This window comes from Cornus florida, unplaced genomic scaffold (genome assembly GCF_030987335.1).
Source record: "Cornus florida cultivar Cherokee Brave unplaced genomic scaffold, ASM3098733v1 CherokeeBrave_3.0.0_Hap2_Chr09, whole genome shotgun sequence".
Lineage (NCBI taxonomy): Eukaryota > Viridiplantae > Streptophyta > Magnoliopsida > Cornales > Cornaceae > Cornus > Cornus florida.
Window position 1 is genome coordinate 85,346,213 of NW_026775579.1, and position 72,089 is coordinate 85,418,301.

The following is a 72,089-nucleotide window of genomic DNA, read 5'->3' on the forward strand; positions in this document are numbered from 1 at the left end:
TACTTTAACTTTTTTAGAATTTATAAAGATGCCTCACTAAAATTACAATTTGTCCAACTGAATTAATTTTTTTGCATTTTATACTTTAAATTTTTAAAAATTTATGAAAAAACTCAATTGAAATTATAAAAATGGATCCACCATATAAGTTTGCCCCACAGGTTAAAGGCAACCCCTCACAAAATTTTCTGGATCCCTCACTGTGTGCAAGCGAGGGTATGAGTGATGATAAATTCTTTCTGTCGCATATCACCCTTGTTTATTCACCGCTTCCTCTTTGGTTCCTACCTTACGGTAAGAGAGGGTGACAATGTTGAAGAGTAAGCAAATTATTCAATACACCTCGATCCATTACTATCAGATTATTCAATAATCCTGGATTTAACCTTTTTTGGGTTCTAATTCTAGCCCAAGATTCACATATTAATTTTTATTTTATTTTATTATATATATATATATATATATATATAAAGGTAAAATAGTCATTTTAAGTAAAATCGACCGCAGCATCCTTTTAATCAAGCGATGTCACATATAATTTATTTTTTAATGGTAATGAAGAATCCACCACCAACTAGCTATTTCTGACTTTCATATTGAAATTGATGATGAGATATTGAAGCACATCACTTATAATTCTTTTTTTGAGTAATGATACTCTGTTCGATCAAATTGATCTACTCCTCATCTAAATTTTACGTGTAACTGTCACGTAATTACCTAAATCTCTGCAAAATTGAAGGAAAAACTAAATATTGAGAAATCTGAAAAATACACACCAACGTATTTGTTTGCTTAAAGAGAAAAAAACAAACCCTAATCAGATTAAAGGTATAAGAGGCATATTGATTGTAGTTTTGTTTAAAAGTATACGGTTCTTTTTTTTTTTCGGAAGATTTATTTTTAAAAGTATATCGTTATTTGTTTTTAAGAAGATTTCTTAATTTTTAATATTTGAAAGTACTGAACTTTTAAACATTATGCCTTTTTGCCATTGATTAAGCAATAGGTATATTGATTAAATAATAAGCATATTGATTCTAGTTTTGCAAAGTGGAAAAGAAAGAACCGTGAGCCAGAGAAGAAAGAAACAAGGAAAATGAAGAAGAGTAATAGATAGAGAAGGGTAGTCAAAACCTCTTCAACTTCTTTTCATATTTATTTTTGGTATCTTTAGTGAGTAAATAAAATATCAATGATTTAGGTATCTTTCCATATATATTTTTGGTATTTTAGGGCCTAAATATCAACAATTTAGGTAATTATGTGATACTTACACGTGGAAATCAGACTAGGAGTAAGCAATTTAATCAAATAGAGTATCATTACTCTTTTGTGTTATGTTTTCTAACGCCCATATATCAGCTTGTAACTATGGTTACCACACACACACACACACATATATATAAATTGAATTATGGCTACCATATATATATAAATTGCTTAACATTCCAAAAAAATATATATATAATAATAATAATAATAAATAAAAAAATAAATTTATGCAGAATCAAATTTACAATATGGCTTGAATTTGTAAATTAGATTAGTTGTAGTTTTGTAATTTTATCAAATTGGCCTTCTTTTTAGTGAAACATAACTAATTAACAAGGGTAAAATGATAAGAAAATATTTCTTTTATAATTAAATTCCAAATTATACCAAACACTCAAATAGAATTTCAAATCCACTCTCATTTTTAATTCCAAATCCTAAAGAATTTGGTTCCAAATAAATTAACGTAGTAGTAATCTATAGTTGCTCCTATATTTGTTTGAAATTTAAAAGATAAATTGAAGTGATTTTTTTTTTTTTTTTTTTTAAAGTGAAATAAGTGTGAATGGTACAAAAGTGTTCATTCAGTAAAAATTAAAATTAAAATTTATTTTTTATTTTATTTTTCTTCTTTTTTTTATTTAAAGTGAAATAAGTGTGAATGGTACAAAAGTGTTCATTCGGTAAAAATTAAAATTAAAATTTATTTTTTATTTTTCTTCTCTCAACTTTACCACCGGAGGATTACCAAAAAATAAAAAATAAAAAAAATTTCCTGGAAAAAATCAAATTAGTTAAAAAGGGTTAAATGTAAAAATCTAGCAGTTCAACTGTTGAAGGGTTTGTTAGAGTGATCACCGTCCCTCCAACAACCTCATGGCAACTGAAACAAAACCAAAGATCCCAACGTTAGTAAGCTACATGTATATGTATATACATATATCTGTGTGTGTATATCTTTGTGCTTGATTTCTTATATATGTATGTGTATTAGTGTATATAAATAAAAATTGGACATGGGTTTATAAACTTTGACTCTCTCTCTCTTTTCTTGTTCCTGAATTCGACTATACTGTATTGTTATAGATTCTTACTCATTTTTTAGTTTGTCCTCTAATTACAATGTGATTTTCTAGTAAACAATACACAGCTTGATCGGCCCTAATATAATTTTGTTATTGTAATTTTGTTGTCAATGGGAAAATTAATTATATTTTGCTAGTGTGAAATGTAGGACCTTTTTTTTTAATTATTTTTTTCTCCCCAATTTACTCTATTCATAAAATTCACATTTGTCTTTACTTTCCATGGAAGGGCGAAAATGGGAAGAGCCAAACAAGGATTGCTTAGTTAATGTGTTTGGGAGATTGACAATGGATAATCACCTGGATTAGCTGCTATTTGATGTTCCATTGGTATGCAAGTCATGGTACAATGCTACCCTTAGTCCTCTATGCTGGCAACACCTTGAATTTCGTGAAATCAACTATATTTGTCCTAAAAAAATCTGTCCTAAGTTGATCAAGTTTGTCGTCAATCGTAGTGGTGGTATTGCTGTTTCACTAGCTATTTCTAGATTTTGTACAATAGAGCCATTATCTTATGCTGCAGAAGGGTAAGATACTGTAACTTCATTAAGACAATAAAATTGAAGTGAAAATTAACGTTAGATAATAATTATGATCAAAATTGTAGACTTACATTATTTTTAATTTTTTTCAGGTGTCCTTCCTTGAAAATTTTGTTTCTGGATAATCTCAACAAGGATCAAATGTCAACCATACCTAGTCTTGTAAGCAAGTGGAAAAATTTAGAGTTGTTGAAGCTTGAAGGCTGCGATATTTTGGAAGCAGTCCTTACCCAAGTCAGCCTTCATTGCAAGAATTTTGTTGATTTAAATATTTGGGTGGAAGCTGAAGAATTGGATAGTGTCAGCTTATTGAAGGACATAAAGTATTTGGATCTCGCTCAGACGGGAAAATCTTGTGAGCAGTTTGAAGTGTTGCAGAAAACTTGTGTGTTTTGATGTTAGTAACTGCGAAGATTAGGGGGTTGATGATGAGATATTGAATCTTGCTTCTCATATTCCTACTTTTATATACAAGGGTACAGGTGTACTGAAAGAGAGCCCGAGTAGTGATGATGATTCTGACTATGATGATTCTGATGGCGATGGCGATGACGATGTTTTGGTTTAATTTCTTCTTAACCTTTTTTTAAGCTGTCATGGTTCAGAATTCTAATAGTTGTGTTTCAGTCGTATTACTCTTAAATAACTTTTATTCCTTTCATGCTTGGATGATTCAGAAATTTATTTGGATGGTGTCATGTTTACTTATTTCATTTGAGTCATGTTTGTATCTAGAATTTATAACACGAAAAATAAACAGATAGTATTTGTATAATAGAATTTTGTAGTCGACACAAACCAAAAAGTCAAAATTTTCCGCCCCGAAAGAAAGGGGTGATTCATCAGTGATAAAATAATAACAATTATTTTTCAATGTCCATTATACGACGAAAAAAAAAAAAGAGTACAGTAAGAAGCCCTTGATCAAATTTAAACCAACATAAATTCAGGGAATTTTATAGTTCTTATTAAATTTAAGAATTACAACAAGGTTTGTGATGGAAAGAAAAGTGTCATTTGCTATTTTTCCTTAAATTATTAATTGTGAAGGTCAACAAAATTATCAGGATGAAATTAAACGTTTGAGTTCAATTTGAAATTAATAAGGATAATGAACCAAAGAGATAAAGGCATTTGCATGGATGCCTATGATGACTTTTTTTTTTTTAATCTAATATAGAGTATAGTTGATCAAATTTAGTATGTCTCAAAATATGTTATTATTTTTTATAATATTTTTAAGTTAATATTTTGCCGTTGATTTGATTAAACATGGATACTAATTATGGAGTATTCATTTATTTTTTAATAAGGATAAATTTTAAAGGGTGATGATAGATGATATTGGCACTCTACAAAATAACTAAGGTGCTCTACTATATTCATTTATGTTTTAATGAGGATAAATTTTAAAGGGTGATGATGATATTGGCACTCTACAAAATAACTAAGGTGCTCTACTATTATTATTTTATAAATAAAAAAAACAAATATAACCCATAAGCTTTCCATTTATCATAAAATCTGCCATATACCTAATCTTCTCTCTCCTCTCTTTTTGGATCTTTTTCTTCCTCTCTCTCCGAATCTTTATTCATTCCCAGCCTAAATATTACTGTATTTCTTCTTTGGCAGAATCCACAATCACCTATTCTATCAATCACTTAACCAAATAACTCAAACCCACCTTCAGATATTGAATTTTGGCAATGCTAGGGCAGCTTAAGAGAAATATATAGAAGTGGGCTTTTAATGCTTAAAATAGTAAATATCAAAAGGTAGTCAACAATTTTGCTTAGGTCCAAATATGTCACACCTGTTGACATAGTTTGGTTTTTTACCTGATCTTACCGATTAAATTTTTCATTCTAGGTTTTGTTTCTTTGTATATAAATCATTGTTCTGAGGAAAAACTTTAAAATTTGCTGCAGTGTTTTTCTTTCCTGGGTTTCTGTAATACCCGATAATTTTAAAAGATTTATTAATTAGAATTAATTATTTTATTTTATTTTTCAATGATTTATTTTATTTTATTGAGTGCTAGATTAATTATCTTATTTTAATTAAGTTATATTTCGTGATTATGTATGATGATTGATTGTTTGTGTGGTTGATTATTGATTGAATTATTGGTGTGTTGATTTTATTGGTATTATATGACTTAGTTGTAAATTCTTGTTTGTTTATGTGCTTCATGTAATTAGTTATTTTAATTTCTGTATTTAATTAATTATCTTATTTATTAAAATTAATTGGATTGGGCTTAAGGAAAGTTGGACCAAAAGATGTGGTCTTGGGCTTGTATGAAACCTTATTGGGTTAATTAATGAAGGTCCGTGGTTATTTAATTATTTAAATGATCACTTTTGTATCAATTATATATATATATATATATATATATATATATATATAAATATAATTAATTAATAATTGTTATGGAAAGATATATATATAGATATATATTTATTGATATTTATAAGTATATATGATTTAATTAACTAATGAGTTAATTATGGAAGGAATATATATTTATATATATATATGTTTATAGATATAAATTATTTAAAGATTATTATTTTAATTCATAATACTAGTTGGAATAGAATTTGGAATTTAAGGTGTATAAAAATACACATAAGGTTTTAGGGTTAAAGGTTTTACACGTTAGAAAAATAAAACAGACAGAGAGAGAGGAAGAAGAAGGGCTGACAAGGAGGAGGTCGGATCTGAAAAGGAGGACGTCGGAATTGGAAGAGATAATTAAAGCTTAAAGCGTCGGTTTCGTTTCGAAACCTTCAGGCGAGTTTTCTCTAACTTTCCTCTTAGAACTCATAAGGATTTCACCTTAAGTATCAAGGCTTTAATTAAATTTATTTGTTTAAAAATTATGGTTAGATCGGAATAATTAAAAAGTATAAACTATTATATTTGATTTTTAGATTATTGGATTTTAATTGACATATATAGGTGTTATGTATATTTTAAAATCAATCTATAGGTGGATTTGTGACCCAAGAGAGTTAATTATGGTTTCTTTATTTTCTAGAATTGTTCTGTAATTTTCTGGAATTTTTCTGATATTTTTAGGAATTTATTAGGATTTATTTTCCTATTATTTGTTAGGAAAATAATTATATATATATATATACTAAGTAACTGGCACATGTGGAGCCGCGGCACAATAAAGAATTGATCCAGTGCGGTGCGGTGTAGGATAATAGGGTCTATACGCCAATTAGGGCCATTTGATTAATTAAACTTATGTGAATTGATATGGTGCATCGCGGCGCATAAAACTTTGGTGCGCATGTGTATCTGGACCATAGAAGTGGTCTGGTCAACTATGGGATTATTTGGTGTATTGCAGACCATGAGAAGATGGTGCACTCGCTGATCTGGACCTTAGATCTATTATAGTTAATAGAAAATAATCTAGTGTGAGCGTGTTCATTTGCGCACTCATTTATGACCATTGGATGCGGCATAAAGGAAGTGATGGATTCAGTATGGTGAGCTCACGGTAGCTGAAAGAGCTTAGCCAATACCAGCACACAAGGAGGCTTGAATCCAGCGCGTGCAAGTGCATAGTAAGCACGTGGGCGCGCGTGGGAAACTATGTTGGCCTAATTCGACACTAGAAATTAAAACGGTCATAACTTAGTCATTTTAAATCGAAATTGGGTCATTCTTGAGCTCAAATTCAAGAATTTTTCGTCTTCTTTCCAATGGTACCAATTTCATTATCAGATTCCCATCCTACTAGGAGATATTTATGTTTTAGTGAAAAAGTGTCGGAAAATTATTTAAACCAATATGGAGTATTTAAAGGAAACTATTTCTTACATATTTAGTTGCACTAATTTGTGTAAATATAATAAATTAATAATTTGTTATGGAAGGAAGTGTATATATATATATATATATATATATAATTATTTATATATGGGTATATATAGTTTAATTTGTCTATGAATTGTATGGAATGATGAATATATATATATATATATATATATATATATATATATATATATGTATGTATGTATGTATGTATGTATATTGATTTTAAATAATCAAGGATTATTAAAGAAGGTGTTAAACACATATATACATTAAATAACATATGTGTAGGTATATATATATATAAATCATTTAAGATGATTAATATTATCATTCTTATTTGGCATATCTTAATAGGCTGGTTGTTAAATTAATGATATGCGTATAATATGCATGTGATGGCTATGTATGATTTAGCGTATTGTTAATTTTAAAGTTAATTCATGGTTAAAGTGTGGGCATGGATGAATTGTCAAATGATTAAATATATTACCTAAATATTTGTATGAATAGAATACATATATGGAAAGTATGGATGAATTGCTAATTAAATGTATGAATAAATATACCTGTGGATGCATGGTTGAATTGCCAATGTATAAATATACATACACGGAGGCATGGTTGAATTGCCAATGTATAAATAAATATACTTATGGAGGCATGGTTGAATTGCCAATATATAAATAAAAATATTTACAATGGCATGGTTGATTTGCCAAAGCATAATTACGTTGTTATGTGTTAGATGATTAAAATATCATCTATGGTTGTTGTATGTATGGATTTGATTAGGGTTAGATATTCTTAAATGAGAATAGTTTAGTACTTACTGGTTAGTGTATTATTTTACATTAATAAAATAATATTGGGGAAGACGTGGATGATTTGTCAAAACTTGAATTTTGGATATGTGATTTAAACAATTAAAATCATTATCGGGTTGGGATTAAATAGAGTATTTCTTTTATTATAATTTGTTGTTTAAATGATTAAACAACTGACTAGGATGGGATTAAGGTCAAAGGAGTTTTTATAAAATTAAATGGTAGATTGGTCTAGGTATGAATATTATTCTAATAATTATTTAATAGGTATGGAAATTTAATAAACCTATCAATGGATGTGATTAGTATAGTATATATAATTATATATAGACATGTATATCGTGCTTTATTAAAGTTAAAACTTTATTAGGTTTGATTTTGATCAGAGATGATCTGCTTATTGGTTTTCAGAGGCCTGGTAGAGTGAACTTACTCGTAGGGTTTAACCCACGATTTATTTTTCAGGTTATTAGAGGTTCCAGTCTCGAGGTTGAGGATCCGCAACTGGGAGACTGTCATTCATCTATTCATCTTGTGTACTTTTAAATAGTATTAGATTATTGGATAATGTTTTAAGGGGTCCTTGAGTTATGGGATTTCCGAATTGTAATTGTTGGAGAATCATTAAGTAATATTTATTTATTAGTTTTCTTCAGCGGTTTATTTATTCTTTATTATTCATCTTTGTATTCTGTGCTTGTTAAATACTTAAATTGTTTTGATATCCCTTGATTTTGTGCGCGAACTTGATCAATCCGTGTTCCAAAATTAGGGGGTATCACAGTTTCTACTTTCTTGATTTCGGATTTTACAATGGTAATGTGCAAAATTGCAACGACATGCAATAGCCAAAGCGTGATTTATGTGCTCTTTTTATAAAGGTAGAGAGAACCTGTTTCCATTAGTAACCTTATTATTCATTGTGCACTTTTTATAAAGGTCGAGAACCTGTTTCCATTAGTAACCCTAATTTCATTATTCATCAAGGTAAGAAACATAAACAAACACACTTCCTCAATAATTAATTATCATAACGGTAATTTATAAGTTCATCAACAAATATAATATTAGCCTGATATTTATTTTCTTACCTACCAAATAATGAAAATATATCACATGTCCATGTACCACTATTCGGAAAATCTTTTGTGCATTTTGAAGGGTTGTAGAATTAATCAAAGCCTACACATCTTAGACTTCCTCAAAAATTAATAGCATTTCGCCTCTATAACTCCCCTTTTTCTACTATTAAATGAATTGACAACTTTGCACTAAAAAGCAAATTTATTTTATTTTTATTTTATTTTTATTTATTTTTTTTCAGTCAAAGAATGAATTCAGTGCTTACATACATATATATATGCAATTGGGCATATGGTACATAATTTCAGCATTGCCTAAAGTACTTTCCATTTAGCTAGTTAGAAAGTTGGTCATGCCTTTTCGTGTTGATACAGATGGAATATCGAAAATGGGAAGATTTAAACATGCATTGCTTGGTGAATGTGTTTGGTGGACCATTATATTTCCAAAAAATTCTTACCCATTTAGAACCTTATAGGAGTAATCTTTTGGTCCTTTGTGACCACTCATTGTGCTGAAACGTTTGATTTATTCTTCTAGTGTCTTCTCTTTCTCAACCAACTTTTGGAAAACCTCACAAGTCAAATTAATTGGTTGAATCAAAGGTTGAATTCAATTTGAAATTGAAAAAGATGATAAAGGAATCCAAATGGATGCATTGGGTTCCTCCAAAGTAACCTCTATAGTTATGGCGATTTCTTTTACCCATATAAATATTTATGGATTTTTAAAGTTCAAAAACAATGTCATTATTTTTGTTGGGATTGATAAGAATAATAATATGGAGTAATAAAAAAAATCGTAAAAACGTATTCTCATCTTCTATAAATATTTGACACCATACCATTCTATTTCCAGATTTTGTGAAGTTTAGCAGGGCATTAAGTACTCCTGTGCTCTAATCTTGTACATTTTGAGGTTTGAAACTCAGTTGCAAGAGATAAACTGATTTGTTTAGCTTTTGTATTGAATTCGACTGTACTGTAGTGGTATAGATTCTGATGCATTTTTTAGTTTGTCCTCTAATTACAATGTGATTTTCTATTAAACAATACACAGCTTGATCGTCCCTAAAATAATTTTGTTATTTCAATTTTGCTAGTGTGAAATGTTTGACTTTTTTTTTTTTTTAATTTTTTTATTTTCCCATTTTACTATATTCATAAAATTCACATTTGTCTTTATTTTCCATTAATGTAGATGGAAGGGCGAAAATGGGAAGAGCTAAACATGGCTTGCTTAGTTAATGTGTTTGGGAGATTAAGAATGGATTACCTGCTATTTGATGTTCCATAAATATGCAAGTCATGGTACAATGCTACCCTTAGTCCTCTATGCTGGCAGTATCTTAATTTTCGTAAAATCTGCTATATTTATCCTTAATCACTCGATGAATATTGTCCGTGGGAGGATGGTTATGATGAGAGTTGGTGGAGTAATTTTCCCAAATATCATACTCATTCTTCGACAATATGGTCTAGGTTGGTTAAGTTTGTCATCAATCGTAGTTGCGGAGTTGCTGTTTCACTATTTATTTTTTGCTATTCTACACGAAAGGCATTATTTTGTGCTGCAGAAGGGTAAGATGAGATAATCTTATATCTCTTCTTTTGTTATCTTTTAATTTTAAAAGAAAATTAACGTTAGATAATTATGAGCAAAATTTTTTGACTTAAATTATTTCATTTTTTGTTTTTTTTTCATTTTTTTCGGGTGTCCTTCCTTGAAATATTTGACTCAGCATAATCTTGACGGCGATAAAATTAATGTCAACCATATCAAGTCTTATTAGCAAGTGGAAAAATTTGCAGACATTGAGGCTTGAAAACTGCAATAATATGGAAGCAGTCCTTACCCAAGTCAGCCTTCATTGCAAGAATTTTGTTGATTTAATGATTTCTGAAAACTGTATGGTGGAAGCTTTAGAATTGGATATTGTCATCTTACTAAAGGACATAAAGTATTTGGACCTGAGGATGACATCGCTCCAACGGGAAAATCTTGTGAGCATTTTAAGTGTTGCAAAAAACTTGTGCGCTTTGATGTTAGTTGCTGCCAAGTTTTGGAGGTTGATGACGAGATATTGAATCTTGCTTCTCATTTTCTACTTTTATATACGAGGGTACAGGTGTGCTGAAAGAGAGCTCGAGTGATGATGATTATTTTTATGATTATGATTCTGACTATGATGATTCTGATGACGATGACGATGACTGATTATTATGGTATCACCTGTCGATGGGTTCACCTTGGATGCTTACTTCTCTGATGGTTGGTAAAATGTCGTGTGCACGTGGTCCGTTTTTGATATTATCTCCGATGATGGTTACTTCTCTAATGGTTGCTAAATATTGTGTGCTAGTGGTCCGTTTGGATGAATTACTGTAGGAATATGGTGTTTTCTTTGTGAACTTTAAATATGAATCAATATATATGGGATTTTTACATAAAAATGGGCTTAGTTGTCCATATTTACCCATCCATTGAGTCAAAGTCATATAGTTTCAAAAAAATGTGTTTGACCCAAAAGTTGAGGTGGCACATGAATTTTTACTGTTTAGAATTTGTGTTGACTAAAATGCCATTCTACTTATTTTCTGTAGTTCTTAAAATGTCATTTCTCCATATTTTAATGCATTGACCTAATTGCAACCCTAGCTCTTTCATATCCCCATTCGGTGCAGCCCTTTCTTTTCGCCTCTGTAAAACAGCGATCAGTCTTCTTTTGTGCGCCCTCTCTCTCCCCGTCTCTGTAAATTTGTAAAACAGAGACGGGGAGAGAGAGGGCGCACAAAAGAGGGCTGATAGTTGTTTTACAGAGGCGGAGAGAGTGAGGGCTGTATCGAGAGGGGATATGAAAGAGCTAGGGCTGCAATTAGGTCGATGTATTAGAATATGTAGAAATGACATTTTAGGAACTACAGAAAATAAGGAGAAGGGAATTTTAGTCAACACAAATTCTAAACAGTAAAAATTCATGTGCCACCTCAGCTTTTGGGTCAAACACAATTTTTTGAAACTATAAGACTTTGACTCAATGGATGGGTAAAAATCCCTATATGTGTGTGTGTGTGTGTATATGTCACCTATAGTTATGAGTCTTATGACAATTTTTGGTTTCTGATATAAATCAACTCTTTGATGGTACGATTAATCTTTGAGGAAGTCTGAATTTTTTCATTTAACTTTGTATCCTCGTAAGCAGTATAATCACATATGAACAACAATTACATTAATGAAATATTAAAATTACTTATTATATTTCTTGCTTTTGACTCTTGAGTTCCCTGACCATTAATTTCTAGCATATATATATATGTACAATTTTATAATTTTGGCCCTGTACTTTTGATCATTCTAGCAATTGAGTTGCATGATTAATATTGCATTCGATACATATATATATATATATATATGTACAATTTTTATTAAATCAGGGAATTTTATAATTTTTATTAAATTTAAACTGTTAGTTTTTTAAAAAAAGTCTTGTTAAAGATTGTCAGTGCTAACAAAATTATAAGTGATAAAAATCAATCTCTTGAACTCAATTTTAAATCAATCTCACACAAGTGGTGGCTCCAACGTTTGTACAAATTGTATCAACTTTGATAACAAAGTTCTAGAATCGTTCAACACTCATAATGCAGTGGTTGGTTAAAAACCAATCACAATATTTGTAGACCAAATTGTGAAAGAAAAGAAAAAATAAATAATCACAAGAACGTTTGTGATTGAAAGCAAATTGACATTTTCTAAATTATTAATTGTGAAGGTCAACAAAATTATCAAGATGAAATTAAACGTTTGGGTTAGATTTGAAATTAATAAAGATGAATCATAGAGATAAAGGCATTTGCATGGATGCTTATTGTCACGGGCTTAGAGTTTTCAGCACCACTCTAGCTGCTCCCGTGCGGCACCAAGATGTTGCTTCCACTCTCGCAAGTACTTGGTCAGCCTAATTCCCGTGCACACCTTAGCCAACACACTCCCCTCGTGCGCTTACTAGTGTTGTAGTTGCACTCGCCCTCTCCTCACTTGGCTTGCACACTCACACACACTAAGACACTTAAGTTGGCAAGGAAAGAACACTTCTATTACTTCAAATAATGCTTTGTACAAGGCTAGCACTCAAGCTCTCTACAAGGCACTCAAGACTCCCTCTAGGACTTGTTCCCTACAAAATGAAGTCCTACCTCTATTTATAGGCATCCCCATCCCTAATGGACGGCTAGGATGCATTCTAACCAACGGTGGAGATTGATTATCTAGAATCTTCTCCCACCTTCTTCACACTTCCATACTTATCTACTAGTATCTACAACATTCTAGAATTCTCCATACTACTCCACACAACTCTGGAGAACTCTAGAACCTTCCACACACTTCTACACATTTCTACACATATCTAGAATCTTCCACATAACTCTAGACTATTCCGGAAGACTCTAGAAACTCCACTTGCCATGCAGTTGCCATGCAGCGTCCTCCTCAGCGTCTGCGTGTCGCCTGCGTGGCACAACCTCCATAGGCGGGGCGTGACATTCTCCCCCACCCATTTCCGTGACGCCCTCGTCACGGTTTCTTCAGCTGACCCAGCCTCTCGCAGGTCATCAGCACTTGCGCATATGTCCTTGGCCCAAACGTACGAGCGCCCTTCGGGAGATGTGAAGTCCTCACGAGCTCCATCGTGTTGACTGCCACCTCTGGACTCTCCTTCCTGCCCACGAGCGGCACCATACATGCGGCCTTGCCTTCCTCGCCTCCAAGTATCATCAACGCACCAAGGCATGGTAGTGGCGCGGCGTTGTTCCTGTCCATGAACTCCAGCCCCAGCACCATGTCGTGGTCGTCCATCTCCGCAACTTGGAAGTCAGCCTTGCCCTTCCATCCTTGCATGCATAGCTCCACCTCCTTGCACACTCTACTCACGCGTGCCTCCTCGGAGTTGACGGCCTTGATCCAGCCCTCCGTCTTGCGCATCTCCAAGCCAAGTCGTTGCGCCTCCTCCGGGGTAATGAAGTTGTGTGTAGCACCCGTGTCTACCAACGCTTGCACGGCTTTGCCACCAACCTGCGCATCCACATAGCGCACCCCAGCTACCTTCTTTGCCTTGCCCTTCTTCTTGGTGTCATGCGCCATGCTACTCAGCATCTGCATAGCCCCCATGCACCTATCTTCATCGCTGCCCGTATCATCCACCTTGCCCTTGCCATTATCCTTCACAAGGGCGCTTATGGTCTTCTTGTTGGGGCAGTGTCGCAATATGTGCGGCCCTTCGCACAAGTAGCACTTCAGCTCCCACTTGCCCTTATCGCGGCGCTCCCATTTGCGACTAGCCTTGGACCTCTCTCCATGGTCCTTGCCCTTATCATGGCGTGGGCGTCTCTCCTCATCGCTGTGCTCATCATCACTAGACTTGGGCGAGCCCCGTTTCTTGAAGCGTCGGTCTCCCCCACCTTTGCTGTGGTCCCTCCTGGGAGACGTGGCCCTCTTGTCATCGCGCCTAAAGTCTTCGAGGCGCTCCACTATAGCCATTGCGGATGCCAAGTCTCTAGGCTCCCTCCTCCTTAGCTCCGTGGCCACCCAAGACTGCAGCCCATCAATGAACAAGCACACACGTTGCCGCTCCGGCATCTCTGGGATCTCCAGCATCAAGTTGGAGTACTCCTTCACATACTCCCTTATGCTGCCCTTCTGCTTCAGGCGCCTTAGGTTGATCATGGCGAGGTCCTCAACGCACTCGGGATAGAACTGCCTCTTGAGCTGCCTCTTAAACTCCTCCCATGTGTCAACTGCTCTTGCGCCTCTACCGGTGAAGCGCTGCCTCCACCATAGAGCGGCAGTGTCCGTGAGGTACATAGTGCCTGTCTGCACCTTCTCCTCATCATCCTCGATCTCCATGCACTCGAAGTACCGCTCCATGTGCCAGAAGAAGTTGTCAATCTGGCGCGCATTCCTTGCCCCATCGTACTCCTTGGGCTCCGGCGCCTTCTTCTTCCTTGGCTTCACCACGACCTCGCGCGCCTGAGAGAACTCCTTCTTGCACTCGGCAATCTCCATGCGCAAGTCGTCTACCCGATCATGCAAGTCCCTTTCTTTCTCTTGCGCCTTGTTGGCAATGCCATCAATCAGCTCGTAGAGCTCCGCCATCCTTCTCTCGAGCCTATTAAACTTAGTCTCCGTGTAGACCAAGTGTGTGGCAAGCTTCTCCTCCAAGCTCTGCTCTAAGATGTGGACTTGGTGGTCTCCTCCGCTAGCCATGTCTACTCCAACAAAGCTCCCTTGACGAACCTGCTCTGATACCAACTGTCACGGGCTTAGAGTTTTCAGCACCACTCTAGCTGCTCCCGTGCGGCACCAAGATGTTGCTTCCACTCTCGCAAGTACTTGGTCAGCCTAATTCCCGTGCACACCTTAGCCAACACACTCCCCTCGTGCGCTTACTAGTGTTGTAGTTGCACTCGCCCTCTCCTCACTTGGCTTGCACACTCACACACACTAAGACACTTAAGTTGGCAAGGAAAGAACACTTCTATTACTTCAAATAATGCTTTGTACAAGGCTAGCACTCAAGCTCTCTACAAGGCTCTCAAGACTCCCTCTAGGACTTGTTCCCTACAAAATGAAGTCCTACCTCTATTTATAGGCATCCCCATCCCTAATGGACGGCTAGGATGCATTCTAACCAACGGTGGAGATTGATTATCTAGAATCTTCTCCCACATTCTTCACACTTCCATACTTATCTACTAGTATCTACAACATTCTAGAATTCTCTATACTACTCCACACAACTCTGGAGAACTCTAGAACCTTCCACACACTTCTACACATTTCTACACATATCTAGAATCTTCCACATAACTCTAGACTATTCCGGAAGACTCTAGAAACTCCACTTGCCATGCAGTTGCCATGCAGCGTCCTCCTCAGCGTCTGCGTGTCGCCTGCGTGGCACAACCTCCATAGGCGGGGCGTGACATTATGATGACTTTTTTTTTTTTTAATCAACATAAAGTATAGTTGTTACTCCTGTCCTAAAAATTCTTGTTTATTGGATGTCATAAGAGGGGTTCCAAGTTGACGGTTGGGAGGTGGTCGTGATTTGCCGGAGAAGAGGGGTTCGCCGGTGAGTGGTGATTATATCCTCTCTAAATATATATATACACACACATATGGGTCTCTAGCTCCTTCTCAAAGACTTCAATTTTGCTATTAGTCTACTCATCATCTGAAATTATATAGATATACACACACCACTGTAATTGCGCACTTGGTGGAGATTACTCCTCCAATCTGACTGAGTCTAACTCTCTCTAATCTCAACTCCTCCTTTGCTCCAAGCAATAAGTAATTAACAATCAATAACATCCAGAACATATATAGGATTATTTGTATTATATCTCATTAACCTGTAATTTGTTTATATAGTCGTAGGCAAAACAAAGTTTTTGGAAAAACAGTAACTATATTGGGTTTGATTGTCTGGCCATTGTGTGGAAAGAAGCAACTAATCGATCATAATCTCTGTATTTGCCGTCGCTGTGTATATTTTATTTGATGGAGGGAGAAGAGGTGACTAGATATATAGAGAGAGAAATGTTAGTGCATTTTGTAGTGGGCTGATGTTCCCCCGGTATGCAAGTCATGGTACAAAGCTACTCTCTATTCTTTATGCTGGCAGCACCTTGATTTTTGTAAAATATGCTTTTCGAAATCAAGAATGGTGGATGTATATGGTCGAGGGAAGTTTAATGGGATTGGGTTGATTAAGTATGTCGATCATCAATAGTAGTGGTGTTGAATATTGTGGCTCAAACATCACTCATGACATCATCTTCTTGGCCTCCAAGTTTGTGTGTTCAACAAGCATTATTCTTGGCCTCCAAGAATGTCAGCCCAGCAAGTCTTTTAAGTGGTCACCAAGTAGCCTCATTTTGGTGTCCCATTTTGGCTATAAATAATCTTGACTCCTCTTGGTTTAAATCATCCAACGTTTGAGAATTAATTTGCTTGTAAATTCAAAGCAAAGTGTGTGAGATTTTAGATGTAATAGGGTTTTGGATGTGAGCCACTTAAGTATTGTATCTCTATATTTCCATAGTAAAATATTGTTCTGTCTTCTCCCCGTGGATGTAAGCATAACCGAACCACGTAAATCCTTATCTCGTCTATGTGTGTGCCATTTTATTTTCTTGTCATTTATTTTTCTTCTGTTCTCATAAACTCCTACTCGATCCTTATTTCGTAACAAACTGGTATTAGAACTCGGTTCGTGTATTGTGTACAGATACTGTTATCACATACAGTACTGTTCACACATACTATTCGGGTACTGTTCACAAATACGGTACTATTCATCGAGAAATTTTTAGGGAGTTTTTGAGATGTCGACCAGATACGAGATTGATAAATTTGATGACAAGATTAACTTCAGTCTTTGGCGCATCAAGATGCAGGCCTTGCTGACTCAGCAAGGTCTAAAGAAGATGCTGTTCGGGAAGGACAATTTGCTAGAAACTATATCCAATGAAGACAAGGATGAGGTCGATGAAAAGGCGCGCAGTGCGATTCTCCTAAATCTTGCCGATAAGGTGCTACGTGAAGTTATTGATCAAGACACGGCGGCAAAGTTGTGGCTGAAATTGGAGAGTCTGTACATAACGAAGTCTCTCACCAATAGACTTTACCTGAAATAAAGACTCTACACCCTTCGTATGAAGGAAGGTATGCCTCTTAAGGAACATGTTGATAATTTCAATTCTATTATTATGTATTTAAAAAATACTGATATTAAAATTGATGAAGAAGATCAAGCCCTTATTTTGTCGTGTTCTTTGCCTCCTTCCTATGAGCATTTTGTTACCACATTGCTCTATAGAAAAGACACCATTAGTATGGAGGATGTTAAATCCTCACTGAACTCTCAAGGTTGAGAAAAAAGGTGTCTGTGAATAATGGAGATGAACAGGCCGAGGGTCTGGTTGTGAGGGGAAGAAGTCACAAAAAGGGCTATAGTAGTAGGGGCAAATCGAGATCTAAATCTAGGTCTCATAAGGATACTGAATGTTATTATTGTCACCAAAAAGGGCATATTAAGTGGAATTATCCAAAATTGAAAAATAAGAAGAAAGATAAAAAGGATAAATCCACTAGTAATTCTTCTGATGTTGCTTAGGTTGCCGAGGAAAGTTCATCGAATGTCGAAAATGTTCTTTCAGTTTCTATCAGTGATTGTCACTCTAGTAGTGAATGGGTTCTTGATTCTGGTTGTTCCTATCATATGTGTCCATAGGGACTGGTTTTCTACTTATCGTTCTGTTGATGGTGGTACTGTCTTAATGGGGAATGACAATCCCTGTAGGACTATTGGCATAGGCACAATCCAAATTAAGATGCATGATGGTATTGTTAGAACTTTAACTGATGTTCGGCATGTTCCAGATTTAAAAAAGAATTTGATTTCTCTTGATACTCTTGAATCTAATGGTTACAAGTTTTCAGCTGAAGGTGGAGTTTTGAGAGTTTCTAAAGGTGCTCTTACTATGCTTATGGGAAAACAGAGAAAAGGCCTCTATTTTTGCAAAGTAGTACTGTGATAGGCGCTGCTTCAGTATCTTCTTCAGTTGATCAAGATTCAGAAACTACCCATCTATGGCATATGCGTTTAGGGCATATGAGTGAGAGAGGTTTGACAGAATTAAGCAAACGAGGTTTGCTAGGTGGACAGAAGACGAAAAAGCTGGACTTTTGCAAGCACTGTGTCTTTGGCAAGCAGAAAAGACTCAAGTTCAGTACAGCTGTTCACAAAACCTAGGGCACTGTTGATTACATTCATTCAGATCTTTGGGGTCCGTCCAGAGTTCCCTCTCTTGGTGGTTCTCGATATATGTTGACTTTCATTGATGACTTCTCCAGGAAAGTTTGGATCTATATCTTGAAGCAAAAACATCAAATGTTCCTTAAATTTAAACAGTGGAAGGCCATAATTGAAAAGCAGATCGGAAAGAAGATCAAACGTCTCAGAACAGATAATGGTTTGGAATTTTGCTTAGGAGAGTTTGATGAGTTCTGTAGTAATGAAGGCATTGTAAGACACCATACAGTTCGAAAGACTCCACAACAGAATAGTGTAGCAGAACACATGAATAGAACTCTTTTGAAAGAGCTCGTTGTATGCTTTTCAATGCTGGGTTGTCTAAAGGATTTTGGGCTGAAGCAGTCAAAACAGCTTACTAGCTGGTGAACAAGTCACCATCGACTGCTATTGAGTGCAAAACAACTGAAGAGGTATAGTCTAGTACTCCTGCTGATTATTTTAATTTAAGAGTTTTTGGATGTCCTGCTTATGCTCATGTTAATGAAGAAAAACTTAAGCCTAGAGCCAAGAAATGTATTTTTATTGGCTATGCATCCGGGGTGAAGGGATACAGGTTGTGGTGTCCTGATCCTAAGTCACCTAAGTTTATTACTAGCAGAGATGTTACTTTTGATGAGTTTGTTTTACTGCACCCGAGAAATGAGTCTTTTGTTACAGGTGAATCTCAGGGTGTTATGTAGTAGGTGGATCATGACTTTGAAGCTCCAGAGAAACAAGTCAACACTCCAGTTCAGCCCGATGTTGAAAAGGTGCGGGATGATCAAGGTCCAGATGAGCAATAGTATAGTATTATTACAGGGAGACAAAAAAGGCAGATTAAACCTCCTGAAAGGTATGCTTATGCAGATTTAGCTGCTTATGCTTTGTCTGTGGCAGAAAATATTAAAGATAAAGGGCCTTCCACCTACCAAGAAGCTGTTACAGGAAATGAATCTGCCAAGTGGACTGTTGCTATGATTGAGAAGATTGAATCTCTTCACAATAATCAGACATGGGAGTTGGTGAAACCTCCTAAAGGCCAGAAGATTGTTGGTTGCAAATGGGTTTTCTAGAAAAAGGAAGGAACTCCAGGTGTTGAAGATGCAAGGTATAAAGCATGTTTGGTGGCAAAGGGTTATAGTCAGAGAGAAGGTGTGGATTTCAATGAAGTTTTCTCACCAGTTGTGAAACACACCTCTATTCTCGTGTTGCTTGCCATGGTTACTCAATTTAACTTGGAGCTTGAGCAACTTGATGTCAAAACAGCTTTTCTACATGGTGAGCTTGAAGAAGAAATTTATATACATCAGCCAGAGGGGTTCGTTGTTCAGGGAAAAGAAGACCACGTTTGTTTGTTGAAGAAATCCTTGTATGGGTTGAAGTAATATCCAAGGCAATGGTACAAGAGGTTCGACACTTTTATGGTTGGACATGGCTACTTGAGAAGTAGCTATGACAGTTGTGTTTACTATCAGAAGCTCTCAGATGTTCTTTTGTATACTTGTTATTATATGTTGATGATATGCTTATTGCTGTAAAAGACATGTTAGAAATAAAGAAGTTAAAATCTCAGTTGAATACTGAATTTGAGATGAAAGAACTCGGTGCAGCGAAGAAGATTTTGGGCATGGAAATTCAGAGGGATCGTCAAGTTGGCAGATTGAGTTTGTCACAAAAGAGTTATATTGAGAAAGTGCTTGAGCGGTTCAACATGCAGAATTCCAAGTCTGTGAGCACACCACTTGCTACTCATTTTCGTCTTTCTGTAGCTTTATCACCGCAATCCGAAGAGGAGAAGGAGCACATGTCACGTGTTCCTTATGCTAGTGTAGTTGGTAGCTTGGTGTATGCAATGGTTTGCACTTGCCCTGATATTTCACATGCAGTTAGTGTAGTTAGTAGATATATGGATAATGCAGGAAAAGAGCATTGGTTAGCCGTGAAGTGGATTCTTCGGTATTTGAAAGGTGCTGCAGATATTGGCTTAGTTTATCAGAAGAGCAGTGATGTTTTTGGCAGTGTTGTTGGTTTTGTGGACTCCGACTACGCTGGTGATTTAGATAGAAGAAGATCTCTGACATGATACATCTTTACTCTCTCAGGTTGTGCAGTTAGTTGGAAAGCAACTTTGTAATCTATAGTTGCTCTCTCTACTATAGAAGCAGAATATATGGCGGCCACTGAAGTAGTAAAGGAAGCCATTTGGTTGAGAGGCTTGGTTAGTGTTTTGGGGTTGCAGCAGAGCTCAACTGTTATTTATTGTGACAGTCAGAGTGCGATATATTTAACCAAAAATCAAATGTATCACGAGAGAACCAAACACATTGATGTCAGATATCATTTTATTCGGGATGTCATATCAGAAGTAATTACTATATTGAAGAAAATTGGCACAGCTGAAAATCCGACGGATATGATGACAAAGTCCATTCCAGCTCACAAGTTCATCCATTGCTTGGACTTGGTTGGTATTCTCAAATGTTAAAATTGCCCTTAGGGGCTTAGTGGAGAAGACAGTTTTGTTTTGCAGAGATACAGTGGCTCGTTTAAATTTTTCGCCAAGGTGGAGATTTATTGAATATTGTGGCTCAAACATCCCCCATGACATCATCTTCTTAGCCTCCAAGTTTGTGTGTTCAACAACCATTATTCTTGGCCTCTAAGAATGTGTGCCAAGCAAGTCTTTTGAGTGGTCACCAAGTAGCCTCATTTTGGTGTCCCATTTTGGCTATAAATAGCCTGACTCCTCTTAGTTTAAATCATCCAAAGTTTGAGAGTGAATTTGCTTGTAAATTCAAAGCAAAGTGTGTGAGATTTTGGGTGTAATTGGGTTTTGGGTGTGAGCCACTTAAGTATTGTATCTCTATATTTTCATAGTGAAATATTGTTCTATCTTCTCCCCGTGGATGTAGGCATAGCCGAACCACGTAAATCCTTATCTCGTTTATATATGTGCCATTTTATTTTCTTGTCATTTATTTTTCTCTTGTTCTCATAAACTCCTACTCGATCCTTATTTCGTAACAAGTAGTAATTGAACAATTTGGACACATTGATTTGATTAGGAATGTCTATCAGTCGTAGTGGTGGAGCTGCTGTGTCCTTGGTTCTTCCTAGCTATCGTACGAAAGAGGCATTAGTTTGTGCTGCAGAAGGGTATGATTTTTTTGACCTTTTATTTATTTAGTTAGGCAATTACTCGCATACATTTCACAAAATTGTTCACTATGAGGCTCGAACCCATCATCTCACCTTTGAGGGAGGATAGTTATGCTATTGATAGAATGGTAAGATGTTGAAACTTTGTTAAGATAATCTTTTAGTAAAAAGGATGATTTTTGCTATAATTTCACGTACTTGAATGGTACCATTTGAAATGAAATTTGAGAAGTTAAAAATGAAGTGTGAGTTGCAATATTAGGAAACAAGAAAGAGAAAAAGAGAAAAAGAGAAAAGATCGAAAAGAGGATCTCAGCCCTATTGTAAATAAGCATCTTCATTTTTTAGTTGTCCTTGGTTATTTTGATTTTCTGTTACTATCTTGAAAAGGAAAAGATCAGGGGTGAAACTTATAATTTTACATGTCTTTTAACAATTATTTACTTTCTAATTTCTTTTTACTTTAAGGGAAAATATTACGGAATCTCTTTGTTTTCCTTTATATTTTCCTTCTCTAAATTTTTCAATGAAATGGATCCTCGTGTTCTCAACTGTCTTAAAAAAATAAGCCCGGATTCATTCTGTTTTCAAATTGAATTTTGATCATGATGTCGTCACACACATCAAGTGTTGCACTATATGAAACATAGCGCTTTAATGGAATATATTGAATGAAATAATCTAAATGATTCTATTTAAAATAATTATCACTTAGTTTACGTGGAGACAGGGACTAGAGATGACCACTTCTTTCCAATTGAAAATCTCTTCTTTTGCTACCTTGTATACTAACGAAGGTGAAAAGAAAATTATGATAAATCATAGTTATGAGGAAAAACTTCAGAATTTACTTCAATGTTTTTCTTTCCCAGGTGCCCTGCCTTGAAATTGTTGACAGTGCCTGATCTACACTGGGACGACATTTCCATCGTCCCGAGTCTCATAAGCAAGTGGAAGGATTTGAAGATGTTAAGGCTTGGAAGCAGCATTAATATGGAAGCAATCCTTACCCAAGTCGGCCTTCATTGCAAGAATTTTATTGATTTCGGCATTTCAGAAGCCTACATTGGGGAAGATGAAACATGGGCTATACTATAGTCACCTTACTGAAGAACATGAAGCATTTGGACCAAGGCAGGCATCCATAAAACAGGAAAATCTTGTGAGGATTTTGGAGGGCTGCAAAAAACTTGTGCATTTTGATGTTAGGGACTGCGAAGGTTTCGAGGTTGATGATGAGACATTGAAGCTTGCTTCTAATATTCCTACCTTCTTGTACGAGGGCTCAAGAATTTGCATGCTCCAAGTGGAAGGGATATTGAGCGATGAGGAAATTGCCAATTTAATTATATCCTATTTATAGGTTTGATGATTGCTGCGATTATGGTTAAATATCTGATTAATAGTTGTTGGCTGGTTGGTTAATACAGAGCGTTGCCATTGTTTATTAATCTAGAGTTGGTTTGAGAAAACCAACATGTTTCTATGTTTGTGATGAAACACTGTGGGACTAGTATATTCTGTTCTTGAACTCAACATATATCTCAGCTTTTGTTTTCTGTGTATTCCTTGCTGATGTTTATTGTTAGTTGTGAATTGTGATATGTTCTTCCTCCCCCAGTTCTTGAGCTTTTCATAAAGTTTCCTTTGGTTCCCAATTTTAGTAGTTGCTTTGGTTACTCAAATTATGGTCTCAAAAACCTACTTTTCTGGTGAATTGTGTATTATAATATATATTCTTCTCAAATTAAGATAATCTAAAAACCTTTCTTCTGTGAATTGTGTATTAATACACTATATATTTAGTAGGGCAAACTTCAAAAATTCCTCTTGGACCTTCACTTCTTTACAAATTATCCCAATAGTTTACCATCTTGAAAATATAAGTAGTTAATTCAGGAGACTGTGTGAATGAGTTTCAAGGGGGATGCTTTCTTGGTATGTAACTCTGGCTATTTTCAAAGCTGCCTTGGTAGGAGGTCGTTAAGTCATTTTTTTTTTTTTTTGGGGCAAAAAGGGTAGAGGGGATCAAAGACTTGAATACACGCACACCTGTTCGGAGCTATGCCCTCTACCAACTATACCGCCAGATTAAATGCCCGAGTGATATCAAATTGACGAAGATGAACCAAAGAGAGAAAGGAATCTAAATGGACGCATTGGGTTCCTCCAAAGTGGTGGTTAGTAGTTTTGAGGGTTAAAAGAACCATGACGTCATTTTTGTTGGAATTGGTAAAGAAAATACTACGTAGTATAATTGACAATAAAAACTTTAAAACTTTAATTTACTTTTTACTTTGACTTTGAATGAACTTTTGGTTCCAGAAGGGAAGAGGAAACGTTTCATCTCCTGCCCATTTATTTCTCATCTTCTACTGTGTATATATTTGATATAATACTGTTGAATTGCTTAAATTGCTAGATTGATCAAGATCATAGCTGGAAGAGTTCAACTGTTTTGCATAGCTTTTTTTCTGTTGTCTCTGAATTTTCGTAATATGCATGTGATATATATTGTAAACTGTACGTTCTTTCTTTATATATTCTTAATGGCTGAATATCGATTGGAGAGCTTTAGTGAAGTTGAATTTATAAAGTTTTTCAGCAATCGTAGTGGTGGACGTGCTGTTTCACTAGTTCTTCCTAATTGTTCTCCTAAAGAGACATTCATTTGTGCTGCAAAAGGGTAAGTAGTTGAAACTTCATAAGATAATCTTCTTTTTTCTTTTTCTTGGAGTGTACCTCATAAGATAATCTTTTATTTATTATTCCTGCTTTAAAATATTTGACGCTTCCATCTGATTTCTGCGAAGATGTGCCCATCATTCCGAGTCTCAGCAAGTGGAAAAATTTACAGTTGTTGAAGCTTGGGAGCCCATTAATATGGAAGCAATCCTTACACAAGTCCTCCTTCATTGCAAAGATTTTGTTGCTTTAGGTATTCCAAGAGCCTACATTGGATAAAATAAAGCAAGGGTTCTGGTCAACTTACTGCCGAACATAATGTATTTGGGACTGAGGCAGGCATCCCTCAACCGGGAAAATCTTGTTAGGATTTTGAAAGGCTGCAAAAAAAACTTGTGCTTTTTGATGTTAGGGACTGCGAAGGTTTCGATAATGTTGATGAGGAGATATTGAATCTTTCTTCTCATATTCCTACCTTTATGTACGAGGGTTCAAGAGAGTTGTTTGATGATGAAAGATATTATTGTGATAGTCCTGAAGTCTCTGACGGTTACATCTCTGGTTGAACTGTTCATGTCTGAGGATATCTATATTATATATATATATATATATATATATATATATATATATATATATTGTCATCTTACTGATGATTTCCCCTCTGATGGACTCACTGTTATTAAAACGTGTATCTGTGGATGTACTGCTGCATTACTAGTCTGTTTTCTTTATCAACTATCTAATTTCTCATCTTTTTGGTTTTTGGTTTTTCTATCTTATCATTTTATTTTATTTAGAAACGGAATCCCTAACCATAAATATGTGCAATCACCTGCAAATTTATCATTATTTTTTTATTGGAGTTAACTTTCCATTGAATTCTTATGCTCCTTAGTTCTTAGACTTTTTTTTTAAGTAACAATGACCTTGTGATCGATTTTTATGATTTTTTTTATTTTTTATTTTCTTTTAAATTCTCTCAATACGATGTGACAAGATATAATTGGGGTAAGGGCAACTTTGTCTTTTCATCTTTAGGAACATATCTCTGGTATGCTTGGGCCACGGCCTTGTAACACTGCGCCTTATAGTCACAAGTGAGGGCTCCTATGTATTTTAATATACGGAGTAGTCCTCATCTGCAAGACTGAATCATCCATTTACAGGTTGGTCGCCGAAGCCTACAGGTTTGCATTTCTTTTTTGTTTAGTCCTATGCGTTTGGTATTGTATGATAAGCTCTTATGAATTTTATTTTTTTGTGAGCCAAACTGGTTTTGAAACAATAATTGGTTTCACTTCTGTCAGTATTTTTGTATTTTAATTTAAGTTTGGTTTTGAAAGCCAATCATAATTTAAATTTCTGATTTGTACATATAAACACATGCGGGCACACATATATATAATTTTTTTTTTTTTTGATAACTTCGATCAAATTAATAAAATATTTTATAGTTAAGATTTTAAAATATGATCACTTATATATAAAAATGCATAATACAATTGCCCAATGCCTAGGTTGTGTACTTTTTTTTTTTTTTTTTTTTTTGTCTCTTCTTCTTCTTTTTCAAAATGCCCGTACATCTATAATATTGTTCCATAAATATGATCACACATATATATAATTTTTTTTTTTTTGATAACTTCAATCAAATTAATAAAATATTTTATATTTAAGATTTTAAAATATGATCACGTATATATAAAAATGCATAATACAATTGCCCAATGCCTAGGTTCTGTACTCTTTTTTTTTTTGTTTTTTTTTTTTGTCTCTTCTTCTTTTTGAAAATGCCCGTACACCTATAATATTGTTCCGACTCGTATACTCAACCTCCCATTTGTGGAGAAACCATTGGTTAGGTAATAGATAGCCCACACACTAGTCACTTCTGATTTTTTTCCAAACTCGAGATATGTGTAATTAATTTATAATCATAGTTTGCAGTTATATAATTAAATTTATGATGGTGGCACCGGATGTCATTACAAATCTTGGCTAATATAATGCACACACAATGGTCTAGCAGCTACTCTGTAATTATTAAAGTCTAATTTTAATAAATACTTTGGCATTGATTTGGCATCTATAATCATTTTAATAAACTTTTTCATACTGGTCAGTGGAAATTTTCGAATTTTTTAACTATTTAGAGAGTTAACCTCTTAGCTAGAAACCTCAAAAAAAAAAATTCATTTCTTTTTCTAATTCAAAATTAAACAAGGATGACTGCGAATTGAATAAAGGTGTGACAGCACAATACTTAATTGCTCTAAAATTCTATTGCAGTATCTTTAGGAAGTGGGTAAATAGCTCCTCTCACTCCTAAAGGTTGCATGAAACTCCAATGGTCAGTATTTTACTTAATTGTTCTACAAAAAACTCTAGCTTCTTTACCTTCTGCAGATTCCCCTTCCAAAATTCAGATTGAAAACTTTAACTTCCCGGAATGAACTGCAATTATTAATCGATGTGTAATTTGCATTTTTAGTGGGAAAATTTGGTCATTTTTTCCTTTTTCCTTTTATTATAATCATAAAATTTATAGTTACTTTTACTTTCGTTTCTACAGACGAGGAGCGAAAATGGCTTCTTAGGGCGAACTATGAGATATTAATATTGAAGGTTGCTTCTCAAATATTAATATTGAAGGTTGCTTCTCAATGTTCGTATATGACACTCTCAAATGTTCATTGTAGAGCTCGAACCGAAGACACGTTAGCTCAGACTAATGGTCGGAGTGATTCCTTGAACTTTTATTGAGATACAAATACAAAGTTTTCACTAATCATGGCTTGTGAAATACCAAAATCAAACTTGCACTACTGTAATATTTGTGTCATCAACCATTTGTATCGTATCATGTAAAAAAAAATGTGTTATTTTAGTAGGTTTTATTAATACATATCATATCTAATCAATTGGTGATGTCACGTCATTGATACACCTCAAGGACATAGCGGTGTTGATAGGAATTCGGAAGGTAAGTCTTTGAGGTCTCGCTTTCGAACTGCACTATTGACTTGAATGATGCGCGTATTGTGGAGTCAATGCACGTTCTCTAAAAAAAATATTTCACTGATACAATCGATGTAATATGCTGGCAACACTTTGATTTTCACAAAATCTGCTTTTCCAAATCAAGATTCGTGGATATCGTAAGTGAAAGTTTAATGGGACTTAGTTGATCGATTAAGTTTGTAGGCAATTACTAACATGCCTTTCACAAATTCTCACTACATATATGCTCGAATCCATCATCTCGATCACCTTTGAAGAAAAATATTTATGTCATTACACTAAATTACTTCCCTCTAATGGCCTATTGATAGAATGGTAAGATGTTGCAACCTCGTTAAGATCATCTTTTTAGCAAAAATGATGATTCTTTCAATAATTTAACAAACTTAAATGCTACCATTTGAAATGGAATTTGAGAAATAGTTGGCGTGTGTTTTTACCAATTTAGTTTTTAGGGTAAATTGCATTCACAACTCCTGAGGTTTGGGTCAATGTCACTCTTCAAGATACGTGGTTGGGGTCACTAACAATCGTCTCCGACCTTGCCCTTTTCCAATTTGGTATCCCAGTGAACCTCAAAAACTGACTCTGAGATTACATGGTGGTGGTGGTGGTGGTGGTGGTGAGGATAGAGGGTGCAGATTTGAGAGAATGATGAAAGTTGTTTTGGTCCTTCAACTTTAGTTTATAGGATTATATTTCATAATTTACACTTTTTATATATTTGTTGACCAAGTCAAAGGTCTAAGTAGTCATTTTTTAGGCTGTAAGATGTTTAGAAGAGGTGTGTGTATATATATGCATTTAAAACCTTAAGGGGTGTCAATATTAATTAGTGTGTTGACAGTCCGCTAGGTGACTTTGACCTAAATCTCAGGGTGTTTGCAAATTACCCTATTTTTTACTCATAGATTTGATGATAGCTATGGTTATGTTTACGTCTCTATATAGGAGGAACCAGTAATCTTCATTTGGAGGGGCCAATTTAATAATCTAAAATTAAAATTTAAAAATAAAATAAAGTAGTTTTAACAATTTTTTGCATTTTATAATTTATATTTTTAAGAGCATGTCTACAAATATTTTTCCATGCATGTCCATAAATGATGCGAGAAGGAAAAAATAGAAAGAACGTACAGTTTACAATTGATAAATGAAGTTGTGTGACCATTATTATTTTTCTTTTCTCGTAAATGATAACAAATAATATACTTCGTATATAACTCGTTAAAAATTAATCTGCCCAATATCACACCCAGTCAATATGCAATGACAAAAAAAAAAAAAAAAAAAAAAAAAAAAAAAAAAAAAAAAAAAAAGGATGTAACACACTTAATGAACAACAAGATTTACACAACTTTATCTAAAAAAAAAAAGATTTACACAACTTTTATTTTAAAAAAAAGATAAGAAAAAAGAAGATGATTATAACTCTGTAACGAATTATCAAAAGGTATTCCATACTCACTCCCTTGAAGATGACATTCTCTTTTAAAATAAATACACTCACTCTTGGACCTCACTAACTCGATCCACTCCCTCTCCCCATCATCTTAATACCAAGAAGGTACTTTTTTATTTCATTTTTATTTTTTAATTTTGTGGGAAAGTAACTCTACCCTATCTTTCTCTTCTCAATACAACACAATGTCTTTAAAACAGTTCAGCACAACCTTTTAATTTCTTAGCTCTTCCTTATCCTCTAAGTTTTCTTCATGGTTACTTTACTTCATGGTTACAATTTGATAAAAGATGAACCAAGTACATAAAAGTTATCCAAATGGATGCATTGTGTTCCCCCAAAGTCCAACCCATATAAAGTGGTGGTTATTAATTTGAGGGCTGTAATTGTAGTTGCGGATTGGCTATAATTAATACATTACTCCTATTTTTATGGGCATTAAAATTTAATTTTGTAAGACGAAATTACTTTCTTTTATTTATTGACTATCATTCCTTCTCCTCCTTCCATCGCGTGTCTATACACACACATATATATATATATACCTAATCTTCTATTAAAGCATTATTTTATTTATATATACATATATACACACACAAACACACGGTACTAGAGAAAATAAAATTCAAGAAAGAAGTCCTACAAAATTAGATTTTAAATCTCCATAAAAATAGGAGCAATGTATTAATTATAGTTGTTTTTTTTAACCAATTACAAGAAATTCGTGACTGCAATTAGCAGTGCCTTATTAATTTTTTAAGTTAAAAGAATCATGACGTCGTTTTTGTTGGATTTGATAATGAAAATTATAATTGACAGTAAAAACTTTAATTTACTTTTACTTTGATTGAACTCTTGGATTCCAAAAGGAGAGGACACGTTTCCTCTCCTACCCATTTATTTCTCATCTTCTATATATATATATATATATATTCTCGTATCTGATACAATACCATACATTTGCTTAAATGGCTAGATTGGTGAAGATTAGAGCCGTAAGTACTCCTTTGTCCTAATATTTGTCCAAGAATAAAAATGTTTTGTATAGCTTATGTTATCTCTGATTCTTTAATTATAAGTTCATATGAATGGCTTGTATTAAACTTGTTCCGGTCCAGATAAAATAAATAGAATGTGACAGTTTTCAATTCAAACTATCAAATGGCCAACCTTTAATTTGTTTTGAAAATGCTCGGTATTGGCTTCTACTCTCGTGTAGTGTTTTAGTTTCTTATGCAGTTTAGCGTTTGTCCTAAAATTACATATATAATGTAAATCAATATGTAAGGAACTTCAGTAACCCCAGTTTGTCTACATTCTGTAGATTCCCATTTGAAGATTTATGATTAAAAGTTCAAATTCTCTACCACTTTTTTTTTTTTCCAGAATGAATGGCCCTAATCTAAACAATGTGACAATTATTTACATCTCTAGTGGGAAATGTTGTTCTTTTTATTTTAGTTTTACTATAGTAATAAATTCACAGTTTACTTTTCCTTTCAATAGAAGGAAGCGCCAAAATGGGAAGAACTAAACATAGATTGTTTAGTGAATGTATTTGGGAGAGTGGGAATGGAGTCCCTACTATTTGATGTTCCTTTCGTATGCAAGTCATGGTACAATGCAACTCTCAATCCTCTTTGCTGGCAGCATCTTGTTTTTTCCCCTGAAATCTCATACTCCATCGAATCAAGAATAGTGGATGAATATCGATTGCAGAGATATGATGCGACTGGAATGATCAAGTTTGTCGTCAGTCGTAGTGGTGGATTTGCTGTTAAACTAGTTCTTCCTAGCAATTATAGGAATGAGGCTCTAGTTTGTGTTGCCGAAGGGTAAGATATCGAAACTTAATTAAGATCATCTTTTTGACAAAACAAAAAAAAAAAAAAAAAAAAAAAAACCGAGGATGGTTTTTGTATAATTTCAGACATTTGAATGGTACAGGAGCTAGATGACCACAGTTTACCAATTGAAAATATTTCCTTTGATACCTAATTTGCAAACGAAATTTAAAAGAAAACTATGATCAGAGGAAAAAAAATATAGAATTTATTTCAGTTTCCTTTTTTTTTTTTCGGGTGTCCTGCTTTAAAATATTTGACGCTGCCTGATAATTTGTGTGAAGACATGTCCATAATTCCAAGTCTGATAAGCAAGTGGAAAAATTTGCAGATCTTAAAGCTTGGACGCGCTAGTGATTATAATGTGGAAGCAATCGTTACACAAGTCAGCCTTCATTGTAATGATTTTGTTGGTTTAGGTATTTCAGAAGCCTACGTTGGAGAAGATGAAGCATGCGTTCTGGTCACCTTACTGCCGAACATAAAGTATCTGACCCTGAGGCATGCATCCCTCAAACGGGAAAATCTTGTGACGATTTTGAAGGGCTGCAAAAAACTCGTGTTTTTTGATGCTAGGGATTGTGAAGGTTTCAAGTGTGATGATGAGATATTGAATCTTGCTTCTCATATTCCTACCTTCATGTACAAGGGTTCAAGAGAGTGGTTTGATGATGAAAATTATTTTGATTATGGGGATTGTGAAGTCTATGATGGTTACGTCTCTGGTTGAACTCTTCATGTTATGAGGGTTCAAGAGTGCTGTTAGGGATCGAGCTCAAGTGGTGGTCATTTTTCTTGTGATTTGATGGGTTCACTGTTTAATTTAAAAATCAACGTGTATCTATGGTGTGGATGTACTGCTGCATTACTAGTCTGTTTTCTTTATCAACTTTAAATGTATCTAAATTCTCTTTTGTTTTTCCTTCTATAAATATGTACAATCACGTGCAAACTTGTTATTACATTTTTATTGGAGGTGACAGTGCCTTTAAATTCTCATGCTCCTTAGTTCTTAAACTTTTTTTAAGTTGTCACCATTCAAAATTAATTTGAGTAGTTATTTTTCAATTTTATTATTCATATCACCTGATTTATTGTAAATAAATTATGGTACGAAATTTTCATTATATAATTTTTGTACAATCCTCTCTCAAATTGTTAAATTTGCATTTTAATATTTGTCATGACAAAAAGACACAAAACCACAAAAAGTATTAAAATGCTTAACAAGTCAAAGGAGGTGTTTTCTTTTTTATTATTGAAATTAAGTATTGAAAATTTTTAAATCTAAATGTTAAGTAACGAAAAACCTTGTAGTCTTAAAAAAATAATAATAAAATAAAATAGTTAAAAGGATGTTTTTTTTTTTTTTCAGTTCTCAAGTGTGTTTCGACTACATCTCATACTGTTTCTTATTGTTGTGTAGTTTTCTAATACCTTGATTTATATTTGGCTTTGAAACTTAATCATAATTTCAATGATGGATACATACAAACAAATTTATACATGCATTATGCAATTGGACTAGAGTTTTGCAGTTGACTAGCTTTTTGTTGTTGATTCTGAATTATTTCTTTTTTAATCAATTAAATGGTAAGTTTCATGTCAGGATGTCACTACAGCAAAATTTCATCCAAGTAAGCTAGTGTAATTCCCATAAGGTTCAAACTCATTTCCTTCTTTTTAAGCATGGGGAGTTTATAGGACGTTGCACTTTTGCGAAAAATTGCTGAGGATGTCTTTAGTTGTGTGGAATTGGAGTTTTGGAATTAAAATTTGTAAAATTTGAAAAAAATTTAATTCAATTTTCTTAATTATTTTTCTCAAATTCCATCAATTCCAATGCTCGAATTTCATGTAGCCGAAGATTTAGAACTGAGTGGGAAGGTAGAGAAATAAAAAATAGTTTGAGAGAGTTCAGACAGTAGAGAGATGTATGTAGCCTAAAAAATTGATAGTGACAGTGGAAATTGATTAGCGGGACGGGGCAATGGACATTCTCTTTGGTTGTATATGTTGGTTTTTTTCTTCTTGATTTATTATAGTGTAATTTCTTATCCCGTCAACGTAGTCCTAAAACTAGGCTAACAAGATAAAACATTATGCGTTGAGTAATGATTGTTGAATTATTATGCCATTGGATCTCTATGCATGATTAAAATTAATGTAATTTCGTCCTATTGTGGCCAAAGGAGATTTAATTCCCAACTTGATAGACTGAAAGGCTCGCAACACATGATGAAGTGAACCTAGTTTTTTATTTATTATTTATTTTTTATTTCAAGAAAACGGACACACACACACACACGTAATAGGATGAAGTGTTGGACTTGTGTATCACCGCTATTTTCCTACCCTAACCATTGTTACTAAAATCAATTCATTTTATGAGAAGTGGATATATGTAAGGGCACCTATGTCTTTTCGTCTTTAGGAACAAATCTCTGGCTCGCTTGGGCCACGGCCTTCTAACGCTGGGCCTTACTAGTAACAAGTGAGTGCTCCTATGTTTGTGTATGTATATATATATATATACATGTATCAGTATATGTAACAACTACCGATCAAAATTGGATTACAGAGGGTCCTCATCTGCGTCCAATTACAGAGATTGAAACCCAATTGCCAGAGTAAGTTTTAAGTATTATTGTCTTGCTTTTAATTGTCTTGATTCTGTATTTACACACAATCAAAATGCTGATATGAATTTTGTGCCATTTTTGTTTTTACTTTAGTTGGTTGTGTTCATAATTTCATCGTGGATTCTACTTTCTTTTATTTTCACTCTCCACTATTAATCTCAAAATCTTTGTCATGTAATTTGATATTTTTAAAATTTTAAAATAAAATATTTTATTAATTTGATTGAATCTCATTGGAGTGTTTTAAACCCTCAGCTTAATAAATTTTCCTGTTGAAAATTGTCTTTTCCATGGTGAGGAATGTGTTAAATTAATATTAGATATAATGCGTAATTATGTTTTCCTATTTTGCATCACTCCATATAGTCGTATGTGTGTATCTATATGTATATAAATGAAATATTATTATGATAGATTAATCACAAAATTGAAAGGGTCCTCATCTGCAAGACTGCATTATCCATTTACAGTTTGGTCGGCAATAGGTAGCCCACCAACTAGCCACTTCCCATTGTTTTCAAACTCGATATACGTGCAATTTATGTTTTATGGTTCGCTCAGTTATATAGAAAAAAAATACTATGATTTAGATGGCACCGGATGTCATTACAAAATCTTGACTAATATAATACGCACACAATTATCTAGCAGTTACTTTTTAATGATTAAAGTCTAATTTTAATAAATACTTTGGCGTTGGTTTGGCATCTATAATTGTATTAAACAAACTATTTTCATACTGATAAGTGGAAATTTTCGTACTTTTTGAACTATTTATAGAGTTAACCTCTTAGCTAGAAACCATGAACAAAAATTCATTTTTTTTCCTATTTCAAAATTAAACAAGGATGACTGCGAATTGAATAAAGGTGTGACAGCACAATACTTAATTGCATTGCAGTATCTTTTACTTTATTACAAAAACTAGGGTGAATAGCTCCTCCTACTTCCTAAAGGTTGCACGAAACTCCGACAGTCAATATTTTACTTCATTGTTCTACAAGAAACTCTAGTTTCTTTACATCCTGCAGATTCCCATTTCAAAATTTAGATTGAAAACTTTAAATTCTCAACCATTTTCCCCAGAATGAACTGCAATTATTAATCAATGTGTATTTGCATTTTTAGTGGGAAAATATGGTCTTTTTTTTCCTTTTCCTTCTATTATAATCATAAAATTTATAGTTGCTTTTACTTTCCGTTTCTATAGATGGAAGAGCGAAAATGGGAAGAGCTAAACATGGATTGTTTGGTGAATGCGCTTGGGAGATTGGAAATGGAGTCCCTGCTATTTGATATTCCCTTCGTATGCAAGTCATGGTACAAAGCAACTCTTAATCCTCTGTGCTGGCATCACCTTGATTTTCTTAAAATCACGGACTCCTTCAAATCAAGATTAGTGGGTGGATATCGATTGAAGAGGCTTAATGCAACTAGATTAGTAAAGTTTGTCATCAATCGTAGTGGCGGATCTGCTGTTTCACTAGTTATTCCGAGAGATTGTAAGCAAGAGGCATTTGTCTGTGTTGCAGAAGGGTAAGTCATCGGAACTTTATCACGATAATCTATTAGACAAAAGAAAAAATTGTAGTTTTTGTTACAATCTTATACACTTGAATGCTACTAAATATGAGGGCGGGATGATGCAAGTCTTGACACTCGTAAGAGTTGAACAAGACCTTTGAGTCATGCCCAAAAGTAGAGAAATATTTTTAACGCTCCTGGTATATATTGATGACATGGTATACCAACTAGTTAAATGCTGACATGTAGTGATATGACCTAAATGCACTTTTAGTCACATGACCATTTATATAATTGGTTGATGACACTGATGATATGGTATCACCAGTGCAAAGAAGCCTTTCTCCCAAAATGATATGCTAAGTCAACTACTTTGTGGGGAAAATATGTGTGTGTGTGTGTAGGAAATTCTTCTTTTTGATGTTTGGTTATTGCAGAAAGGAAGGAAAAGAAGATGTGGGAAAGCAGGGGTGAAAATAATACATTTAAATGTCTCAACAATTTTGAACTTGCTATAATGGAATCTCTTTATTTTATTTTTCCTTTCCTAATTCTTGGATGAAATTGAGCCTCAGTTTTCCAACTGTCTTCATTAAGCCTGGAAGTCGTATTTTCTGCAGATATCTAGTTTTGTTTGCATCAAGTATAGAACTGTGAAGAACAAATTATTTTAATGGAAAATCTATTGAATGGTACTAGTTAAAATAACTTTCCCTTGGTTTGTCTGGAGGCAGGAGCTAGATGACCACATTTCACCTATTGAAAACTCTTCCTTTGTTACCTTTTATCCTAACAGAGTTTAAAAGAAAATTATTGTAAATTATAGTTCTAAAGAAAATGTAAGAATTTTTTTCACTATGATTCCCTGTTGGCAGGTGTCCTGCCTTGAAATATTTGGAGCTGCCTTTTCTACTGTGGGAGGAAAATTCCATCCTTCCAAGTCTTATAAGCAAGTGGAAAAATTTGCAAACGTTAAGTCTCCAAAGCAGCTATATTAATATTAAAGCAATCCTTACCCAAGTCAGCCTTCATTGCAAGAATTTTGTTGATTTACGTACTTCATCAAGATGCTACATTGGGGAACATGAATCTCTGGTTATAGGCACCTTGCTGCCAAATATAAAGTATCTAGACCTAAGAGAGACATATCTTAATCGGGAGAATCTTGTGAGGATTTTGAAGGGCTGCAAAAAACTTGTGCATCTTGATGTTAGACACTGCAAAGGTTTCGAGGGTGATGATGAGATATTGAAGCTTGCTTCTCATATTCCTACCTTCATGTATGAGGGTTCAAGAGTCCTAGAAGAGTGCTCGAGTGATGAGGACATGGGCTGTTGCTGTTCTCCTTTTCTTGATGAGGGTTCAACGGGAGATGAGGGTTCAACCGAGCATGCAGGAAGAGATATTCTAAGTGATGATGAGATGGGCATTGTTCGTCTCTTTTTTCCTGACGATGGCTCCAATGTTGGTCACAGCTCTGTTGGTTAATATAGAGTTGTTTTTTTTTTTTTTTGAAAAAATAAATATGTTTCTATGATTTGAATGAACTACTGCAGGACTATTGTGTTTTCTTCTTGAACTTCAAATATATCACCTTTTGTTTTCTGGTTCTTCCTTTCATAAGTTTATTGTTAGTTCGTGAGTTGCCTTTTCATTCTTCTGCTCGGTGATTTTTTAAGTTGTCATGGTTCAGAATTGTAAGATATAGTTGTGACTTGCTTACCATAACATATATGCTGAGTTGATTCAGAAATTAATTTGGTTGGTCAGATAAGTTGTCATTTTTTAAATTTGCCCGTATATAAACTCCTAAAAACCCTTTTGAACTTTCACCTTTTTATATATTTACCTACAATTCTAATAAATTTACTACCTTCAACTTCTTACTAGTGCAAGCAGGACACATTTGATATGAAGAAGTTTTATGGGTGATATATAGTTGTTGGGCAGCTGAACGAGTGGACGCATCAGTTAGTGAATATATAAGGGGATCTGAGATTTATATGAGGGTAAAAATCACTCCACGTACTAGGTTAATGTTTTGGGTTTGATACCCAACAAGTATAGGACTACTTTAATCGATAAATTTTTTTCTTTAAATTTTGATGCTATGTACGGGGCATGAACATTACTGCTCGGTCAGGTTGTTTTATTTCTCAATTTTTATGAAGAGTGCTCCTAATCTTGAAGAAGATGTAATACAAGGAGTGGAATTACTACTGTGACTTCAATATTATGAAGAGTGCTCCTAATCTTGAATTTACAATGTCAATCAATAATTTACATTAATTTGCAGAAAATCAGAGAACAATAAATGATTTTGCCTTTATGTAGTGTTGGTCCCTATGTGAAGTGCTAGGAGGGAAGACTTTAAACTTTTGGCATTATTTTTAAAAAAATAATAAATAAATAAAATTACAAAACGTGATGATCGACTTTATGCAAAACTTAACGGTTATCTGCTTAACTGCAGGGTTGCAGAACTCTTTTTTGTCTTGTTTTTGCCATGCTCAAACTCATTCTTGATATATGTGTTGTAGTTATTTTCTCAAAATTCTTGAGTCAGAGTCAGAGCCAGAGCTTATGGAATGTAAAACTAGGGATATTGATGGTGAAAACCAAGCCAACAAGAAAAGGAAACTTCCTGATGGAATTAACCAAGGAGTGGAATTACTACTGTGACTTCAGTTTTGGAAAATTGCATTGCAATTTTGATGTTTTTGAAACCCCAAGAGAATATGGTAGGTGCAGGGGCAGCTCAATATAATTTGAGCCCTTTGGCAAAAAAAATATAAACTTCTTAATATCTAATATATATATATATATATAGTCAATCCAATTAGAAAAATGCGGGAAAACAAGTCAAAAAAAAAAAAAAAAAAAAAAAGAAGAAGAATATGGAAAATTTTACAAATTCTGGAAAAAAAGAAAGAAACGTAAATGAGGAGCTGAGAGAGAGAAAAAAGAGATAAGATAAAAGATAAAAATCTTTTAGCCCTATTAAATTTTTATTGGCATGGTTGGGGTCTAATAATCTATACAAATAAAAATTTTAAGGAGGTTATAATATATAGAAATAAAAAAAAAATTGAGGCCTTTCTATCGGGCAGAGTTTAATAATAAGAAGGAAATAATACTTTTAGAAATGTTATAATATAAACAAATAAAAAAATTTGAAAGTTATAATATAAAGAAATATAAATTTTGGATCCAAATAAAAATTTTAGAAAAGATATAATACCAGGCAACTCCCTATGTCGAGTAAGGGTCCAGCTGGCCCTGGGTAGGTGTAGTGGTGATGTGTGTTTGGAGGGTGAATAGTTGCCTCGTATTGTATCTCTACATCAAGAAGAAATCAGATAATTTTGTGTACGCAGTTTCGCTGGCCAGAGTGATTGGCGGAAGATTTTTTTCCCCTTGAATTGGAGAGAGTAAACTGGAAGTGAAGAAGATGCACTATAAATGATGTCAAAAGTAAAAAAATGGAGAGAAAGAACAGTTTACAACAATGAGGTTGACTGGTTGAAGTGACCAGCATTTTTTTTTCTTTTGAATTCATAACAAATAATATAATATATATATATATATATATATATATACACACATTACTAGTATGTTGTAACAAAAATTATAATAACAATCGATTACACTTTGGTATAATCTCTCTTTCCAAAATTAAAAAATTGAATGTAGAACAAAACTAGCCTACTCATGATGTGGTCAATCACAAATACACAAATAATATATAAAATTAAAAAAATTGATAAATAAGGATAATAATCTTTTTTTAGAATAAATTCAATGATTTCCTTATTTATTACTTTTTAAATTTTGAAATTACACATTATTTGTGTATTTGTGATTGGATCACACCAGCAATGAGTAGACAAGTTTTATCCATATATATAGTGAGTGGGTGTGTTTGCTTCAAATTTAGGGGGGGAAAAAAAACACAGAATTATAATAACAATTAACATTTAAATAAAAAAATAGATTTGAACTTTTTAAAGCATGAATTAAAATGGTTAGAGCAGCGCTATGTGACCTTGAATCTAACGGAGATAATTAAAAAGGCATTAATGTCTTCTATTTTAATACATATTACACCTTTTCTTTTATACATTTGTGTTTCCAATTCTAGCAAACTAAACGAATTGGCAATTGAAGAAAAAAAAAAAAAAAGAATGAACAATTACACTAGGTTCCTCTCTTTATCTAATTTACTTATTTTCTATACTAATATTTTTTAACATATATATATATATATTATCTTCTGCGCTCTCTCAACTTCTTTGTCTCTTAATTTGTTGGTTATCTCTTTAATTAAAATTTAATTTTGTAAATTAGGTTTCTGATTCACGAAAAATACTGTAATAAGAAAATATCAAATCAAAATACAATTATAAAAAGCTTGAGTTGTATTGAGTGAGTTAATTAAGTTAAACTTTCGATGGAACAATTATAGCTTCAGTTTTAGTAGTTGTATTGAGTTGGTTAATTAAATTATGATCTCAAAAACTTTCTTTTATGGTGGATTATGTATTACAATATATACATATTTTTTCCGGGTAAATTATTACAATATATATTCTTCTCTCATTAGATGATTTAAAAAGCCCTTCTTCCATGAATTGTATATTGATATACATTCCTCAATTTTTCACTATTTTGTAAAGAAAGTTATTCAACTTATTACAATATATATTCTTCTCTCATTAGATGATCTAAAAAGCCCTTCTTCCATAAATTGTATATATATTGATATACATCCTCAAATTTTCACTATTTTGTAAGAAATTTATATAACTTGTTAGAAATTAACCCGCCCAAAATCACACACAAACAAATATGCAATGAAAACAAAAAATAAAAAATAAAAAGATGAAAATAACACACTCAACGAATAATAAGGTTTACACAACTAACAGGAAAAGTGAAGATTATCACTCCCTTAAAAGAAGACACACCCCTTTTCTAAAAATGAATACACTCTCTTTTGGATCTCACTACTCCACTTCAACGTACACATTTGTGTTACTTACTTAGCTTTTTCTTGTCCTTAACCCTAAGTTTTCTTCATGGTTACTTTACTTCGTGGTTACAATTGGATAAAAGATGAACCAAATACAATTAAGTTATCCAAAGGGATGCATAGTGTGGGTTCCTCCAAAGTCCAACCGATATAAAGTGATTGGTACGTTATTAATTTTTAAAGTTAAAAAGAATCATGACGTAATTTTTGTTGGATTTGATAATGACAATAGTACGGAGTAATTGGCAATAGAAACTTTAATTTACTTTTTACTTTGATGGGACTCTTGGATCCCAGAAGGAGAGGACACGTTTCCTCTCCTACCCATTTATATCTCTCATCTATATATATATTTTATATATATATATATATATCTATATATATTTGATACAATACCATACATTTGCTTAAATTGCTAGATTGATCAAGATTAGAGCTGTAAGCACTTCTTTGTCCTAGTCTTTGTCCAAGAATTAAACTGGTTTGTATGGTCTTTCTGGTTTCTACTCTCTGTAGTGTTTCAGTTTCTTATGCAGTTTTACGTTTGTCCTAAAATTACAATGTGAATTTTCATTTACCTATACATATTTGAAACTCTAGTTTTGTCTGCATTCTGTAGATTCCCATTTGAAGATTTACGATGAAAACTTCCAATTCTCTAAAAATTTATTTATTTATTTATTATTATTCTTGTTTTTTTTTTTTTTTTTCAGAATGAATGCTCTAATATAAACAATGTGAAAATTATTTGCATCTCTAGCGGGAAATGTTGTTTTTATTTTATTTTATTTTTATTTTACTATGGTAATAAGATTCACAGTTTAGTTTACTTTCCCTTTTTATAGATGGAAGAGCGAAAATGGGAAGAGCTAAACATGGATTGTTTGGTGAATATATTTGGAAGAGTGGGAATGATGTCCCTGTTATTTGATGTTTCCTTGGTATGCAAGTCATGGTACACTGCAACTCTCAATCCTCTTTGCTGGCAGCACCTTATTTTTCCTCCTGACATATTAGATTCCATCAGATCAAGATTAGTGTATAAAAATGGAATGATCAGGTTTGATGAACCTGGATTTATCAAGTTTGTCATCAGTCGAAGTGGTGGATTTGCTGTTAAACTAGTTCTTCCTGACGATTATGCAAGAGAGGCTCTAGTATGTGTGGCAGAAGGGTAAGATATCAAAACTTCATTGAGATAACCATTTTGATAGAAAAAAATTAAGGATGGATTTTATTATAATTTCAGATATTTGATTAATGGTACCTTATGAAATGGAAAATCTATTGAATGGTTCTATTTAAAATCTTTATCACTATGTTTGTGTTGATGCAGGGGCTAGATTGCAACATCTTAACAATTGAAAATCTTTCCTTTGATACCTAATTTGCTAACGAAATTTAAAAGAAAACTATGTTCAGAGTAAAATTTTTAGAATCTATTTCAGTTTTTTATTTTTATTTTTATTTCTATTTCAGGTGTCCTGCTTTAAAATATTTGACGCTGCCTAATAATTTCTGGGAAGACATGTCCATAATTCCAAGTCTGATAAGCAAGTGGAAAAATTTGGAGATGTTAAGGCTTGGAAGCTCCAGTAATATGGAAGCAATCCTTACACAAGTCAGCATTCATTGTAATAATTTTGTTGGTTTAGGTATTTCAGGAGCCTACATTGGAGAAAATAAAGCATGCGTTCTGGTCACCTTACTGCCCAACATAAAGTATCTGGCCCTGAGGCAGGCATCCCTCAAACGGGAAAATCTTGTGACGATTTTGGAGGGCTGCAAAAAACTTGTGTTTTTTGATGCTAGGGATTGTGTAGGTTTCGAGTGTGATGACGAGATATTGAATCTTGCTTCTCATATTCCTACCTTCATGTATGAGGGTTCAAGAGAGTGGTCTGATGATGAAAATTTTTATAGTATTAGTCCTGATCCTGATGTCTACGGTGGTTACAACTCTGGTTGAACTCTTCATGTTTGAAGGTTCAAGAGTGCTGTTAGGGAGCTCGAGTAGTCGGTAGCGATTGTTTTCTACTCACTGTTTTAAAAGTCAACGTGTATCTATGGTGTGGATGTACTGCTGCATTACTAATCTGTTTTCTTTATCAACTTTAAACGTGTCTAAAGCCTCATCTTCTGGTTTTTCTCTCATCAATTTTACCAATTTATTATTATTTTATTTAGAAACACAATACCTGAATATCAAATCTACCATTATACTTTTTATGGAATGTAACTCCTTTAAATTCTTAGGCTACTTAGTTCTTTAACTTTTTTTTATTGTTGTCATATGGTTCAAAATTAATTTGACCAGTTATGTTGCAATTATATTCCAAAATCCACAAAAAGTTTTGAAATGTTTAACAAATCAAAGGTGGCAAGTAACCAAGTGCAATGGGTGAACGCTTTGCCTATTTACTCAAATATTTATGTTATTGGGTAATACAGCATACTCACTCATTTATATCCAATTTACTTCCATCCGGATTTAATGTGGGACAAGTCTTCCTTTGTAATATTCTCCCCCGCCTGAATTTGCAACACCCTCATTGCGATCGAGCCACCCTGCCTATCCAAATGGTACACCCAAACATCTTCCGGATCAGGCGCTCGACTGTAACGGATAGACGTTTACTCATTTAACTAAAAATTTAAATTATTGAAATAGCACTACATACCCACCTATTTATATAATAAAAAAATAAATAATGTGGGACAAGTCTCCATTTGTAATTTAAAAAAAAAAAAAACAAACAAAAAAATAATATAATAAAATAGTTAAAATGTTTTTTTTTTTATATTAAAATTATCTCAATCCTATTTGACAAGATATATTTGGTGAAAAAATGTGTGTTCTTTGTGGCTAGCCTCTGCTACATCTGCAGTGACTTACCCTACCCAAGTAGAAAAGCGCATTTCCGGATTCTCGGAGATTAGTCGGGTTGTTGAGATCTCTAAGGTTCGTGTTTTCCCGGATAACCAAAATAAATAAATAAATAAATAATTGGTGAAGGATATTAGTTAAGGAACTTTTGTGTAAGCCCTAATTCTGACCTCTTCCTCAATTTCATTTTCCCTTTTCCATGCTTTACTTTCTCTCTCCTCACTGTCATTGTAGAGAGAGAAAGCTGCAAGGAGAAAAAACCGTAGAGAGCTGAGAGCATCTGATAGTGCAAAAGGAATGTGGCTGTGTACTATATAGTATATACATAGTACACACGTACACTTATATATACACATACATATAGATCTACATGCATGGAAGAAGGGAGAGAGAAGAAGAGACGGCTAGACCTTGACTAGGATCAAATAATGCCCATCAGCGGTGACTGTTGAATATGGCAGACATGTGGGAAGGTGGGAACATGGTTACCCCTTTTTTTTACTACTTTTGATCCCATTTATTGGGTTGTCTCCCACCTGTTCGAGTTGCACTGTACAATCAACCGAATTTGATTCCAGTTGTTGTGGCGGAAACGCAAAACAACAATGGACACTGTTCGAGGAATAATCAAGCAATTACAAAACAAAAAAATCACACACAAGAACACAAGATATATATGGTTCACCCAAATCTTAGGGCTACGTCCATGGAGCACACCGAACAAATTAACTATGAAAAAGATGAAGAATTACAAGGAGAATTCTTTCTCAATCTCTCTCAATTGCTCTCTCTTGTATTGGCACACGTTTATCTCTAACTTTCACCCCTATTTATAGAGTCCTAAACTTGTCCTACAAGAACTTGCCTTTTGTAGAATCCAAAACCAATAAGGAAATTAAATCAAATCAGGAAACTAAATTTTTCTTAAACCAATAAGGAAGTCAAATCAGATTAGGAAACTGAATTTTCCCTAACAGATTAGGAAACTGAATTTTCCCTAAAATTCAGTACTCTTGAAGTTTTCAAATAATTAAATCTTCCTAAAAATCTTCCACCTAATCAGACTCCACAAAACCACAACAATCTCCTACTTGGAGTCTGGAGCACTTGTAAACCCATTCCATCTTCTTCTCATGCATGTCCCATACATATCGGTGCGCTTCTTTCTGTCTTCAAGCTAGAAGACCAACTGAAGTTGCGCACAACTTCAGTTTCTCCATAGTCACTGTCTTGGTCAACATGTCAGCCGGATTCTTAGTGCCAAGTATTTTCTCAAGTGTCAACACCTCATTTTCTAATAAAGATCTGATAAAGTGATACCGAAGTCCTATATGTTTGGTCGTTGAATGAAATGCTGAATTCTTTGCCAGATGTATCGCACTCTGACTATCACTGTGCAAAATATTCTTCACCAGTTCGAATCCCAACTCTGTTAACAAACCTTGTAACCAAATCATCTTTTTGTTGGCCTCTGTCATCGCCACATACTCTGCCTCTGTAGTAGATAACGCTACAATCCTCTGTATTTGCGAAATCCAACTAACTGCAGTTGTACCCACCATGAACACATACCCGGTAATACTTATTCTGTGGTCCACCTCATCAGCAAAGTCTGAATCTACATAACCATGTAGCTTCACTTCACCCCTTCTGAAACATAAACATCTATCTGTGGTACCCCATAGATATCTCAATATCCACTTTACTACTCCCCAGTGTAGCTTGCCCGGATCCTTCATGAACCTGCTTACTACTCCCATTTTTATGCAATGTCTGATCTTGTGCACACCATGGCATACATCAAACTTCCAATGGCTGAGGCATATGGAATTTTAGCCATGAAGTTTTTCTCATCGTCTGTCTTCGGACACTGATCTTGAGATAAACGGAAGTGATTAGCTAAGGGAGTACCCACCGCCTTAGCATTATTCATGTTGAACCTCTTCAGAACCCGTTCAACATACTCAGCCTGAGACAACTGCAAAATACCTTTATGTTTGTCTCTGCTAATCCTCATCCCAAAAATCTGCTTCGTTACACCAAGATCCTTCATCTCGAATTCGCTAGACAACTGCTTCTTTAATTTGCTAATTTCTTCAAAATCAGAACCTGTCACTAACATGTCATCAACATAAAGTAGAAGGATAATGAAACTTGACTTGAACCTCTTGAAGTAGTAGCAATGGTCAGCATTGCACTTGTTGTAGCCATGTCACTTTATAAAACCATCAAACTTCTTGTACCACTGCCTGCCTCGGGGTTTGCTTCAAACCATATAAGTTTTTCTTCAACTTGCACACTAGTTTCTCTTTCCCTTTGACTGAGAAACCCTTCGGTTGTTGCATGTAAATCTCCTCCTCAAGGTCACCATGGAGGAAGCAGTTTTGACATCTAGCTGCTCAAGGTGCAACCCCTCAGCTGTAACAATGTTAAGAACTAAGCGAATGGTACTCAGTTTCACAACCGGGGAAAAAATGTTTGTGTAGTCAATGCCTTGCTTTTGCTAAAAGCCTTTGACCACCAATCTTACCTTGTATCTCTTGGAACCATCGTGCTCCTCTTTTACCCTGTACACCCATTTGTTGTGAAGAGCTTTCTTCCCCATGGACAACTTGGATAGTTCCCATGGTTTGTTAGAGATAAAGGACTTCATCTCATTTTCTATTGCAAGCTCCCCCTTGCTAGCATCTTCAACCTGACATGCTTCACTATAGCATTCAGGCTCACCATCATCTGTGAGCAACATATAATCCAAATATTTCCTATTCGGTACATAAGGTCACGTAGACCTTTTAGGTGTAGGCATAGGAGTTGGAATCTGTGGTAAACTATGCTCTGTGAGTTTTGGCCAAGAACCCTCATCTGTCTGCTCCGCATCAACGCTCTCTGGATCATCATCCAACTCAATAAACTCAGGCTTACTCTGTACAGGACTAGTTAACTATGTTGCATCTCTATCCTTATACATCACCTTCTCGTTAAAAATCACATCTCTACTTCTGATGATTTTCTTGTTCTGATTATCCCAGAGTCGATAACCAAACTCATCTCTGCCATACCCAACGAAGATGCATTTTAGTGACTTGGGGTCGAGCTTTCCCCTAGCATAGTCATTAATATACGCACATGCAATACAACCAAAAACTTTCAACCATGAAAGATTTACCTCTTTGCCACTCCATACCTCTTTTGGTATTCGATGCTCCAAAGGAACCGATGGTCCACGATTTATTAGGTAGGATGTTGTATTGACCGCTTCGGTCCAAAACTGTTTGGGTAGACCCGAATGTATGCGCATGTTTCTGGCTCTTTCTGTCAATGTTCGGTTCATCCATTCTGCCACCCCATTCTGCTATGGGGTTCATTGCATAGTCCTCTCTAATCTGATCCCATTATCAAAACAGAACTTCTTGAACCCAGTGTTTTCGTACTCACCACCATTATCTGATCTCAACTTCTTGATCTTCAAATCTGTCTCATTCTCCACCATGGCCTTCCACTTCTTGAACACATCAAATACCTCATATTTGTGTTTCAAAAAATAAACCCATACTTTCCTCGTGTGATCATCAATGAAAGTCACGAAGTAGGATTTTCCGCCAATGGATGAAACAGTGGTTGGCCCCAAACATCTGTGTGAACTAACTCAAGTTTCTCCTTTCTGATATCTCTGCCACTCTTTTTGAAACTAACCCTCTTCTGCTTGCCCATCACGTAACTCTCACAGAGTGCATAATCTTGAGCCCCCTTTCACTCATGTGACCTACTTTCTGGTGACAAAGGTTGTGATTTTCTCTGTTTTCTACAACTGCTATAGACCCACAAGCACTGGTAGTTGTGTAGAGAGTGCCAACTTTCTTACCACGTGCAATGGTCATAGCGCCTCTGGAAATTTTCCATGAGTCTCCATTGAAGGTTGTAACAAAACCTTCATTTGACAATTATCCTACCGAAATAAGATTCTTCCTCAAGTCAGGGATGTGTCTCGCATCCTTTAACTTCCAAGCTAACCCATTTAACTTGATTTGCACTTCACCCTTGCCAATGACGCTGCAAGGCTGGTCATCACCAAGATACACCTTACCAAGGTTACTCGGTTCATAGCTATTATATAGCTCTTTGTTTGAGGGGCCATGAAACGATGCTCCAGAATCTAAAACCCATGACTCCGCCTTGCTCTCCAAAGAGCATATCAATGCATCATCTGATTCTTCTGAGACAAAGTTTGCTTCAATTTTTCTTTCGGTTCCCTTCTTTAGAAGTTTGCAATCAAAACGGTAATGTCCCTTCTTTCCATAATTCAACACTCAACGTCACTGAGATCTATGGAATTCCTGAAATTTTGAGTCTGTGTCCTTCCATTCCTTGACTTGGATCTGCCTCTGTTTCTGTAATACCCCTAATTTTAAAAGGATATTTCTGGTATTTACATTTTTTAATTTAATTTATTTAATATTTTTTTTATTTGATTAATTAGTTACTTGTTTATTGTGTTGATTAAATGGTAATATTTTGTTTAATTATTTATTTCTTAATTTTTGCTTAATTGTTAATTATTTATTTGTTTTAATTATTTAATTAATTGTTAATTATTAATTATTTGTTAATGGTTGTTTTTATTTATTTATTTAATTCATTGTTATTATATTTCTGGTACTCATAAACTTACGTAAGTTCTTATAGCCGACACTGTTTTAAACCTAGGTTGATCAATGGGCCGAGTTGTATATGGATTAGGGTTTAATGTTAGGTCTATAAATATATAATATTATTGTGGTTTAGGGTTTTAAAGGAAGTTAAACGTTTTCTGTAAACCGATTACAGTGACTTGAGATATAGAGAGAAACAGAGAGGGATAGGAAGAAAGGCTAGGGTTTTGGTCTAGACTAAGGTTGAACCAAGAAGGAGGAAGGAGAGGTTGTTCGTAGGTGATACCAAGAGTAACAGAGGTGGAACATCAGTTACGATTTTCGTCGGAAAATTTCAGAGACGATAATTAGAGAATTTAAACCAAAGTCTCGAAGGCAAGTTTTTGTTCTTCTCTTTCCCTTTAATCTGTGTTCTGTGCATGCCTAGCTAGACTCCAGGAGCTTAATTAATGCTAAAAACATAATAATCATGCATGTTTAATTGGATTAAAATAGAGAGTTTCAGATTTTATATGCTTCTTCATGGTTTCTTTATTTCTTAGATCTTTATGCATGAATTATGGTTTAATTTGAATCTTTGTCTGCTAAATCATTTAAAATAATTTATTATGGACGTATGGGACATAGGTTGAAGTTTGGAGACCTTAACAATGGAGTTTTAGGGTTTACAGAGGCTGAACAAACGAAGAAGACGACCTCCGCACTAACTTAGGCGGCTGAGTTTGTAACTTAGGCGGCTGAGTTGGTAACTTAGGGGGCTGAGTTGGTAACTTAGGGGGCTCAATTGGTAACTTAGGCTGCTTAGTTGTAACTTAGGCAGCTGAGTTGGGATTTTTGGTTTCAAACGCCTAGATTTATTTTAAAACCTATTTTAATTAAATCAAATGGGTTAAATGGACTAGGGAATGTTCTAGAGTGTATAATACATCTCTTAGGCCTAAGGAATTGGACAAAATGGATTTGAAAATAATTTTATAAATTATTTAAAGGATGAATCAGTATAAAAGCATACAGCTTAGCATACTAATAAGGGATGGAAAGAACCAAATTGCTTAGTTAAATTTTAGGCAACATAATGGACTATAATAAGATTATAAATCTTATATTTGGATGCATGATAGATCATTTTATGTTTAAAGTTTGAACTATACATACTCTGGATGTTAATTGTTGGAATATCAAATTCTCTAGTGCAATTACATGAATTAATGCTGGGATGTATATTGCTGAAATTTTAAATACTTTTCTGCAATGATATGGATAATGGTTTAGATTGTAAATTACAAGCTTATTATGTATGTGTTGTAATTTACAAGGATAAGGAGGATTGTATGCACCAGTATGGGACGGTGACATAATAGGGATGGTTTAGCTCAAAACGCTTAAACCTAACCTATCGGATTAAAGGAATGGATTAAAAAATATTGAACCCTAATTGTGACTAAGTCAGATCAACTGCGACTAAGTTGACTGGCTTCCTGGATTAGTGGATGGTAGTTAAGTAATATCAACTATATAAGTTGAGTGTCTAACTAGTTTGTATATTTTATGTCATCTTAATAAGTATTTGAATAACATACCCTGGTTTTGGACGGACTTTATATATATGTTTATGGTACCACGAGATGAGCTTGAGTCTCAAACTCGTTGGTTAGGGTGCGTATGTACAGTGGATGCGTAGCTGGTTAAAGTAGGTTGAGGTGTACCCTGTTAGGTTTAGGTACTCATGCCCACCTTTGGGTACGTTTTGGCATGTTGCCTTCTATTCAGGTTGAGACCCCTACTGTAGTCCAGTGAATGTCCCTTAGTGTGGATATATATATGTATGGACTAGATAGATATTGTTGAGCTATGTAGGATGTATCTGCGTATCGGATTACTGTTTGGATCGTAGTAGAATAGGACTTGCAAGTGGGCCTGACCCACTCTTTATTTTTCAGGTGTTCGTCAGTTCCAAGGTTAGAGCTTGGACGTACAGAGCAGATACAGACACTCACTCCTCTGTTTACGTAGGACTACTCTCTATGTTTAGCTTTATATTTTATTTCAGTTATTTCAGTTTCAATTTGGGATTTTATTAGGGGTCCACAAGGATGGATTCCTGAGTTGTTAAATTTATGGAGTTTTGGATTATTGGATTTTAATAATTATAACTTGAGGATTTTTAATTTAGAATTCTTTCAGCGTTATTATTTATTTTCTTCATTATTTTGTAATCCGTGTTCGTTTTAAAATACTTTAATTGTCTGATGTCCCTCAGGTTTGGACCTGGGCCTGATCAACCCGCGTCTCGGATCCGAGGGGTATCACAGTTTCTATTACTGTTTCCCTTCTTCTTGTTTGAACCCTTGCCTCTGCTTTCAACATTCAACGCCGAACCACTAGTGGAAACCCCTGTTGTTTGCTTTTAATTTCTTCAGTCAGAATCATGCTCACAACTTCATCAAACTTCAACTTGGTCTTCCCTGCAGAACTACTGGTCGCTGTAACTATGCCATTCCAACTCTCGGGTAACTGCCCTAAAATTAGCAGTGCTCGGGCCTCGTATTTGAAGTCGATATCAACAGACTCTAATTGCCCAACTATCTCGTTGAACGTATTTAGATGTTCGTTGAACTTACCACCTTCGATCATCTTCATGTTGAACAACTTCTTAATCAAGTGCACATTGTTCGCTGCAGAAGGCTACTCATACATACTAGAAAGGGCTGCCATGAGAGACTTCGTCATCTTCTCGTTCTTGATATTGAAGGCAAATGACTTTGACAACATCAATCTGACGGTGCCAAGAGCCTTCCTATCAAGTAATTCCCATTCTGCATCCTTTGTATCCACTGGTTTCTCTCTCAAAGGTTGATACAGATTTTTCTGAAACAAGAGGTCTTCAATTTGCATCTTCCAGAAACTGAAGTTTGTGCCATCGAACTTCTCGATCATGGATGTGGATGTCTTACCTTCTGATGCCATTACTCCTACTCGAACGGACAGATCTGATCGAAAAACTTTCAGAATTTCGTCAAACACCTTCTGTGCCCTAGGTTCTCAACCAAAGGCTCTGATACCAGTTGTTCGAGTTGCACTGCACAATCAACCGAATTTGATTCCAGTTGTTGTGGCGGAAACGCAAAATAATAACACATACAGTTCGAGGAATAATCAAACAATCACGAAGAAAAAAAATCACACACAAGAATACAAGATATACATGGTTCACCCAAATCTTAAGGCTACGTCCATGGAGTACACCGAACAAATTCACTATGAAAAAGATGAAGAATTATAAGGAGAATTCTCTCTCAATCTCTCTCAATTGCTCTCTCTTGTATTGGCACACATTTATCTCTAACTTTCACCCCTATTTATAGAGTCCCAAACTTGTGCTACAAGAACTTGCCTTTTGTAGAATCTAAAACCAATAAGGAAATTAAATCAAATCAGGAAACTGAATTTTCCTTAAACCAATAAGGAAGTCAAATCAGATTAGGAAACTGAATTTTCCCTAACAGATTAGGAAACTGAATTTTTCCAAAAATTCAGTACTCGTGAAGTTTCCATATAATTAAATGTTCCTAAAAATCTTCCACCTAATCAGACTCCACAAAACCACAACACCACCTTAACCTTTGTGGCTCCAAAGGACAAGGATCCTCTCTAGCACTGGAGAGGTCCTGCACAGGTAACAACCATTAGATATGTATCATCACTAGTGGGTCCCATTTACCCAATGGTTGTTACCTGTGCAGCACCTCTCCAGCGCCGGAGAGGATCTTTGTCTGGCTCCAAATTGCTGTTGTTCGGCTCTTTTTCCCCTTCTGTTAGAGCATGTTTTATGACAACATTTATTTGGATAGTGCACGCGGATTAAATGAGTTAATGCTTTGAAGACTTCTCTGAACATTGCAGCAATTTTGTACTGAAGGGAGTTAATGCATGCGAGGCTTATATCTCCTATAAAAGGAGACGCATCGAAAGCTAGAAGAGATGTAAACGCTTCACTGTTGAGAGTAGAGAGCATTAGAAGCTCAGTAAAGAGAAAATCATTATACTATCTCATTTGTATTTGTTAGCCGTTTGTAACCCTTTTGGGTTTTGAGTATTAGTGCACACATTAATCTTGAGCTGCCTGTGGACGTAGGTATATTGTCGAATCACGTAAATTCTTGTCTTCTTTTTGTGTGTATGTTTTCTCCAATTTATTTATTTTGTGAGTGCTTTCTTTATGAGTGTGTGATCAGAATCAGTGTTGTTTATTTGTTAGGCCCACGTTTTCGCACAACAAATTGGTATCAGAGCTCCACGCGCAATTTGTATTTATGTTCGGGGATTGTGCATATACAGTACTATTTGCATTTAGTACTATTCACGTACAATACCATTCACATATGGCATTGTTCTCGTATAGTACTATTCACGTACATCGTTATTCATCGGGATTCTTTAGAGAAATTTTTTTTTTTTCTCATAAGAAATTCTTTTAGGTGATCGTGATCGTTGAAAAGACAATGGCAAATGCAAAATTTGATATTGAAAATTTTGATGGGCGCGCAACAAGTTCAGCATATGGCAATGCGAAGTTTTGGATGTTCTAACTCAACAAGAGTTAGATACCAATCATACCAGAAGAAATAAAGGAAGAAAATTGGAAAAAGATCAATCGTAAGGCTTATGGTCAAATTCGGCTTTATCTCAGGAAGAATCAGAAATATCGTTTCATGCACGAAACTTCAGCAAACAAGCTTTTGACGCAACTGGAGGACAAGTATATGACAAAGAGCATTAAAAATCGGCTCTATTTGAAGAAGCTGCTCTTCCGGTTTAATTATAAAGAAGGTATGTCTATGTCCAAGTATCTAGACAATTTAAACAAAATTCTTGCTGATTTGCAAAATTTGGATGTTAAAATTGATGATGAAGATAAAGCATTATTATAGTTGAACTCTCTGCCTAATTTATACGAACATCTAGTTAATTATCACACTACTGTATGGAAAAGAATAAATTATATATGTTGATGTCGCTAATACCCTCATGAATAATGAGCTTCGTAATAAGAATAAGGAGGTTAGTAGAGACACAACAGTTGAAGCTTTAACAGTACGTGGTACAATAGATCACAAAAATTCTGGTAGTCCTGGAAGATCTCAATCCAAATCAAAAGGAGCATCAAGTTTGGGCATAAACATTCCCGCCAAAGATGAGTTTCCGGGGACGAATTTGGTCAATAAGGTAGGGTTTTAACTGAAGAAAATGTTAGAATTTTTTTCGTAGTGATTCCCTGTTGGCAGGTGTCCTGCCTTGAAATATTTGGAGCTACCTTTTCTACTGTGGGAGGAAAATTCCATTCTTTCAAGTCTTATAAGCAAGTGGAAAAATTTGCAGACATTAAAGCTCCAAAGCAGCAATATTAATATTAAAGCAATCCTTACCCAAGTCAGCCTTCATTGCAAGAATTTTGTTGATTTACGTACTTCATCAAAATGCTACATTAGGGATCATGAATCTTTGGTTATAGTCACCTTACTGCCAAATATAAAGTATCTGGACCTAAGAGAGACATATCTCAATCGGGAGAATCTTGTGAGGATTTTCAAGACCGGGCTGCAAAAAACTTGTGCATCTTGATGTTAGAGACTGCAAAGGTTTCGAGGTGATGTTGAGATATTAAAACTTGCTTCTCATATTCCTACCTTCATGTATGAGTGTTCAAGAGTCCTAGAAGAGAGCTCGAGTGATGAAAAAATAGGCTGTTATTGTTGTTGTTGTCCTTTTCTTGATGAGGGTTCAACGGGAGATGAGGGTTCAACTATGCATGCCGGAAGAGATATTCTAAGTGATGATGAGATGGGCATTGTTAGTCTCTTTTTTCCTGGTGATGGCTCCAATGTTGGTCACAACTCTGATTAATGGTTGGCTGGTTGGTTAATATAAAGTTGTTTTTTCAAAAATAAATATGTTTCTATGATTTGGATGAACTACTGTAGGACTATTGTGTTTTCTTCTTGAACTTAAAATATATCACCTTTTGTTTTCTGGTTCTTCCTTTCATCAGCCTATTGTTAGTTGGCTTTTCATTCTTCTGCTCGTTGACATTTTTTGAAGTTTTCATGGTTCAGAATTGTAAGATACAGTTGAGGTTCAGTTCTCTTACTCATAAATTATGATAAAAAAAAACCCTTCTTTTCGAGTGACTTGCTTACCATACATATATGCTGAGTTGATTCAGAAATTAATTTGGTTGGTCAGATAAGTTGTCATTTTTTAAATTTGCCCATATATAAACTCCTAGAAACACTTTTGAACTTTCACCTTTTAATATATTTACCTCCAAGGCTACAATTCTAATAAATTTACTACCTTCAACTTCTTACTAGTGCAATGAGGACACATTTGATATGAATAAGTTTTGTTGGGCACCCGAACGAGTGGGCACATCAGTTATTGAATATATAACGGGATCTGAGATTTATATGAGGGTAAAAATCACTCCACCTACTAGGTTAATTTTTTGGGTTAGATACCCTAACACAACAATTATAGGTCTACTTTAATCGATATATTTTTGTCTATAAATTCTGATGCTATGCACGGGCCGGGGCAATAACATTACTGGTCGGTCAGGTTGCTTTATTTCTCAATTTTATGAAAAGTGCTCCTGATCTTAAAAAAGATGTAATACTAGGGATCACTAGAATTAAAGCTTGGATGGCTTTTGAATATAAGTTTTAATATTTTATTACTTTTAAAATTTTGAAATAGCAGACTATTTGTGTGCATTTGTGATTTGATCACACCAGCAGTGAATAGGCAAGTCTTGTTTATATATATAAAAAAATAGATTTGAACTTTTAAAAACATGAATAAAAATGTTTAGAGCAAGCGCTATGTGATCTTGAATCTCACATCTTCTATTTTAATAGATATTACACATTTTCTTTTATACATTTATATTTCCTATTCTAGAAAACTAAGGCTCAGTTTGGTAGAGTGGGTTTGAAGGGAAAGGGAAGGAAAGGTGATGGAGGGTTATAAAAAAATTATGTTTGGGTAAAATTGGTGGACGGGAAGGAAAGGAGAGGGAAGGGTTTGGAGGGTTAAGGCAAGGCTTGAACAGTAAATTTGTTAACCTCTCAAAAATGGGCAGAAACGGAAGGAAAGGGAAGGCAATGGCACATGTGATACTTGTGATGCCAATTTTACCCACACAAAATCAAGAATTTAGTCAAGCAAAACAAAAATTACAGACCTTGATTGGTTGATTTAGCAAAATAAAACCCATACATATAAGTTAGCCGTTGCAGAGAAAAAGAGAGGGGGGAAACTTACAGCGGCTGAAACTTGCGTACAGCGAACCCGAATTGGAACAGCCGGCGATGGAAACGGCGAACCCGAACTGGAACAGCGGGCAGAGGAAACTAAAAGATATGGGTTTTGATTTTTGGAACAATCCGAAACAATATGCCGATATGGGTTTTGAACCTTTGATTCTTGCAGATGATAGATAAACATATGGGTTTGGAACTTGGATTGCTGTAGTTTTGTGGTTTGCAGTTGCAGAAGAGAGAGAGAGAGTGTGTGTGTGTTGCAGAGAGAGAACAAGAATAGAGATGGAGGCGAGGACCCTAAAATGATTAACCCTAAAAATATTATATTTATATTACATATTTTTCTTTTCTTTTTCTTTACTTTTATTTTCTTTTTCTTTTTTTTACAAATATTACATACTTAAGTTTATTAATTTTTATTTTAAATTATAAATGGGTATAATAGTAAATTTACTGAAATACTTTCCTTTCCTTTCTTTCCCCAAACATAATTATTATCCTTCCCTTTCTTTTCCTTCCTTAATCAACCAAACACAATACCAAATTAAAATTATCCTTCCATTCCCTTTCTTTCCCTTTCCCTCATAACTAATCTTATTCTTCCCCTTCAAACCCACCCTACCAAACATAGCCTAAAAGAATTGGCAATTGAAGAGAAAAAAGAAAGAATGAACAATTACACTAGGTTTATCTCTTTCTCTAATCTACTTATTTTCTATACTAATATTTTTTATAATATATATATATATATTCTTCTGCACTCTCTCAACTTCTCTGTATTTTTGTTGGTTATCTCTTTAATTAAAATTTAACGGTAATTAGAAAATATCAAATTAAAATACAATTATAAAAAAATATTAAATAAATTATGTAAATTAAGGTTCTTATTCATGAAAAAGGACTGTAATAAGAAAATATCAAATCAAAATATAATTATAAAAAACTTGAGTTATATATATATTTTTTTGAATGGTAAGATAAGATTAAAATAGCAAACTGTACAAACCCAAAAGGGCTGTAGGAAAACATATAGCCTATTGGCCCAATGAGTTGCAAAAGTCTTGCAATGCACAAAGCCAATAAGCCCAACAAATAAGACCCAGTTGGCCCGACCATCTAAATTACAAAACAAAAATTCCGGTGAGCAATTTAGACCTCCAATGGTGAAGGGAGCACCAGCAGAGGAGTTAATTAAGTTAAACCTTCTATGGAACAATTATAGCTTCAATTTTAGTGGTTGTATTGAGTTGGTTAATTAAATTATGATCTCTAAAACTTTCTTTTATGGTGATTTATGTATTACAATATATATATATATATATATATCAATTACTACAATATTTATTATTCTCTCATTAGATGATCTAAAAAGCCCTTCTTTCATGAATAGTATATTGATTTACAATCCTCAATTTTTCACTATTTTTTTAGAAATTTATACAACTTATTACAATATATATTATTCTCTCATTAGATAATCTAAGTAGCCCTTCTTCCATGAATTGTATATTGATATACATTCATCAATTTTTCACTATTTTTTAAGAATTTTATACAAATACAACTTGTTAGAAATTAACTCACCCAAAATCACACACAAACAAATATGCAATGACCAAAAAAAAAAAAAAGAGGAGAAGAAGAAGAATACACTCACATTTGTGTTACTTTACTTAGCTTTTACTTATCCTTAACCCCTAAGTTTTCTTCATGGTTACAATTCGATGCAATGGATGGACCCCTCCAAGGTCCAACCAATATAAAGCGGTTGTACGTTATTAATTTTTAAAGTTAAAAAAGAATCATGACATCATTTTTTGTTGGATTTGATAATGAAAATAATACGGAGTAATAAATAATGAATAATGCTTAGCTACTCACCGATGAGTAGATTCACCATACTTATCCCTTATGTGTTCTAATAACAATTTACCATATCAACTTCTTCTTCTCTTTTATTTTTTTTTTTTTTTTTTTTGTGTTTGGCTTTGAAACTTAATCATAATTTCAATGATTGTTGCGTAACTAAAGTCATTCATACATACACATTTATATATCCATTATGCAATTCGACTAGGGTTTTGTAGTTAACTGGATTTTTGTTGTTGATCCTGAATTGTGTTTTTTTTTAACATGATTTTTGATAGTTTGATCATTTAAATAGAAAGTTTCATGCCACTATAGCATGTTGGGATTAAATAAATAATTCACATGTAGAAATCAAGAATATTACAATTAATTAAATAAGGAATTTAGGCTTGTACCTGATTGATGATTAACGCACGTATACCTTTGAGAATTCCTTATGGCCCTTTGAGAGATCTGAAAAATAGAACGCTTTATCCCCTTCTGAAAGTTGTCGATACGATAAGTCTAAATAAGAGTTTTAACACCCTCATATATAACAACAACAGGGGGGGGACGGCTTCTCTACAAACAAGCATATTTAAGTCTCCCTTCCTATCATGGAAACTTAGATATCAATGTTATAATTAAATCATACCAAATAAGTTGAAAAATCACAATTCAACGATATAAAACCATACTCCCAATTAGACCACCAAATTGGAAAGTACAACCCAATCCATCAAGTATCAATAATTACATTGCAATCCTATTTTAGAAAACGTAGTACATAGGACCACAAAATAATTTTTATTATTTAAATATATATATATATATATATATATATATATATATATATATATATTTCAACAATCTCCCACTTGGTCCATGCACTCTAAGTTTTATAAAATGACCCTATGGATTGCAACACACTTTATAAAAGTTGAGTGACCACTCATTTTTATTTAGAAAACACAATTATTGAAATTGATGGATTGAGACTTTAGAACACTCTCCTCCATAAATTTCCTCAATAGTGGATTATGAATGCGTAGACAAGTAATATATTAGTCTAAACAGTTCCATGGTCTCAAAACTGATTCCATCTAGGATTCAAGCAAATATAGTGGTTTTACTGTATTTCATGAGATGTGAAACTGCATGAGGTCTAAATGCACACCTCACTATCCGTCTTGCTTCATACCATCGCGGTATGTCACCTGAACATGTTACAACAAACCGCCAACCTTCTATTCAGTGTGAGAGTTTACCGATATGGAGCCAATCCCATATCTAGCCCAAGCTATCCATCCTACTTCATACCATCGCGGTATGTCACCTGAACATATTACAGCAAACTGCCAACCTTCTGTTAAGTGTGAGGGTTTACCGATATGGAGCCAATCCCATATCTAGTCCAAGCTATCCTCATGAAGTGTGAAAAAACTCCCACAGGCAAAATTTAATATTTATGTTTGGATTTACCAATGTGGTGTCAATCTCACATCTAATTCAAACAACCTCATGAGTGAAATACCACTCCCAGACAAATCTTATATTTGGATTTACCGATATGGCATCAATCTCATATCTAGCCCAAATAACCATATGATTGAATTATCACTCTCAGACAACTTTTAATAATTATTTTGGATTTATTGATATGGTGTCAATCTCACATCTAATCCAAACAACCTCATGAGTGAAATATCACTCCAGGCAAACATAATAGCACGTGCATAAATCATATATATCAAGATAATAATAATTATCCATCATAACTTTATTTTGGATGCAAATAACTGTCACCATAAGGCGTAAACTGGAGGAAAAATAACTGTCACCACAAGGCGTAAAGAAACTAACTGCAATGTAGCATATATAAAAGAAATACTGGACATCATAACATAATAACTCTCGAACACCTATCCGAATCACGTGCTTTATAAATACTTTATTATCTTTGGCTGAAGACCTTCAGTGAGAGGACATGTAACAATCTTTCTGTAACCATATGAGGAAATCTTAAAGGCACTTAAACCTTAACTTTTTCATACTTGAAAATGAACTTTATGTCAATGGGCTTACTACGCTTGGTCACCGTTAAAATTTTTCATATACTTAATTTATATAAGCCTTTTGAGAAAGTCTAAATATTTCAGTAGCATGATCTATGTGGATTCTAAAGCCAAGAACATACTTTGCATACCCATGTCCTTCATGTCAAAACTTTACATAAAATTCTTAATATCATGTATCACATAAATGTCATTGCTACCTTGCAAAATATCATCAACATATAGAACAAGGAAACAAAATGACTCCCACTGAACTTGAGGTATATGCATTTATCCATAACATTCTCTTTGAACTTACAATTGGTAACCACTGCATCAAAATTTTGGATACTACTGCTATAAAACTTTCTTAAGCCATAAATGAGCGATAATGAAAGAATGACTCTTAAAAAAATCCTTTAATTAAGTTGGAGAAAATCTCAAAGAAATCAACACTTAACTTTTGTTTAAGCACTTGGCCATCAATTTTTGTCTTATATCCACTAGACATCTCAAAATTACCAACTACAGCATACTTCCAAACTCTAGAAAATCTCCTAAGCTAAACTGGCTTAGGAACTAGATTGGAAACTGAAAGAAAGGTTTGCAAAGGAGAAAAAACTGAAAGAGTAGGAATATGAGCTTTAACTGAAACCACTAAAGAAAGTGGAATAAAGCCTGGAATAAATAGAATAGATATTGAAAATACCTTTCTGCAAAAAGAAACTACAATATCTTAAATTCCCACTGGATTCACCACTCTCATTAAATATGCATGACATATTTCAATAATCTCCATAGGTCTATAGGACAGTAAAATCTCGAATTCTTTAATCTTTTAAGATGTTTAATAAAATAATCATTGGTAATGTGAGTATTAAGCTCCTTAATATCTGCATTATATAACTATGTCCTATTGACATCCCTACACTTTCTCTTTTCTGCAACTTTATTCTGTTCAGGAAAACTAGGAATGGTGTATTGTGGCACAATGCCCTACTCTTTAAGTATGTATTGAGAATACTACTATTTACACCCTCCTTATCATTCTCCTATTAAAACTCACCACCTTAGTCTGATCTTAAAACCATAATCTTTATACCAATTACTTTCAACTTTAGTCTAGTAGATTTTACACACATCAAGTGCTTCGGACTTCTGGTGGATTAAGTACACAATCATACCTTGAGAACCGATCAATGAACACAATGAAATACCTTTGCTGCAAACGAGTTACAATAAGAAATGGACCACAAATGTCGGTATAAATATAGTCTAAAACCAAATGACCGACTAGCCTCAAAATTGCATTTCTTAGCATTTGTCCTTTGACACAACCAACGCATAAAATTTTATGGTCCAATAATCTCAATCTCGACCAAGCGTTCAAGTCTCTTGGGAGAGACATTCCCCAATATCCTATGCATAGCATAGATGAATCCCCTCTAGGCAAATCACGATTTTATTCGAAAGGTATCGAGTCTATAAAAAAACAAGAAACAAGTAGGATCACACCCGAATCCATCCACCATGTCTATACCTATATTTTTACCAGGTTAGGCTCAACTATTAACATGGGAATTTTCTTTTCCTACTTTGGTTTTCTTTTCCACCACAATAACCTTTTCTTTTGATTTTCTTTTTATTTCTACAGAACTAACATTTATCATTCTATGATCAATGTCTTTTCATGTATTGTTCTGCCTTTCTTTATTAGCCTTACACACTTTCTTGCCACCTAATTTCTTCTTGAAACTATTCTTACTATCACCGCAAGATAAGTTGACTCAGTTTTAACACCATTAAGTCGTTCCCATTCAATAACACAAAATGTTAATAGCTAGTTAATGCCACATTTAACTTCTTGTGAATTATAATTCACCTTGAAAAAACTGAAACAATCTAAGTAGAAAATAGATCACCATGTGGACTAATAACTTAATCATCAAATATGATTCCCTACCACCTCAGATCATTAACCAGCTCGCACATCATATAGATGTACTCCCTCACTGAACTATTACCATCATATCTCACTAACATAATCCATGTCAGATAATAGTATTGTAGTTACTTTTTAATACCTATTAACTCTTTCTTGATCAAATCAAGAAGCTCCTTGGCAGTATCAAAACTAGAATACCACCCTGAATAGTATCACCAATAGAAGTATAAATTAATCTAATGGCATGGTAGAACCTGTAGTTCACTTAAAAAATGCAACAAATTTTCTACCTAAAAAGACAATGCATTGGGCATATGGGTTTCTTTCTAAAACAACAGACACGTAGTCCAAGAAATCCAATATAATATCAAAACCTGTCTTCTAGACAGTATAATTTTAACCATTCAATGGTTCAATCCCTATAAGATATCTTAAAATTGCGGAAGCGTCTGTAACCTGAATAAATGTTATATTGAATAACATCACATAAATAACATATAGTAATATATCTCAGCTTTAGGGATTATAATTTTAATTCGTGCTTGGGGTTTTAAGCCGAATTTATCAGGGTGTTTTACTATGTGCAAAACCATCCACCCTGCGGGAACAAATAAAATGTCATCTAAAAATCACCTTTTGGCAGAATTTAAGATTTTTACTTTACTCCCAAACCTGCGATAAAATCGCACATAAACCTATTTGATTATACTTGAATTATTGCTAAACACTTCCACTACCTTTTGGCAAGAGGGTTATTTAGTTATAATTTAAGCACTCTCAAATATTCTACTCACTTACCCCACACTAAGACATTGATCACCTTTTGGCAGAACTAATGCCCTCATATAGGTAAGTGCACTGTGAGATCTCAATAAGACCAATGTTTTAAAATTTTAAAAAATAATAACCTCTATGAACGTGTCACCTTTTGGCAGACATTACCCACTTTGGCTACCACATTTGAAACGGTCACTTTATCAGTTTTCTTAAACCCTAAGGAAGAACCTAAACTGAAGAAGTTCCATTTATTTAAGTTCAACAATTTCTTTATGATGCACATAAACTAAACCCAAATATTATGGAACATTTGATTTCACTGTAATATAAATGGCTTTAACACAATTAAAAGAAAAGCCTCCTCATACATATCAAGAAATTACAGTGAACAATATAATAACATGCACATCAATCAAGATTTTTTTAAAAAAATCTTAATTCTTTTATACTTTAATTGAAATAAAATTATAAATACTTGATGCATGTATATTATATATTCAGTAAACAATTTTAAATACTCGATTCTTTAAATCAATCAAGTTAATATTGCTTACTTATGGTACACAAGTCCTTATAAATTGTTCAACTTAAAATTAAACAAATATCATGAATTACTTAATAAAAATACTGAACATAAAGCACGGCTAGATGGTCACACAACTTCATGCTAAACTAAATGTTCACTTGTACATGTAATTCAAAATATATACCTTATATCGATACATGTAGTATAAGTATCAACAATGATGTCTAAAAAATCCAAAAACACATATAATATGATATTGAATATTAAATTATTATTTAATAAACAATAAAATAATAAAATCTTTAAGCTATCTACCAAAACCGTGATAGTACGTATTGTGCGTCATCGTCAGGAGTTTGTATATGTCTGAATGCTTGCACACAAGCAGGTAGAGTTGTCAAAACTATAAACAACAACTATTAAAACTTTAAAATACAATTATCTTGTTTGGCTATTACAAAAAAAAAAAAAAAAAAAAAAAAAAAAAAAAAAAAAAAAAAACCGTATACAACCCTGTTCACTATAACTTATAAATCAACTAGATTGGTGACTTTGTTCACATAAAAGTATAAGTGTGTATATATATAGCCATCCACGCAGTCTATCATGATTCATGATTTCGTAGACATACATATGGACATATGGTCACATCCTGATTGAAGTAATGTTAAGTAATGTTTTACCTTTACTATCAAAATTTGCAATCTAAACATAATATTATATTTAATGCACAATTCAAAAGAAATAAATGGATAAACCATTCAAACTTTTTGAGTGAATGAATAAATATTCATGTATCAAACAGATTCTGCCTGCCATGGATATCTAATCATGTAGGCTCACATGCACCCAGCAATGATTATTTCAAGACTAGTAACAACAATGAGAAATCTGTCACCACATATAATGCCAACACATCATGGATTGGGCTATCAGATCCATGTATATATCTATGATTCACGGATTAGGAAGTCTAGGTGAAGTCTAGGTGCGTTGGATATTTAATACATACAACAGTCAATTTGAATCAATTCAGCAAACATTCATTGCCGACTACCAAGAACAAATATTTCGCACTCATAGAGGCGAAACCATATAGATTATTCATCAAGTTAAATAAATTGATTATTTCCCGTGATTTCTACACTAAAAAATTATAAATTTAATTTGACTCTGATACTAATTATTGGGTTTAAATAAATAATTCATATGTAGAAATTAAGACTATTACAATTAATTAAATAAGGAATTTAGGCTCATACCTGATTGATGATTAACGCACGTATACCTTTGAAAATTCCTTATACCCGTTTGAGAGATCTAAAAAGTAAAGCGTTTTACTCCTTTTTAAAAGTTGTCGATACGATAGGTCTAAATAGGGGTTTTAACACCCTTATATATAACAACAATAGAGGGATGGCTTCTCTACAAACAAGTATATCTAAATCTCCCTAATGGTTAGAATTAAATCATACAAAATAAGTTGAAAAACCACAATCCAACCATATAAAATCATACTCCTAATTAGACCACAAAATTGAAAAGTACAACCCAATCTATCAAATATCAATAATTACATTACAATCCTATTTTAAAAAACCTAATTTATAGGACTATAAAATAATTTCTATTATTTAAATATATATATATATAAATTCCAACATAGCTTACTTTCACTTTTTGACGTGACAATTTTGTGGTTAATATAATGCACTGTCACTTGTTCAGCTGCTGCACTTTTATGACTAAAGATCTAATCTTAAAAATATTTAAAATCATATAAACAAACAACTTTCGTACTGATATGAGAAAATTTTCCCTACTTTTTTATTAATTATTTTCCCCAATTTATATCTACCTTTTTGATAGATTTATTGCATATCTACTTCCTTTTAAATTTAATGACTAGCTGTAGTACTTAAGAAATAAGGTATAATTGCATCTAATCATTTATTGCAATGCTTTCATTAATAAGGTATATTGAGTGTTAGCCTCTTATCTAAACAATGCTTTCATTAATATTAAATGGCTAATACCATTTCTTTTAGTTTTCTTTTATTGTTTTCTATCTTCTATATAATTCCCCTGTTGTTTTTTATGCATACACATATTATGATGGAAATTAAGTAACATTCTCCACCGTTGTAGCCAGCTTGAAAGGTACCCTGTTATAATTTTCTGGTTCCAATTATGTAATTAATGCGAAAACTATTTTTTATTTAGCCTACGGGAAAAGTTGGTCATGTTTTTTACATTAAAAAAATTAACAATTTTCTTTATTTCCCGTTCATATAGATGGAAGAGGGCGAAAATAGGAGATCTAAACATGGATTACTTGGTGAAGGTGTTTGAGAAATTGGGAATGGACTCCCTGTCATTGCATGTTCCATTTGTATGCAAGTCATGGTACAAAGCAACTTTGAGCTCATTATGCTGAAGGGACATACGTTTTCCTCTGTGCTCACGCCGACTCTTTTCTAGATTTATTTATCACAAGATCAATTAAAGGGGCGTAATCTTTCGATGAATACCTTCATTAATTTTGTCGTCAATCGTAGTAATAAATTTGCTATTTCAGTAGTGGTTCCTCGTGATGGTTGTACAAAAGAGGTGTTATTTTATATTGCAAATGAGTAAGTTATCTATCCCTCACTATGATATTTATATTGTTTAAATGAATTTTCATAGAAGAAAACTCTTTATATTAAAAGTCTCTTCCTCTGCTGATTTGAAACCTTACGCAAAGGAAAATCTACAATTTAATTTTTTTGGTGAATTTTTTTTGCTAGGCGTCCCGCTTTAAAATATTTGGCGCTGCCTTCAGGTCTATCCCTAACTATCGATGAAAATTTAATCATTCCAAGCCTTTAGTTGTACGTATTGAGTTGGTTAATTAAATTAAACTTTCCATGGAACAATTATAGCTTCAGCTTTAATAGTTGTATTGAGTTAGTTAAGTAAATTATGATCTCAAAAACTTTCTTTTATGGTGAATTCTGTATTACAACACATATATATATATATATTAGTCAAAGGCATGTGCAATACACGGGACAAATGTTTTCTAACTAATTTTATTATTTAGTAAATTATTTTATTAAATAATTACCTACTTTACCTATTTTTTAGTTGTTTGAATAATGATTTGAAACACTTTTATTTTAATTCATTTTATATCAATAAACTCTTACACTTTTAATAATAGTATAGAGATATATATATAGATATATACACTCACAAATATATGTTTTATTTATAGATCTTTGCATTTATAACATATATATTTGTTTGTTTGTGTGATATCTTTGTATTTATTTTACGTATAAAGTAATAAATTCTTTTAGGTTTTATATTAATATGGAAATACTGAATTTTGAAATTGGTGGTAGAGTTTGAGTTTTATAAATTACTAAATTCAATTAATAAATATTTTTTATATTAATAATTCTTGTCTAATTATATTTTATTTTATTAAAAAACTCATGTAAATAGATAATAAGACAAATTTTTATAAAAAAAATAAAACAGCTAATTAGTGGTAGATTTTATACAAAATTTTTATTTTCTTTAAATATATTCTTGTTTAATTATATCTTCTTTAATTATAAAAACTCATAACAAATAGATAAATAGGTAATATGTGTTAGAGTTTTATAGAAAATCTTTTTAAAACATTTTTTATATAAATTAATAAATATCTTTATATATTAATAATTCTTGTCTAACTAGATTACCTTTTATTAAAAAAAAAAATCATAATAAAAGGTAATTTGTAGTAGAGTTTTAGAAAAATTACTATATTTTCTATATCAATTAAAAAATATTTTTTATATTAATAATTTTTGTCTAATTAAATTTTCTTTTATTAAAAAAGTCTTAATAAATAAATAAATAGGTAATTTGTGTTAGAGTTTGATAGAAACACTTTTAAAAACTCTGTTTCTATCAATTAATAAATATTTTTTATATTAATAATTTTTCTCTAATTAGATTTTCTTTTATTAAAAAAATCAAAATAAATAGATAAATAGGTAATTTGTGTTAGAGTTTTATTGAAACTTGTTTAAAACATCTTTTTATTTCAATTAATAAATAAATTTTATATTAATAATACTTGTCTAATTAGATTTTCTTTTAATAAAAAACACATAATAAATAGATAATTTGTGTTAGAATTTTAGAAACTCAAGAAAAATGAATTTTATTAGGTAATTTGTAATTTGAATTAAACTCTTTAAATAATTTTCAGGTAATTTTTTGTTTATAAAAACTCTTTTTTTATATTAATATATAAATACTGAAATACTGGGACAAGAAAAATGAATTTTATTAGGTAATTTTTAATTTGAATTAAACTATTTAAATTCATTTTTATGAATTTTATTAGGTAATTTGTAATTTGAATTAGACTCTTTATATAATTTAAAAGGTTAGCCAAAAGGCCGAGAAATGTGTTATTATTATTTCTTTAGGTCTATAGTTTTATAATAAGCTTCCATTTAATCATTATAACTCAAAATGGATGTAGAACAAGAAAAATGAATTTTATTAGGTAATTTGTAATTTGAATTAAACTATTTTAATTAATTTTTATGCTGTTTACATTCATATTTATGAATTTTATTAGATAATTTGAAATACATTTCGTGTTAGGATTTTAATAAATATTTTATTTGAATTTTATTAGGTAATAATTTTTAGAGTTTCTATAATTTGAAATATATTTCGTGTTAGAGTTTTAATAAATATTTTATTTGAATTTTATTAGGTAATAATTTCTAGAGTTTCTATAATTTGTGTTAGTGTTAAAATATATTTTGTGTTAGAGTTTAATAGAAACTCTTTTAAAATCTCTTTTTATATCAATTAATAAATATTTTTTTATATTAATAATTATTGTCTAATTAGATTTTCTTTTATTAAAAAAACTCATAATAAATAGATAAATAGGTAATTTATGTTAGACTTTTATAGAAACTCTTTTAAAATTAACCTCTTTTTATATCAATTAATAAATAATTTTTATATTAATAATCCTAGTCAAATTAGATTTCATTTTATTAAAAAAACTCATAATAAATAGATAAATAGGTAATTTGTGTAAGAATAATTTTTAGACTTTTATGTTAGAGTTTTAATAAATATTTTATTTGAATTTTATTAGGTAATAATTTTTAGAGATTCTATAATTTGAAATATATAATTTTGAAATGTATTTCTTGTTAGAGTTTTATTAAATATTTTATTCGAATTTTATTAGGTAACAATTTTTATATTTTATTTGAATTTTATTAGGTAATAATAAGGCCGACAAAGTAGTACTACACTTGATCTTAGCCAAAAGGCCGTAAAAGGTTAGCCAAACGGCCGAGAAAGTAATACTATAGTTGATCTTAGCCAAAAGGCTGAGAAAGTAGTACTACACTTGATCTTAGCCAAAAAGACTAAGAAATGTTAGTCAAAAGGCCGACCCAAAAAAATTTAGTACTACACTTGATCTTTAGTAAAAGGCCGAGAAAAGTTAGCCAAAAGGCCGAGTAAGGAGTGATTATTATTTCTTTAGGTCTATAGTTTTATAAGAGGCTTCCATGTAATCATTTTTATTTAAAATCAATGTGGGACAAGAAAAATAAATTTTATTAGATAATTTGTAATTTGAATTAACTCTTTAAATTAATTTTTATAAATTTTATTAGGTAATTTATAATTTGAATTAAACTCTTTAAATAATTTTTAGGTAATTTTTTGTTTATAAAAACTCTTTTTTTATATTATTAAAAAAATACTGAAAGACTGAAACTCCTTTTTATATCAATTAATAAATAATTTTTATATTAATCATACTTGTCAAATTAGATTTTATTTTATTAAAAAACTCAAATAGGTAATTTATGTTAGAATAATTTTTAAAGAATTATGTTAGAGTTTTAATAAATATTTAATTTGAATTTTATTAGGTAATAATTTTAAAAGTTTCTATAATTTGAAATGTATAATTTGAAATGTATTTCTTGTTAGAGTTTTAATAAATATTTTATTAGGTAATAATTTTTATATTTTATTTGAAATTATAAAAATGTATATTTTAAAAATGTATTTCAAATTATATATTTTAATAAATATTTTATTAGGTAATAATAAGGCCGAGAAAGTAGTACTACATTTGATCTTAACCAAAAGGTCAAGAATGGTTTGCAAAAAGGCCGACCCAAAAAAAATTAGTATTTCACTTGATCTTAGCTAAAAAGCCGATAAAGTAATACTACACTTGATCTTAGCATGATCATAGCCAAAAGGCCGACACTTTTGATCTTAGCACGATCTTAGCCAAAAGACCGAGAAAGTTTAGCCAAAAGGCCGAGAAAGTAGTACTACACTTGATCTTAGCCAAATGACCTAGAAAGGTTAGCCAAAAGGCCCTCAAAAAAATTTAGTATTACACTTGATCTTAGTCAAAAGGCCGAGAAATGTGTGATTATTATTTCTTTAGGTTTATAGTTTTATAAGAGACTTTCATGTAATCCTTTTTACTTAAAACTAATGTGGGACAAGAAAAATGAATTTATTCGGTAATTTATAATTTGAATTAAACTATTTAAATTAATTTTTATAAATTTTATTAGGTAATTTGTAATTTGAATTAAACTCTTTAAATAATTTTTAGGTAATTTTTTGTTTATAAAAACCCTTTTTTTATATTAATAAATAAATACTGAAATACTCAAACACGGAAAATCTTTGCACATTTTTATTAAAATAATTATTGCCTAATTAGATTTTCTTTTATTAAACAACTCATAATAAATAGATAAATAGATAATTTATGTTAGAGTTTTATAGAAACTCTTTTAAAATTAATCTCTTTTTATAGCAATTAATAAATAATTTTTATATTAATAATCCTTGTCAAATTAGATTTCATTTTATTAAAAAACTCATAATAAATAGATAAAATAGGTAATTTTTGTTAGAATAATTTTTAGACTTTAATGTTAGAGTTTTAATAAATATTTTATTTGAATTTTATTAAGTAATAATTTTTAGAGATTCTATAATTTGAAATATATAATTTGAAATGTATTTCTTATTAATTTCTTTCTCTGTTGTTTGTCATTTTGCCTCTGGAAATGTAATTTCCTTAGCTCGCCCCTAGTCATGACACTATCATTATTGGGATGAATATTAGAGGTCTACTTTAGTTTTAACCACAAAAAAAAGTTTTAAAAAAATAGAAGTATCCAGGTATACAATTCATGCAAGATGGGAGAACAAACTTCGTATTATAAATGCGTACATAAACATCTGAGGCATTATAAGGCTTCAAAACTATCACCAACTGATTAAGAGTTTTAATAAATATTTTTATTGAATTTTATTACGTAATAATTTTTATATTTTATTTGAATTAATAAGACCGAAAAAGTAGTACTACACTTGATCTTAGCCAAAAAGATTAAGAAAGGTCAGCCAAAAGACGGACCTACCAAAATTAGTACTTCACTTAGCCTTAGCCAAAAGGCCTAAAAAGGTTAGCCAAAAAGTTGAGAAAATAGTACTACACTTGATCTTAGTATGATCTTAGCCAATAGGCCGAGAAATGTTAGTCAAAAGGCCGAGAAAGTAGTACTACATTTGATCTTAGCCAAAAGACCAAGAAAGGCTAGCCAAAAGGCTGACCCAAAGAAATTTAGTACTACACTTAATCTTAGCCAAAAGGCCAAGAAAGGTTATAGCCAAAACGCCGAGAAATGTGTGATTATTGTTTCTTTAGGTCTATAGTTTTATAAGAGACTTCCATGTAATCCTTTTTATTTAAAACCAATGTGGGACAAGAAAAATGAATTTATAAGGTAATTTGTAATTTGAATTAAACTCTTTAAATTAATTTTTATAAATTTTATTAGGTAATTTGTAATTTGAATTAAACTCTTTAAATAATTTTTAAGTAATTTTTTGTTTATAAAAATTCTTTTTTTATATTAATAAATAAATACTGAAATATTGAAACACTGAAACTCTTTACACATTTAATAATAGTACAGATATATATATATATATATATATATATATATATATATATATATATATATGGGTAAATTATTATAGTATATATTATTCTCAATATGTATAAAACACAGAAGGAAAAAAAAACCACAGAATTATAATAACAATTAACATTTTAAAAATATATATAGATTTGAACTTTTAAAAGCATGAATAAAAATGTTTAGAGCAGCGCTATGTGATCTTGAATCTCACGTCTTCTATTTTAATACATATTACACTTTTTCTTTTATACATTTGTATTTTCTATTCTAGCAAACTAAACGAATTGGCAATAGAAGAACAATTACACTAGGTTTATCTCTATCTCCAATTTACTTATTTTCTACACTAATATTTTTATAATATATATATATATATATATATATATATATATATATATTCTCTTCTGCACTCTCTCAACATCTTTGTATCTTTGTTGGTTATCTCTTTAATTAAAATTTAACTATAATAAAAAAATACCAAATCAGTATAGAATTATAAAAAATATTAAATAAATTATGTAATTTTTTTTTTTCCTTTCCTAGTTGGTACTCACACACACATGCCTCCACTGAGATTCGAACCATTAATTTCTCTTTGAGAAGTAAGTGTTTGATACCGTTAGGCCAGGTTGGTATGTAAATTAGGATTGTCATTTACGAAAAAGAACTGTAATAAGAAAAAATAAAATCAAAATACAAGTATAAAAAACTTGCATGAGTTATGTTGAGTGAGTTAATTAAGTTAAACTTTCGATGAAACAATTATAGCTTCAGTTTTAGTGGTTGCATTGAGTTGGTTAATTAAATTATGATCTCAAAAACTTTCTTTTATGGTGAATTATGAATTACAATATATATATATATATATTGGGTAATTACTACAATATATATTCTTCTCTCATTAGATGATCTAAAAAGCCATTCTTCCATGAATAATATATTGATATACAATCCTCAATTTTTCACTATTTTTTAGAAATGGAAAAGTGAAGATTGTCACTCCATTGAAGAACACCCTCTTCTAAAAGAGAATACACTCACATTTTGTAACAACCCACTCCACCACATGGTATGATATTGTCCGCTTTGGGCCTGAGCCCTCACGATTTTACTCTTGGGCTTTACCCCAAAAGGCCTCATACCAATTGGAGGTGACACACTTACATATAAGCATTTCACCTTTCCTCTACCCTGACGATATGGGACTGTGCACCCGTAACTCGCCAATGTGGTAGTCTGTCAATGTCTCTCGCACCCGCCCACGACACACCCACCCACAAGTTCATCACAATCCACCCCCCTTGGAGGCCCGACGTCCCCGTCGGCACACTTCCGGCTGGGTCAGGCTCTGATACCATTTGTAACGACCCATTCCACCACATGGTATGATATTGTCTGCTTCGGGCCTGAGCCCTCACGGTTTTACTCTTGGGCTTTTACCCCAAAAGGCCTCATACCAATTGGAGGTGACACACTTACATATAAGCACTTCACCTTTCCTCTACCCAGGCGATGTGGGACTGTGCACCCGTAACTCGCCAATGTGGTAGCCTGTCAGTGTCTCTCGCACCCGCCCACGACACACCTGCCCACAAAGTCATTAATGACCTTGTGACCTTGACCTTGTGGGAGGGTGTGTCGTGGGCGGGTGCGAGAGACACTGACAGGCTACCACATTGGCGAGTTACGGGTGCACAGTCACACATCGCTTGGGTAGAGGAAAGGTGAAGTGCTTATATGTAAGTGTGTCACCTCCAATTGGTATGAAGCCTTTTAAGGTAAAGCCCAAGAATAAAACCGTGAGGGCTGAGACCCAAAGCGGACAATATCATACCATGTGGTGGAGTGGGTTGTTACAAATGGTATCAGAGCCTGACCTAGTTGGAAGTGTGCCGACGGGGACGTCAGGCCTCCAAGGGGGGGTGGATTGTGATGACCTTGTGGGCGGGTGTGTCGTGGGCGGGTGCGAGAGACACTATCAAGCTACCACACTGGCGAGTTATGGATACACAGTCCCACATCGCCTGAGTAGAGAAAATGTGAAGTGTTTATATGTAAGTGTGTTATCTCCAATTAGTATGACCCTTTTTGGAATGAAGCACAAAAATAAAATCGTACGGGCTCAAATCCAAAACGAATAATATCGT

The 72,089-nt window shown here is 33.1% G+C and overlaps 2 protein-coding genes across 3 annotated transcripts; both read left to right on the top strand.

Annotated features, from left to right (window-relative positions):
- The first annotated feature begins 34,540 nt into the window (after positions 1 to 34,540).
- LOC132273042 (F-box/LRR-repeat protein At3g48880-like) lies at positions 34,541 to 36,342 on the top strand. The gene is made up of 2 exons (XM_059774076.1): positions 34,541 to 34,866; positions 35,730 to 36,342. The coding sequence occupies exons 1-2, from the start codon at positions 34,541 to 34,543 to the stop codon at positions 36,340 to 36,342; spliced, it is 939 nt and encodes a 312-aa protein (XP_059630059.1).
- Positions 36,343 to 40,275: 3,933 nt separating this feature from the next.
- On the top strand, positions 40,276 to 42,005 carry LOC132273417 (F-box/LRR-repeat protein At3g48880-like). Of its 2 annotated transcripts, none has more exons than XM_059774373.1 (3): positions 40,276 to 40,324; positions 40,732 to 41,060; positions 41,366 to 42,005. In XM_059774373.1, the coding sequence occupies exons 2-3, from the start codon at positions 40,732 to 40,734 to the stop codon at positions 41,853 to 41,855; spliced, it is 819 nt and encodes a 272-aa protein (XP_059630356.1). In that variant the 5' UTR covers positions 40,276 to 40,324; the 3' UTR covers positions 41,856 to 42,005. The 2 variants fall into 2 exon arrangements, with proteins under 2 accessions (XP_059630356.1, XP_059630355.1); XM_059774372.1 differs by having other exon boundaries at positions 40,286 to 40,367.
- Positions 42,006 to 72,089: the final 30,084 nt, after the last annotated feature.

Excerpts from the sequence above, each read along its gene's own strand:
- LOC132273042 (XM_059774076.1), top strand. The coding sequence starts at position 34,541 with ATGGAAGAGCGAAAATGGGAAGAGCTAAACATGGATTGTTTGGTGAAT. Across the intron at positions 34,867-35,729 it reads TTTGTCTGTGTTGCAGAAGG|GTGTCCTGCCTTGAAATATT; the intron begins GTAAGTCATCGG and ends CCCTGTTGGCAG.
- LOC132273417 (XM_059774373.1), top strand. The coding sequence starts at position 40,732 with ATGGAAGAGCGAAAATGGGAAGAGCTAAACATGGATTGTTTGGTGAAT. Across the intron at positions 41,061-41,365 it reads CTAGTATGTGTGGCAGAAGG|GTGTCCTGCTTTAAAATATT; the intron begins GTAAGATATCAA and ends TTTCTATTTCAG.